The 72,089-nt window shown below is 43.6% G+C and overlaps 3 protein-coding genes across 3 annotated transcripts; all 3 read left to right on the top strand.

Moving 5' to 3' along the window:
• Positions 1-31,067: 31,067 nt before the first annotated feature.
• LOC129162790 (uncharacterized) lies at positions 31,068-35,184 on the top strand. The gene is made up of 6 exons (XM_070553643.1): positions 31,068-31,341; positions 31,800-32,680; positions 32,900-32,964; positions 33,007-33,256; positions 34,721-34,738; positions 34,848-35,184. Exons 1-6 carry the CDS (start codon positions 31,174-31,176, stop codon positions 35,182-35,184), a joined length of 1,719 nt encoding a protein of 572 aa, XP_070409744.1. The 5' UTR covers positions 31,068-31,173.
• Positions 35,185-44,171: 8,987 nt separating this feature from the next.
• LOC139072207 (piggyBac transposable element-derived protein 4-like) lies at positions 44,172-45,437 on the top strand. Its single transcript, XM_070555664.1, has one exon. It carries the CDS (start codon positions 44,394-44,396, stop codon positions 45,435-45,437), a length of 1,044 nt encoding a protein of 347 aa, XP_070411765.1. The 5' UTR covers positions 44,172-44,393.
• On the top strand, positions 45,433-46,262 carry LOC139072208 (piggyBac transposable element-derived protein 4-like). Its single transcript, XM_070555667.1, has 2 exons — positions 45,433-45,678; positions 45,765-46,262. The coding sequence occupies exons 1-2, from the start codon at positions 45,475-45,477 to the stop codon at positions 46,173-46,175; spliced, it is 615 nt and encodes a 204-aa protein (XP_070411768.1). The 5' UTR covers positions 45,433-45,474; the 3' UTR covers positions 46,176-46,262.
• Positions 46,263-72,089: the final 25,827 nt, after the last annotated feature.

Genomic DNA, 72,089 nt, shown 5'->3' with positions numbered 1-72,089 from the left:
CAACCGTCTGTTGTGACACCTGACAGTCTCTCCCATTTCAATCCCAGAGTGTACATGCATGCATTTACCTCTGTAAAAAGATCACTCCCTGTCGTTGTCCCTTTCATCGACCGCATTGCTGCCCGCTCCTCTGTGAGCTTGAAGTCCGTTATCCCCGGAAAAATACGAGCAGCTGGGCTGTGTCCCGGACATCACAGCTCCCGTCTAATGAGAAAAAGTCAAAACTTGCCATTTCACGTTGCAGCTGAAGCTCCAGGTTCCCCGCAATGTCCTCGATCCTCCTGGTCACGGTTCGCCTGATTTGCTCAAATGCGCCTTTTTTTTCAGGGCATATTAGTGCGGCAGAGTCCACCATGCACTCTTTGACAAACTCTCCCTCCGAAAACGGCTTGCTGTTTTTAGCTATTTTGTGAGATATCACAAAGCTGGTCCTGGTTGCTGCATCCCTGGATGTGTGAAGCTTAGTAAAAAAGCCTTGCTGCTTTTGCAACTTTGCTAGCAAAGCTTCGGATGTCCATGCCCTCAGCATCAGACAAGTTCTTGTATTTTTCCGAGTGTTTCTTGTCGTAATGCCGACTCAAATTGTAGTCCTTAAACACGGCAATCTCCTCCCCGCAAACCAAACACACGGCTTTACCTCCGACTTCAGTAAAAAAAATACTTAGCAGTCCAATTTTTGTTGAAAATCCTGCATTCGGCATCTTTCTTTTTTTTTTTTTTGCTTGAGCGGACATTTCTCAGGCTACAATCACCATGTCAACCGCGGGCACTTGTTGCTATACGTATTGCGTCATTGTGCACGTAAAAAACAATTTCAAAATAAAAGCAATGCAGCCTTAGCCCATGCATGAGGTAAAATGAGAAAATACATTTATTTTGTAATTTCCAATTAACCTTACGCGGGCCGGTCAAAGTCAACCAAAGGGCCGGATGTGGCCCGCGGGCCGTAAAATGCCCAGGTCTGCCCTAGTTGATGGTCCCTTCTCTGGTAGCCGGAGAAAAGCGGGCCACTGGCTACATGCTAACCTGAAGCTAACTGAGTTTTTCCGAGTGTTTTCAGCCAGAAAAATGCAGTTCAGCGTCTCAAATGTGAAGCAGCGTCAACAAAACGAGCTCCGGGTGTCACGACAACAGCCTCGCTTTGAAGCCGGCCCGGTTGCCCCGGGAGATGGGAACAACCTGCTCTAACTGTTCCCGGGCAGGAGACAGGAGAAGCTGAGCACCCGCTCAAGTTTCTCATGCAGCCCTGCTAACATGTTTGACCAAGCAGTTAAATGACACAGCATTCCCCCATTCAATCAGTGAAAGAAAGTGCAGAAATATAATTTTACTTACTGATAAAAAGAAGCAGAAGCTGCTTGGATGTTCTGTTAGTAACCACAACTTGCCTTTTGTCCAATCCCATGATTAACTTCCACGAACACACAGACAAAACTAAAGTTCAGAGAGTCAACATGGCCGAACATCTATTAACGTGATGCTGAGGCCTTTCTTCGGAGCTAGCTCTGAAGTCACGTGGATGCTCATTAATTCTTCAGATTTTTGAGCATTTAATACACTTAAACAGAAGAATTACAAAATAATTCACCCCCTCAGCGTTTCATGAGCGTAAACTAGATCTATTAAACCTAAAATATGTTTTGTGACCAGGCTGTAAACATGTTTATTTCTGCTGGGAAATTTTCATTTTTAACATGGGAGTCAATGAGGATTTGCTCACATCTGACTCCAGCCCCTATTGGATGATGGTGGAACTGCATTTCTTGTCACTTCCTTATTGCTTCATATCCAGAACCGAAGTATGGTGGCTTGAGGAAAATAGAGAAACCAGCAAAGACAGAAACCATTGTAATGGCCCAAAGTTTGGGATCAAGTTGAACTGGAATCTGCACGGCTGTCCGATGAGATACTACTCGGGTGACTGCTGGCGGTGAGATGAAGTTCATGATCTGATGGAGTTTTGCAGGCTTGTAAATAATGGTTGTTTGATCTTGGAAAAGGATGGTTCTAATGCTGCTAAAACTATATTCCGGTGAAAAGTCTGGTTTGATCTCCCAACAAGAGGTTAATTTAGCGTAAGCTCCTCATCATTGGCCCCCCAGGCATGTTGGGGCTGCCTTGTGACTGTTTTTGCGTGGACATGTAGGGTTTTTGTGTTTGTGGTTTCAACATCCCACCCGCCCATTGTGGGTTAGTTCAGGTTTGTGGCGCCCGCCCCTGGGGTGGTTCATTTGATGGGCGTTACTGTAACGATCTGTTCCCGTCTCCTGTATTTCCCGTCTGATTCGTTCATTGTTTGCAACTGCCTCTCCTGCTGCTCACGTATTTAAGCCTTGTTTGCTTCTGTGTTCTCGGATCGTCTGCTGTTGAGCCCCGTTGATGTTCTTGGGTCTCCTGTTGTCTCCTGTTGTCTCCCATTGTCTCCTGTTGTCTCCTGGGCACTGAACTAAAAACGTTATGTTTTTGCTCCTACGGCTGCCTACAGTGTGCTCTTCTCACCTGCTTTGGATCCACAATAACCCAGAAATCATGACACAAATGTGTGTTTGGGGTGGAATGAATGAATGAAAGAATTTTCCTTTCTAACACTCTGAAACTTGTCATAGGTGGTACCTTTCTCTCCTAAACGACTGCAATAAGAGGCTAATAAGCATTTGTTAAAGTGGTCCATCTGGTCTGTCAGAGTATCATCACCAAAGGATGTTAAACAGGATTGCGTCCCACGGCACTCCGTATGCTCTTGATGCCACAGCAAGAAACTCAACAGCAGAAAACAGCAAAGTCATGAAGACATTCATTTACAAAACACACATTATTCAGTACTAGAGTATTCACAGTTGGGCCAAACGGCTATGGAGTGGGAAACAAAAGGAACAATACAGAGGCCTATTGCCAGAAATTATAAAACACCAGGAAAAGTGAGTCATTAATCAAATAGATTTTCTAATTCCCTCAAGGGAATCATGGCTGGGTGGTCTGAGAAAAATAATCTATTTAAATGAGGAAAACAGTTGGGTCATTGGGTTTTTCAGCAAGCATTTTACAGATGACTTCACTTTAGATCGGCATTTATCTCATTTAAATAACTTGCTGAATACTAGACTTTAACGTGTTTTTTTCTGCAGACATCATACATGCAGCCATAATGCAGGACACATGGTTTAGCTTATTAAAGAATAAGCAGAAAGTACTACTTAACCACTTTAATAAAATAATATGCATGCAGGACATGAGAAGCAGGCATGAAGTATAAAGTATGACCAAACAGGATTCTCTCTTCTCTGCAGGCTAGAGCAACACGTAAAGAAGGAAAACTGCATCACCACTACTTGAGTTGTTCAGCTATCAAACACTTTCCTGCCTTGTGAGTTTGCAGCATTGATTGTAGAGAAATTCTAATAGGCTTCCCAGCAGGGAAAACTCCAATTATGAGAACTAACATGGTTACCAGGAGGGTCTGAATGTTCTTTATCTGAATAAAGCTCTCTTCATATTTTCTTTCTCTTAGTGGCCAAAAAATCAGTTTTCGTAGGGTTGTTCTTTTTTATCAGAAAAAACTTTCAACTAAATGACTGAAATACAATCAGCACCATGGCAGTAAATCAGGGCAAAGCCGGGCGGACACTGTGCGACTTTTTCACTCGTAGCACTCAGCTTCAGCTCAAACTGTACGACTTCCTTGCAGGGCAGATCTCACGAGTCATGTGCTCACACTGTAAGACCCAGTTCTCGGATGCGACCTGACTGCTTACATTGTACGTCTGGTAGCAACACGTCGGCCCTAAAAATACGCTAAAAATAGCAGTTTTTACACAACACGTCAGACTTTTTTGTCTTGTCTTGCCTGTTGTCCTTCGGGAGTGCTGCAGGAGGACACACAGGGATTTATGGGGGTTGGATGAGGAAAACGAAATAAAGAAAGTAAATCTGTGTTTTGTGATCAGTTTAATTTGACACGAACATGACAAACACGCTTTCTTGACAATCCTTGTCATTGAGTGTAAAAAAACGTGTAGAAATAAAAACAAACGTGTGTTATTAGGGAAATAGCGGGTGAGTGGTGTTGATGCAGGATTGCGCATGCGCCGTGAGCGTTCTGATACTTTTTGGGTCGCAGCTGCTCACAGCGCCGCTTCAGCAGTGCGATACCCTCACGAGGGACGAGCAAAATTTCAAACACGCGAGAAGTTTGTGCGGGCTCACGATTGCTGATCGGTAGCTGGTCACGTGGTGTTAATCGCCTCTCGTAACCCCTGTATACTACACGACCGCTCGGCGCAAAACTCGCCCCGATCTTGTGGATTCTCGCACGAGTGGAAAATCAGCTCAAAAAAGTGAAAAAGTCGCACAGTGTACGCCCAGCTTAATACTGTCACCAAGGTGTGTCTTTGCAAGCAATGCGAATGTGGGACTATACTGCCAGGCTTGATAGTAATCTTGTAGTAAAAGTAATGTCACCACAACGGCGGACGTATTTTCCAAATTTGATGTTGCAGCTTCGAGTGCGGCTTCCATCTAGATAAAAAAACAAGTAGCTGCATTTGCATTTTCTACGGCAACTAAGGGAGCATGGTCTACCTCAGGAGCTGCTAACCATCTTCTGCTACAGTCAAATCCATCCTCTGCTCATCTATCTCTTCTGGTTTGGGTCAGCCACAAAAAGGAAAAATGCCGAATGCAGTGCACAATTAGGACAGTTGAGAAAATGATGGGTGTCCACCTGCCCTCTGTCCAGGAGATGTTCCCCAGCAGGACCAGGAAAAGGACAGAGAACATCGTCCAGGATCCCACATTCTGCTCCTTCTCTTCAACCTCCTCCCCTCTGGCAGGCGCTATAGATGTCTGCACACTAAAACTAGCAGACAGCTCTTGTTCCTCTGCCATTACTTTCCTGAATCTGTAGATAAGTTGGCCACGACTAGCTGACCACAATCTGCTACCATTAGCTTGTTTTATTATTTTCCCTACTTGCATAAATGTTTGTTGCCCATGTTTTGATTTTTAAACGATGATTAAAATGTTTGTGCTTCTTTCCTGACAACAGAAGGCATTGTTGTTGTTGTTTGTTTTACAGCGCTAACAGCTGTTGTAAATGTAAAATTCGTTGGCCAGTGAATCTGAAATCTGTTAGGATGTCCGTGACAGAGCAGAGGCCGCCCCCACACCCACGCTACACTGCCGTCGTTCTATCTTTTATGAAAAACACCTGGTTGCATCACTTTACCGCCACAGACTAAAAGCTCCCTGCCTTTATGTTTTATTGTTTTGTTTGTGTTTTTATTTAATTGTGTAAAGGAAACAGAATTAAAGAATTTCAAAGGGCGATCTTGGCTTCCCTCAGACTAGTCATTAGCTTCTTTAGTTAATTCAACCTTTAAGATGGCTCTAAATGTGTTTGGATGCTCCCATTGAGGTTGGTGTATTTGGAATTTGTCGTGTTCATCACCCTCATTATGAAAGGTGATGCAATGCAAATGTTAAACGTTTATAACTCTTTAAATGCTAATCTGCTGCCCCAACCGTCTTTGCATTGAATGAGCCGTCTGTGTTTCTAGGCACTGCTCAGATGGTCGGACTGACCCTGGCACACCTTTCCTGTTTCCGTACACCTGTATCTTCTCTTTGTCAGCTACCTCAGGTGCACTCTCCATCTTTAACAGGATGAATCCAGACCCGCTGTTTTCTCTCAGGGTTACGTGCAACGCTGCAACCTTCAAACCTCCTGCTCCCACAAGGTTTGGGTTTGATCCCGTGAGACCCACAGGACCTTAATGCCGATGCAGCGCTAAGGAACAGATGAAAGTCTCTGCTATGCTCCTTTTTGCATCATCACTATACAACAGATTAAGTTTAATCTATACTGTATAATATTTTTAAATAAATACATATATATTTAAATATAAACATCTGACGAGTAGCTGCTATAGCCTGTGAAAGTCTACAGAGTGACGCTAACAGAACTGATTTAATTCACTTTCCAACATGTGACAAGGTTAGAGATCTAGCCCCAAATCTGGACCAAACCAATGTGTGCAGAACTGAAACCCACAGCATGGTGATATCTCTGGCATAGTTTGAGCTTTGGGTAATGACCGAAAGAACAAGATCGCAGATACAAGCAGCTGAAATGAGTTTTCTCCTCAGAGTGGCTGGGCTCTCCCTTAGAGATAGAGTGAGAAGTCATCTGGGAGGGGCTTGGAGTAGACCCGCTGCTCCTCCACATCGAGAGAAGCCAGTTGAAATGCTAGTTAGGATGCCTCCTGGACGCCTCCCTGGTGAGGTTTTCCGGGCACGTCCAACTGGGAGGAGACCTAAAGGAAGACCCAGGACACGCTGGAGAGACTATGTCTCTCACCTGGCCAGGGAACGCCTTGGGATTCCCCATGAGGAGCTGGCCCAAGTGGCTGGGGAGAGGGAAGTCTGGGCCTCTCGACTTAGGCTGCTGCCCTGGGATAAATGTAGGAAATTTATGGATGGACATTTCTTTGGCTGATTTTTAACTTCATGCCAGTTATTAATCTGGTAAATTCATAATCATGTAGGAAAGGATCCCAGGGTAACGAGAAACCCTCGGCCCCTAACAGAAGCATGAAGGACAGAGGATTGGGTTATAATAAATCTGATGCAGGCATGTAACGTCTACCTTCAGTCAGCTCAGATGAGATGATGCTACTGACTCCCATGTGGGATACAGCGGTTTCATCAAGTTTTCATATATAATTCAGCACAAGTCCACAAGGAGCCATTTTCCAAATCCCAAGAAAACACCCAACTCAGACTGAACAACAAATAAATGGCACCATGACATTCATGGAGGAGACCCCTGATTTGCTGAAGACCTTTGAGTGATAAAGAATTGTTTCAAGGAGATGTGATCTGCTCAAGTGTGTACCGACAACGCTCTGGGGATACAGTCACCCATGGCCATCTTTTCTCTGACATATTACCAACGACAGATGGGAATGTGACGTGGACGACTTTTCACCGTGAAACAAACACGTTAAAGATTCCTCAAAAGCATTTGGATGGAAACAAACTGGACAGAGTCTTATCTGAGGCATAGAACATGTTTTAGGATTGAAAAGAATGAAGAGGGAAAGACTGGTGGAAACACGTTTCTAAATGTCACCGAGTTTTTTTTTTTTCAGTCATTGTGAAGATGCAGGCTTGTGCTGTGCCATCATCAACCCTGCTAGTGTTGCTGTGTTTATATAACAAGAACTCAAACTGTTGGATAAAAATGAGAATGAAAATGGGAAACGGTAACTCAGTGCTTTTGTGCCTGCAGCTGTTCCTGGAACACGTGACGATCCATGATTGGGACAAACCTTTGGTATTTACATTTCAGTTATAATCAGAGCAGCTCAGTCAGGTCCGTCTGTTACCTTATTCACATGGTTCTGCATCACTTTCAGATGCTAATAAAGTCCCAGCCTAAGCTCCCATTATACCAAACATTAGCTCAGTGTCTGGGAGGCTAACTAGGATGGCCATCTTTGTGTTTGTTTAGTTCAGTGGCCCTCTTAAATCTGGCTGACTAAAAAAGCTTACCAATTCCATTATTTCAGGAAGTTTCATTAAAGTCGTTTAAAGCTGCCCTGCATAATTTGCGGAGGATGCTGCATAGAGCGTGCGATGGCTAACTCCTACTGGAATGAGCCGGTTTAAGGAAACTCCAATAGCGCTGCAGGTGCATCGTTGCCCCGGTTCGCTGTGATGCAGAGTTGTAGCGTCCAGGAAACAGTAGAGAATGTCTCAACTAGCCAAAGCTAACCATTAGCATTAGCAACACCACCACACAGCAGAACTCCTCTAGGCTTGTGTTATTTGTGGAGATAAAAAATCAACATTCCAGAGTAGAGTCAGTGGTAGAGTTATGTTGCTGTTAGCCAATCAGACGAGAGATGTCCATGTATCAGGAAGTAAGACTCCAGATCCTGTTGTCTGAAGCTACTTCCTCCTCTATCCAGTTTGTCTTTACAAATCAAGTTTTTCTCATACACAGTTTTCCTAAATGTGACACCAGGTATTCAGACCAAATAGTGCCATCTTTGTCTCATCAGACGTGAGGATTTTCTTTCTGATGGTCTTAGAGTCCTTAAGAGTGACTTTTGGCACACCCCCGTGGGCTGCTATGTGCGTTTGCTTCCTTCTGGTCACGCTACCTTACAGGCCTGATGAGTGCATTGCTGCAGAGATAGTTGACCTTCTGGAAGGGTCTCCTCTCTCCACAGAGGGATGCTAGAGCTGAGACAGAGTGACCATCGGGTTACTGGTCACCTTCCTAACTAATGCCCTTCTACCCAAATTGCTCAGTGTGGATGGCGAGCCATCTCTAAGAGTCCAGGGCCCTCGTTTATCAATTGTTTGTTTATAATATTTGTACAATGGCAGAAATCCTGATTTATGAAACATGCGGTGGCCTCTCGTACGCGTTCCTCCACAATCGAGTCTTGATGCATATCCAGGTGCTCGTATTCTTCATTTAGATAAAGAAACGCCCTCGAATAACCATATCTGGTCACATCACATCCTGAAGTCATGCTCCAGTAACAGTGAGATCGAGGCATCGGTTCCCAAAGCTGACGTTCTCTCAGCTCAGGGAGAACCAGCAAAAGAAAGAATGTCACTTGGCAGGAAGTGGCAGAGGTTGTAAATGGGGTCAGGAATAACGGACTGGATGTTCTACTCGGTCGTTTACAGTTTCCATTTCAGGAGTCGGATGCATGTTCTGGTTGGAGTTAGTTTTTTTCTTGTTTGGAAATCTCTGAGCGCAGAGCTGTCAGTCAGTTTGGTTACCGCGGCAACGTATCTACGCTCAGGTAGCAGGGTGGGAGGAGGTTTGCGGGGCTCCTCCTATCCCCGTTTGAGCTGTTGTTGTTTTTTTATTTGAAGCTGAGAATAAATGAAGAAAGCAAATGAACCGCCTGATCCTTCACCCTCAGTGATGGCTCTGTCTGGGAGGAATGCGCAAGGATGACCGGTACCTGTGTGGTTGTGGTTCCTTCATTCTACCACCAGATGAAGCGCTGCATGCTCAGAGCTGTTCTTATGTTAAGGAACATTTCTATGCACATTCATTCTTGTGAAGCGCCTCGTGATTTGTATCTCTTTATGAAAAATCCTTTCTTAGTGGTGAACTTAACGTTGGCCACAAACTAGAAGTTAATGTTTAGTTGAAATCAGTTTGGTGGAGGGCGATAAACACGTTAGTGTGTGTTATGGAAACACCAAACACTGTAAATGTAGCTTTTTTGAATGATCTCATGTTTTCTTTAAGGCAGAACTGGGAACGTCAGAAATATGTGCTCATGACTCGAGGTTGTGCAGCTGCTCAGTAACAGATGGAGTTTTTACTGAGGCTATAATCTATGAAAGTCTTCTGTTATTTGTTGTAAAAGGATATAGACATGATGTGTGGCTGTAGGCGTCACACTGCATCCTGCATGCTAGTAAGCACTGCACAGACTGTTTACTTAACAGAATGGGTCGAGCCAATGGCAGCAAGCCAGGCTGGACTTGATGTATGAGACAGAGATACTGCAGCAGGAGCAACGCTGAAGAGTGTCCTATAACACACACACACACACACACACACACACACACACACACACACACACACACACACACACACACACACACACACACACACACACACACACACACGCAGACACAGTGGAGTCTTCTGCCTTCATGTTTGATAGGTTTGTCATGGAGCTAAAAATGTTTGACACCTTTCGGTCCTACAGGAGTCCAGGTCTGATAGCTGCTCTGTGGATCTGAGCCGCCGTAATGACCTCCTCTCTATCTTGGCTCACTCAAAAGCATCAGGTTCAAGTTGCTGAGAGTAAGTCATCGATCTGAAATGCAGACGTTTACTGATCTCTCTCAACCTGAGATACACCAAAACCAAATCTCATTAATTAGTCAAAGTAACTACAGCTGTTTGGAGCTGCTACAGTTGGATTTAAGTTTGATGTGGTCACAGATTGCCCTTATAAGACCACTGCAGAGAGAAGGGTGACGCGCATGCTGCCAGTGAAATATGGGACTGGAGAGAGAGAGAGAGAGAGAGAGAAGGAGAAAGAGAGGGGGGTGAGAGAGAAAAAAGAGAGAGAAAGAGGGGTGAGAGAGAGGCTGAGAGAAGGATAGATAGAGGGAGAGAGTGTGAGAGAGAAATGGAGAGAGAAAGTGATATATAGAGAGAGAGGGAGGGTGAGAGAGACAGAGAGGGAGGGTGAGAGAGACAGAGAGGGAGGGAGAGAGACAGAGAGAGGGAGAGAGGGGGTGAGAGGGAAAGAGGGAGAGGGGGGGAGAGAGAGAGACAGAGAGATAGAGATGCAGAAGGAATGAGAAAGTAAAGACAAAGCGAGGGAGGAGGAGGAACAGGAAAGGGCGATCCAGGTTAAACTGCAATGCTGTAAAAGAGAGAGAGAGGTATAGGCTGAGCTCAGGAAACACCACGCTCCTCTGCTGCCACTCTGTGGTCACATGAGAAAACACTATTTGATATGATCTGTTTTGTAATTCCAATGGAAACAAAGGTGTTGACTTTCCTTTCACAGTTTAAACATTCCCTTTTCCCGTGTTTCACACGAAACCACAGGTTCAGATTAGGAAACCGTGGAAGTTTAGGCAGGTTTCCTTCACATCTTCAGTCACTCCAGCGCTGAGCCTTCTGCGCCGAGTCAGCTGCTGAAGCAGTTGCAAAGTGTCACCTTATTTACAAACAAACAGTAAATGCTGCCTGCAGCCGTGGCGTTAACACTCAGAAGATCCTGGGCGTGAGTGTAACCTCCCCCACAAAAGACAAATAAATCATATTTACATCTGTGTGTGGGGTGTTGGTGGTTATGAAGAAAAAATAAACTTTTTACAGAACAATATAAACTATTTACACAAGTATGACGACTGATTATCGCTGTAGAGAGACTAAAAAGACCACGTACAGCATACAAAAAGGATGTAGACTTCATAAATCATGTTGTGTTGACGGTTATCTGTGCTAAGTAATCGTGGTCTGTAGGTGCCTGCTGGAGGGCAGACACCTGAGCTGCAAGGAGCCCCACAGGTGGTCTCAGCTGCCCATGTCCTCCTCCTCACCTGGAGGCTCTTCCTGCAGTTCCTTCCCAACACCAAGACATATAGGCCTCCACCTGTATCCAGACTAACGGCCAGGTATAATTATGTTGCTTATTATTACATCCTTGCACCAAGAGAAATAAATAGAAATCCTTACCTTGGGAACTAACTGCACGTGTACTTCCGGTGCTTCCAGGGCCGTTTCTAGCATTGTGGGGGTCCTATGCAAGATAATGTTCTGGGTCTCTCTATTTTGACAAACTGCGATTGATGATCTCTAAACTCACCAAGAATTGTCACAAATTGCAAGCAAAACATGGTACAGTATTATAATTAAACACTCACTCAAGAAATTTAACTAACTAATACAAACTAGAAAGCAGTCAGAGTGCAGACCTTCACCCTGGGAGGGGTGTTCACATCACACATACCATAATAAAGTTGCTAAGTGCATGTGAATAAGTACGGCAATTGATTAAAGATTCCTGTATCAAGACAGTGGTCAAGACCACAATCTTTCTGATGGTCTGAGATTTAATTATTTAAGTACAACTCTGGTTTTATTAGGATATTAACATTTAAAGCTGGTGTGTAGTTTATAATTGGGATTTTAAACCAAAACAGTATGTTATAACTGTAATAACAAAGCATTTGATTTTTCTTCAGAAATTTCTGAATTCCTTCTCCACTGGTCCAGGGGACAGGGATGTGACTTTGAGCGGAGGTCACTGGAGGGTTTTCATCCTGTGCACCCTGCAGCTTCTGACGTTGTTGATGTTTCATGGCCTCTTTCTGCTACTTGTTGCTGATTTGTTTGTGGAGCTGGAGGTGAGAGGTAGCCGATAGCCAGGGGCTCTTCTGGGCATAAATCTGGGTGTCGTGGGTCGACTTTGTTGTCCAGGAGTCCAGAAGATGTGGAGCATCTCCAGCAGCATCCTGTCTCTGACATTTCATATTGCTGGTGATGGCGGATGACTCTTCATCAGAAGAATCTCTAAAATTATAAATACATCAGATTTTATAAAACATACTCAAGTGGTAAATACTAGAAAATGAAAACTGTGAAAAAATTAAAAATACAGAACTAAAGCTAAAAATATATTTGAACTGTAGATAAACTTACTGCAGCTGTGATGGCAAATCATCGTCATCCACACCTGAATCCTCAACCACAGATGTACATGGACCTTTTGTTTTCCTGAAAGTAGCAGTAATAGTATAAAATAGTATAGTAATAGTATTAGCAGAAATACTAGACAATAGAAACTGGAACGGGTTTAGTGCAGACATACTTACTGCATTTGGGACGGAAAAACAATGTGGGCACTTCTTACTCCTCATCAAAAACTTTTGAGGGAAGTTTCTTCTTTCTAGGAGGTTTCCTGGTTTCTGGTTTATTTACAAAAACAAATCTAACGTATAAAAGAATAAAAAGCCTCAGTGAAAAATGCAGCTGAAAAAAGACAAAACTACAGGTGATCGAACGAGAACAAAAAACAGCAAAACAATGTCAAATATGACTAAATGTAATCTAAAATTACTAAATAAAAACTTAAAGTAGGAAATTTACTGAAAATAATTATTATTTACACCAGTAGAAGAGATAAAAGTTGAAAATACGCGTCCAAAACAATTCCTCCGCTCCTCTACGAGCACGGCACATTGCAGACTGTTTATTTCCTGGTTCTCGGGCAGGGACTTGCGTAACATTACCGTAATGTATTGTATACCACTGGAAAGTACATCGTCTCAGCTTTCAGAATCTGTTGATTGTGCAAATTGTCGAAGAGTTACGGTAAAGTATGAAAGCCATTTTGTGTTGCCATCGACACAACCGCAACAGCTTTGGGGGGCCCCTAGTGGCTTGGGGGCCCTATGCAACAGCATAGGTTGCACATAGGAAGAAACGGCCATGGGTGCTTCTACAAAGATGCACCGGAAGCAGATTTTCATCAAACCAAAAGCACGCCCAATAATAGAGCATGCTGTGGAGGGATGGTATTAAACCTTTGCCCAACCATGCCTGCCTAAATGGAGTGATAAGCACCAGGGGTTTCTCGGGACATGGGTAGCCACCATCACCCAAGAGAAAACACCCTGGAGTTGGGTAAGACCCCTGAGGTAGATGGGGCTATTCCTCAAGATTCATGAATCATGTTTTCTACCTGGGAACCCCACAAAGATGTCCAGGAACCGGCCCTGATGGTCACACACGGCCTGCAGGACCACCGTTGGGAACAGCTTTCTGCAAGTGGTTAGACTCACTGACAGTATTATAAGTGGTAAAGTGCTTAAAAACATGATGTTTGTACCAGTTTATAAAATCTTGACCATCAGGGCCACCTGGACATAGCACACGGATGTGTGTGCCACCGACGGCTGCAGCCAATCGGGCAAAAGCTGGGTGCCGGGCCAGCCTGGTAAAGCCATCACCAACAGCCTCCTCCCTGGTGCTTGGTAAAAACATGAAGCGAGGGAGGACACCCACCACTGCCTTGATCACGGTTGGGAGAGGCAAAGACCCTGGAGACAATTCTGTAGGCCAGTAGGCTGGCCAGTGGGTCAGCCACTGGCCAGCTGAAACAGAAACACCTCCAGGGTTGGGCCCCATCCGTGCTGCCTCTCCATCCCCAGTGCACAGAGCAGTGTCGTTATGGCTTCTCTGGACAGACAGAGGTCAGGTCTGGTGCAAAAAACCTCCGCAGGATCGGTACTGCGGGGTTTAGCCCATAGTACTGTCTGTTGATCAGTTGAAACATACTTTTTTTTTAACCTGCAGATGCTCTGATGTCACTCCCAGCTTTATAGAAAGTAAATTAAACTAAAGCTTAGGAAGAGATGGGAGGATGAAACATCATAAAGTTTGATTATGCTTTCTATTTTCTATGCATACAGGATTACGCAAAAAAACAAAGGATGATACGGCAAATAATTTTGAATTCAATGAATGTTTGATGTACTTGATAGTAAATTAGTTGTTGTCATTGACCAGCTACTGGCGCTGCCTGTCGCTTACTCATTGGGCTAACCAGACGACTTCATTGTGATCAGTATTAACTGACCTACCCTCGGCACTGACAAAGAGAAACACAGTAGAGTCTTCGGCGACGCCTTGACACCGCACGCTGGTGGTGCTCCTCTCAAATTCTTTGCAAATCCACAAAGATGTGGAAAAAGAACAGTAACATTTCTACTTCCATGGCTGAATGAATGCTACTACACTACTGTGGTGGACGGGACATAAACAGAGTACGGAAGCAAGTGGCGGGCTCTGGGCATCCGAGGTCACATGATGCAAGTCTGATCCATTTAACCGTTTTCTTTGACCAAGGCAGGACGGTGTCCTCATAAGCAAGGCGCCTGGCCTCGCAAAACATCGCCTCACTAGGCCCGGCTCCTTGTCATTGAGAAACACCTATTTTCTCCCCAACTTCCTCTCTGCACAGATTCAAATCTGCTTTCACAAGGCTAATCTTCAATCTACTTTTGCTTTCTCTCAAATCTAGAGAACAATCTCCTAGCAACTGCTCAGCCAATAGAAAGACAACGTAGAACTGGGCGAGAACAAATGCCTTGGTGCTGCCGTGTTTGCACTAAGTGTGGGGCTGCAATAGCAGAAGAAGGAGAAGAAGAAAATATAATTTCTATAGCACCTCTCAAGATAAAAATCATGAGGCGCTTCAAAGTACCACACTTGAAGGGAGTTTTGATCACCTGAACCCACAAAATGGATCAGCACCAACAAGCCCCTCCCTTCTAGCACAACACGTTTAAATAAATCTGAAAATAAACATTCTAGTGAATACTTTCTACTAGAGCTGTCTCATTAACTAACATTAACAGTAATTACTAATATAGAGGAAAATCACTAGGTGTGTGTATTTTAAATATGCCTCTACAGGTTTAACATAATTGTCCTTTATTAAACTGATGGTTGTGTGCAAGCTACACCCCAAAAGCCTCTTCCTGATTCATCCTCTGGATGAAAATCAAAGCTTTTTTCCAAAGTCACACAAACTATAACGATGTGAACTCCTCCGTGGATAAGCACTAAGACCAGGTATAATCGGGCCATGCTTACCATAAACTCAACTCAACTCAACTCAGCTTTATTTATAAAGCACCTTACAGTCACGAGCATGCCACCAAGGTGCTGTACAACAAAAGAGTAAAACAATAAAACATATAATGCTACAGACATGGTTAAACAACAAATGAGAATTACAAAATATAAAACATTAACAATTGCTAACCCACATAATTAAAAGCCAGATCATATAAGTAGGTTTTCAGCCTCATTTTAGAGACTGCAACTGATGGAGAGTCCCTAATAGTTAGGGGCAGTGCGTTCCACAGTTTTGGACCCGCAACAGAGAACACCCTGTCCCCTCTTAACTTTAACCTAGCCTTAGGAGCCACAAGCAGCAGCTGGTTCTCAGAGTGGAGTGACCGGGCCGGAGTATATGGCTGCAGCAACTCCGCCAAATAGGCTGGAGTCACACCATTCAGCGCCTTATACACTGTTAAAAGAAGCTTAAAACAAATTCTTAAATCAACAGGTAACCAGTGGAGAGCAGCCAAAATTGGTGTCATGTGTTCATGCTTTCTTTTGTAGTCCAAGACAATTCTGGACAAGCTGCAATCGGGTTACAGTACCCTTACTTACACCAAATAAAACGGAATTACAATAGTCGAGTAATGAGGTAATAAAAGCATGAACAACAGTCTCAAGGTCACGTCTAGATAAAAATGGCTTTACTCTAGCCAAACGTCTTAAATGATAAAATGAAGAGGATACTACAGTACCCACATGAGCATCCATGCAGAATGCACTGTCCATCTTCATGCCAAGGTTGACTGCTGAAACACCCAGATAGGAGTTCAGTTCACTGCAGTCTATGTTGGAAAAATCTAAATGTCCACTCGGTCCCAACAACAGTGCCTCTGTTTTGTTGCCATTGAGACACAGGAAGTTTTCTGCCAACCATGTCTTAATTTATGCCAAACAATCCAAAAAATATTTTATGTGTGGTCACCGGCGCCATCTAAAGGTAAGTACAATTGGCAGTCGTCGGCAAAGAGGTGGAATCCAATTCCAAACTTTCGTAGAATGTCACCCAATGGGAGAATAAAAATAGAAAACAGCAAGGGTCCCAGTATTGAACCCTGCGATATCCCCCAAGGCAGATGTGAGAAGCCCGATGAGAAACCACCCATCCTAACACAAACCATCTTGTCACGTAAATAAGATCTAAACCAATTAAGGGCTTGCCCAGAAATTCCCACATAATGTTCAAGGCGATGGAACAACACTTTGTGGTCTACTGTATTGAAAGCTGCTGTAAGATCCAATAGGACCAGCAGCACTGGACTGCCACTGTCTGTTGCTAGAAGAATATCATTAAAGACCTTGATTAGAGCAGTTTCGGTACGATGCATTATTTTAAAACCTGATTGGAGGGTCTCTAAAATATCAAAGTCCTTAAAGAAGTCCCATTAATTGTCACACACACTGATGTGTGTGCGAAATTTGTTCTCCGCATTTGACCCATCCCCTGGGGGAACGTGAGCTGCAGACACAGCCGCGCTTGGGAACCATTTGGTGGTTTAACCCCCCAATCCAACTCCTTAATGCTGATTGTCAAGCAGGGAGGCATTGGGTCCCATTTTTTCAAAGTCTTTGGTATGACCCGACCAGGAATCGAACCCTGATCTCCCAGTCTCAGGGCGGTCACTCTATCACTAGGCCACTGAGCTGGTTGTTCAAGAAGTCCATTAGTTGAGGATAGACACATTTTTCAAACATCTTACCCAAAAAAGAGTGTTTGGAGATTGGCCTATAATTCACTGGTAATGAAGCATCCATCCCAGGTTTTTTAAAAGTGGGTGAATAACAGTTAATTTTTAAATCTGTCGGTACAAAACAAGAAGCAAAATTGTTGTTGAATATGTGCAAAATCAGTGATGCAACTGTTTGAAAAACTTCCATAAACAAACGCGGGGGTAAAATATCTTCTGGTGACCCACTAGGTTTAGCCTCTTTTAACAAACTGGTGAACTCCGCAAGTGATACTGGATGAAAAGAGACCAGCCATTCCTCAAAAGACGTAGAGGAGCTTAACACACTAGATTTTGGCAGGGCATCTCGCAGCATCACCGCCTTGTCGATAAAAAATTGAAGAAAACTGTTACACACAGTCAGTGGCCTGTACAGGAGAATAATCTTCCACATTCAGCACAGAGTTTTTAGCTGCATACAAAACCCGTAGTTTGTTGGCATTAGCATGCACAAGGTTGGAATAATAGGCAGTCTTTGCAGATTTAACTAGTTCCTGGTAAGATTTCCAACTTTCTCTAAGGGCCATTAAAGATACATGCAGCTTATCCTTTTTCCACTTTCTTTCGCACCTCCTGCATTCCCTTCTTGCAGCTCTGGTGCATTCAGTAGACCACACATTAGCAGCATGACTTGCCTTCTTTGGGTGAAGAGGCGCAATGGTGTCCATAATGGCCTTACAGGTCTGATTAAAATAACAGAGCAGATCATCCAAAAGTGACCAGTCAACCACAAAAGGCTCAGCCCTACTAAATAACAAGGAAAACTAGAAAACTGTACTGATGTAGCACTGTTCACAGGACGAGAAAGTCTAATAGGAACTGTAGAGTTAACAACACTACCATGCACACTAATGTTAAATAGTACAGGCTTGTGGTCAGAAAAGACAGCATACTGAATACATGACAACACAAGGTCCAAAGTGTGACCGCATACCTGAGTGGCCCCATTTACCCACTGGGTAAAACTAAGAGTTCACGAGATTAATAAAATCTGCAACCAGTGGTTTTCCAAGGCAGCAAACATGAATGTTAAAGTCTCCAAGCAACATAATCTGGTCATAAGAAGATGCACAGTCAGCTAGAAACTGAGAAAACTCAGCGAAGAAATCCTTGTTGTACTTTGGAGGTCAATAAACCACTGTACAGAGGAGTAGTTGTGAGTGTCCAAGTTCAAACAAACACAGTTTAAAGCTGGTATTAGGCAACCAAGCCGGGAGGTGTTTGATCTTGAGGTTAGCTTTGCAGATAACTATTAATCCACCACCACGCCTAGCAGCTCTCGGCACATTGATAAAAACACAGTCAATTGGTACCAGTTCATTAAAAACGGAGGACTCACCCGGTAAAATCCATGATTCAGTTACGCGCAGGACCTCCAGGCCATGAGTGATAAAAATAAATCATTCAAAATAAACAACTTATTAGCCACTGACCTAGCATTGACCAGGCCCCACCTTAGAGATGACGACCCAGAGACTCCAGTAGAAGATTGAGCTCTGGATACTGGTCGAAGATACCATAAGTCGATTCCTCTCTGGGAAAAACGATGAAAAGAAGGGGGATGTTCACCGAATTTCCCAGAGCAGCCAGCAATAGGAAAGAGCCATGAGCTCACTGGATCCAGTATCCTCCATGGCACCATACACTTAGCGGGTGACCACCTGACCGTACCGAAGCCACCAAGCAAGGTAACATTCCAGGCCTTCCACTTGGCAAGTCATCCTCCATGACAGCCCCTCTTCCTGCGTTTCCTCCTTGAAGGGAGCGGTGACACTGCGACTCGCCAACACTCCGCCGAGCCATCCCGGTAAGGAGGAATAGTGTTGTTCCTATGCTCCTCAGTCGTAGACGGTAAAGGTCCAGCAGAAAAACCTATCCTAAGTAAGGTCTGGCGATTGTATATAAGTCTAGAGTGAGCATGATGCAAAACACAGGCTAAAGTAAGTAACAACACAAAAAGTAAAGGAACTGGCAGACGACAGGCCGAGAACACTGGCGCCATCTTTTCCCCTAACTCATCAGCTGTGTCTGTGCTTTTGTTCCATAATCGGAAGGTTGCAGGTTCAAGCACCGCTTAGTCTGTCGCTGCCGTTGTGTCCTTGGGCAAGACACTTAATCCAACTTGCCTGCTGGTGGTGGTCGGAGGGACCTGTGGCGCCAGTGCTCGGCAGCCTCGCCTCTGCCAGTGTACCCCAGGGCAGCTGTGGCTACATTGTAGCTCATCCCGACCAGTGTGTGAATGTGTGTGTGAATGAGTGGATGACTGATTGTGTTGTAAAGCGTCTTGGGGAGTTCCCAGACTCTAGAAGGCGCTATATCAAATACGGGCTATGTTACCATTTGCTCCACCTCCACAATGTCTCTCAGCCAAGAAGAAGCAGTGGCTTCCCTCTCACCTTTCCAGCCTAAAATAACAATATAGACAAAAAACAACACATATAAACATGATAAATAACACTAAACAGCACTAATCCTAAACAAGGTTCAGGTGTATCCTAAACATTTACCTCAGGTGTCCTCTCTGTAGTGACAACAGTTAGATAAATGCCCACTAGGGGGCAGTGTGACTTCCGGAGCCTAATTTTAAAACCATATTTTTACACAGATCTACAGTTATATCTAAAACACTCATATTCTGGTCAGTGGATGGAGAAAACTAATCTTTTCATAATGAGCCTTATTATGTGTCTTTTAATTGGCCATTTCTAAAGGCTCCTGGGACCTTTTTAAATTCCAACTACATTTCAAATAGATGCTCGAAGATCAGTTTGCAATTCTAAATAAATCCCATTCTATCGCCCCTTTAATAAAGAGAGGAGGATGGATAAATAATCAGCAACTCCTGTGAGTGTCTATTAAAACCTTTGGTAGAACGAAAATAATTCATGAAACCCTAAAAGAACGAATACATACAATTTTATACATTACCTGGATACCACAAAGCAAAACAGCCCAGCTGGCAAAACACAAATGTCTCCATTAGCTGTGAAAGTGTGAAAAAATGCTGAAATGTTAATGATGGTAATACAAATGTATAACTAACCTAATAACATAGAACCAAAACTAATTGAGTTAGCACTGATGTGCTTCAACAGCTACAATAATCCAGCCAATGAGGCATCTCTAAATCACAGGGCATTTATACATATAATCATAATGTCTGCAGCCACAAGGAGGAATCTTGTTAAACCTCCAAAAGACACATGATGGCACTGTTGTACCACAATGAAAACAGCAAATGATGTAGAGCTTCTCCTGTGTCCTCCAGCAGCTGCTCTCTCTCTCTCTCTCTCTCTCTCTCTCTCTCTCTCTCTCTCTCTCTCTCTCTCTCTCTCTCTCTCTCTCTCTCTATCTATCTATCTATCTATCTATCTATCTATCTATCTATCTATCTATCTATCTATCTATCTATCTATCTATCCATCCATCCATCCATCCATCCATCCATCCGTCTCACTTCCGACAAAGTCATATGAGGACACTGGCTTCCCAGCATTAAGTTATTTTAAAATGTTCCTAGAGGAGGGGTTTGGACACCACTGCAGGCTATAAAGCTGTAAGTTGGGCTCTTGTTACCATCTCCAGAGTCAAAGTTCAACCTGCCATGTTTAGGGTCAAACGTCTTTGCCTTTGTCACTTTGTGGGCCAAAAGCTACAAAGCCAGAGAATCACTTTATTTGATTGACTCAGTTATACCCCCTTTTGAGAGGCTTCAAAGGTGCGTTCACTGAAAAAAACTTTTTTAATGATTATTTCTGATTCTAATGGGTCACTCTGAGTGCTTCATGAAGGCTGAACATGAAAATAGTCTCCTACACCTATCTCCTGCATTAGCTTTTGATAGAAAATAGAAACTCTAGGATTAGAAAAGCCGGACAGATCTACGTCACACTGTCACTTCACATCCATGGACTCACCCATCTTGACTCACGACAGGGAAGGCTGTTGTTGGTTTAGCATCCAGGAACCAGCAGAAAACGTCCCAGCTAGTAGAGGCTAGCTGTTAGCATTAGCAACTCCAAATGTCCACATATCAGGAAATAAGACTCCAGCTCCGGTCATCTGAAGCTCAGCTCTGAACTGGCTCACTTCTAGTTCTTCCCTTACAGAAGACAAATATATTGGGATATATTGTAAATATGTAGTAATATATTGTACTATATAATACAATATATATAAATTTGATAACTCATTCTAAAATGTATCTCATTTTTAAGTCTAATAAGGAGACAATCTATTTCCACAAAATGTATCAGAAAAAACACTGTGCCATTTTAGAATTGATAATAAGTGAAATAATAAATATTTGAAAGCCTCAGCCTTTAAACTCCTCTTGCTTCATCACTCGATTAGCTGCTCTGGTGGCGTTACTTTAAGACCCTCCCTGCCACTGTCCATGGTGCTGAAAGTAAGTGGAAGTTGGTTGTGTTTTTGCTTATGAAATAAGGGTATTATGATGGGAAAAAACAGCATGCAATGCATAAATGTTTACATGATATTGATTTTTACTTAATAACCATGGAGAAAATATTTGTTATTAACACCATGTTTGTGTTTTATTGAACACACACCCCGCGTGCATATTGAACAGTTTTTACACACAAAGATTCTGAAGCCTGACAATCACTGTTCACAGGTTAAATAATGTTAACAAAAAGTAAAACAACACAAAATTACAGATAAAAAGCATGAAATCATATAAGCTAAATATTGATCTTTGTTAACTTCGGTCAAGTGAAAGCCAAATGTGTAATAACTCAAAAAGGATATTAGTAATTGACTAGTTATATTTTGTCATAACAAAACAGTATCAAAAAAGCAGTCTTGTTTTTTAGTGGGTCACCTTACATTACCACAAACAAAAATAAAGACAAACAAAAATAAAGACAACCAAGTCAAAAAAGGCAAATCTGAAAGAATCTCCACAAAATAGTAAATATAAATTGTACCATGATGCATGTTAAATATAAATTTCTAAAAAAACAAATACAGTATAAAGCATAGAGGAATCGATGCCTTGTTATGAATACATTGAGATTTTAAAAGGCAGTTGCAGATGGACATAGCATATCCATATTAAAAAAATCTCACAAAAATATACTTTTGACACAAAGGAAGCTGTTAGGTTGTTCAAATACAAATGTCCTTTTACGTAAAAAGCGAGCTGTCCTCAGTCCTTTTTAAAATGATGAGACACTATTTAAATCATAAAAGTTCTGCAAAACTTATGACACTCAAATGAAAGTATACAAGTGATTACATAAAATGACTAATCCAAATCAACACAAACAGCTACCAGTGATGTTAACGATTATTTATTTAAATAATAAATTTAAGTGTATTAGCAAGAAATAACTGTCATGTCCTGTGTCACATTTCAAACCCCTTGTAGCCATGTGTCTGAATATCTGTTTCTACTTGATTGTGCCCGCTTCTGTCCTTGTTAACACTGATGGACCCAGTGCCCCTGATCCCGTCATCAATAATTACTACTTTGCGATACAACTTTACCTTCTTTTCCCCTCTAGCTTAATTTGGTTTTTAAAAGTTAGAGGTTTTTTTTATTAGTTGTCCTTTACTCTACTCACAACTTTCCAGATTTTTAATATGGCTTTCTGACATTACAGATGATCTGTGTCACAGCTGTGGGCATGAAAATGTGAAGGGGCCAAAAGAGGAAGACAGCATTGAATGGGTATGAAAATATATTCTATATCAGTCTGATAGAAGACAATTGCATTATAAGAAAGTTGTTTACTTAAATGTATTTTAAATGGAAATTTATTAAGTCCATTTCTTAAAATACTTCCTGATTAGAAACAACTGTATAAAATTAAAGCAGTTAACCATAGAAAATTTTACCACAAATTAAATAATGACCAGTAATACTTTGATTTGCATACAGCAACTTGTAAGATGACACTAAACAAAAAAAGTAATTTTGTTCACTGTCACAAGAGCAATGCAAGTGCTTCAGCAACTTTCCCTGAACCTGAAAAAACTAACAAAAGTGTTGCAATGTGCCAGCATGGAACATCACAATATTTATTGATATTCAGTTTTCTATACAAACTTTTTAACCCTAACCCTGTAAAAAAATATTATGATCTGTCAATTTTTTCCAGTTAACATGACATGCCTATAGAATATTTAGTGTGAAGGTGCAATGAAAGCTATTCTTTACAAATTCTTCAGATGGCTTGAAAATCATTATGATTTTTTTTGTTGATATCCAATATTGTTAGGTTTGTGGTAAGCTGGACCTTTCAGTGGGCAGTATCTGTGTCTGTAATTACAACAGGTACTTTGATATTTGTGACACACATTAATTTACATAATCATGTAACACCTGTCCCACTTCTATTGAGAGGGGCCCTGGGTTCCTGTTGTTACTTTCCTATTGATACTCCCTTTTTGAGGCTTATGGTATAAAATATGCAATAAAACCACACTATATAGGAAAAAGAAATCACACACAAGCAGGTAAATTAAAAGTTAACTCCACTTCAATGAACAATTGATTAACACGACAAAAAAAAGAAAAAAAAAAAGAAAAATCAATAAAGTTTGTTGAACAATGGTACGGTATCTACTTCAACATAAACAAAGTATTCGAATAATATTATGGGCCCACACGCACTCTCACCAACACACACACACCTCAAGTACTACAGTCTTACTGATAGCCCACCCCTCGTTGCAGGCCTGAGTCGCGGCTCGGGTGCGTTGGGACCTAAAACAATATGGTCGCTTCACTTGTTGCCAAGCAGTAAAATAAAAAAACACGTGCAAACAGTACTCACACCTCCTGGCAGTTTAAGGGGACAGCCGGGGAAAACTGAGTCAAGGCTACCAGCAGGCCGCGGCAGCAGCACTCAGTCGTCGTCTCCGCATGCTCCCACGTGAACACATAACTTCAGCACACCAACAAAAGGGACCTCTCCGACACGCCAGCAAGACCTCCGTCTCCTCCTCACAGTATCACACAACTCCGCTCACAGTAGGGTACAACAGGTTTCCACTCCAGTTAACATCCATCAACCCGAAAATACTTCTGTCGCCCTTCTATGAACTCTGCGTTCACTCGACACTGTTCAGCTCTCGTCTCTCTCTCACTTCTTGCCGAGTGCACAAGGCTCCCCCTTACTCCCACCCCTCTATCTGAGACTACTTCAGGGTTCACTGGAGTTGTAGTACATATCAATACCATATCACAAATTATGACAAAAACCTCAAAATACAAAAACTGTGCATTAACTGACACACATCACATACCTTACAGACATTTGTAAACATTCTTGAACACATTAAACATTTGCAATTAACCATGAATACAAATCAACTATTTAAATAACTGACCTTTTTATATAGCCAGGGCTACACCCTCCCCCTTCTGAATGTCTGAATGTCCCCTTCAGACCTATTTTCATTAGGCCAGTTAAAACCTCACTAAAGAGTACGGGCAGTAACATTTAACCTTGGTTTATGCTTGACGCATTCACTTTCCGCGCGGTGATGCGGCTCGCGGATGGAACGCGCTTCACAACTCGCAGCGTTTATGGTTCATGCGGCTCGTCTCTGCGGTGAGCCAATATTCTCCCAAACTGAACGGGGCAGCATGGAGCTCTATGGCATGCATCCAACACTACACCATAGTAGAAGTAGAAATTACTGTTTACAACATGGCATTTAAGCATTTTTAACAGCGTCCTCGTCTTTTCTGACAGTGCGAGCTATTTCTCTCCAAGAATTATTAACAACATGTTGATCACGGTGATCTCTGAGAGCTGAATCATACAAATGTCTGTATTTACGAACCTCTGCCATACTAGTTCTTGCCAGTTCGTCATGTTTTTCCGCTTCCGTCCGTCCGCGTGGTTAGAAATTTTCCTAGGTGTGCGTTGCGGAAATTTTGGGCCGTGCAGAGACGCGGTGGAGGGGCGTGGTTGTTAAAATGACGCAATTTCGCCGCGCAGAGCTGTGCGGACCTCGCAGACGTGTCAAGCATAAACCAACCTTAAGGAGTCAGGGTTGCAGCAAATCTGAATTACCATACCCCGGTAACTAATAGTCACAGTTCTGTCAGTGGGCCTTCCAGGTTCATAACTGAGGCGCAAAACAGGTCTCACCCTCCTTTTCGTTTGGAGGTCATAGGGTCAGTCAGCATCCCCCACAGAAACACTAGGTGCGGGAACATCCCTCTCCTCCAGCTCTTCAGCCACCACAGAGTCGTGGTGTTGCTGTAAACTTTCCTCTGTCTGATCTACTGCTACTGAGAGTTGTTCCCCCAGTTCCTCCACCTCAGACAATTCATGAACACTGGGAGGATCACTTTCCATCATTTCAGGAAGGCTCACAACCTCCTTTTGCTTAGCCCCCTCACTTTGAGGTTCAACACTGTCACGAAAGGCTATAGGAGGTTCATAGTAGACACACTGTTCTTCAGACTCTGAGGACGAATCATCTTCACTCAGATGCAACAAATCTTGTGTCTGACTTTCATTTTCACAACTCACTTGCTGTGCCCTGGTCCTTGGTCTCTCTGGTTGCGCTGTCTTTTCTGATGGAGCAGACATCCTGACCATGTAACCAGTGGGCAGCTGGTGATCCCTATGCACGGTCCTTACTATACCAGTTCCTCTCTCTGGTTTTACACGATACACCGGGAGATTGGGCAACTTGGCCATCGCTATGTAAGGTAGTGAGTTCCACCTGTCTTTTAGCTTGTGCTTTTCTGTGAGGCCCAGATTCCGAACCAGCACGCGATCACCTTCTTCCAGTGTCTGATTCCGAACCTTCGCATCATACAGTCTCTTGTTTCGTTCATGGTTCCTGGTAGCTGCATCAGCGGCTAGCTGGTAAGCTTGTTGAAGTTCTTTTCTCATGTTAACCACATACTGGTGGTGCTTTAAGTCATTTTCTTCATCTGACCCCACACCAAAACACAGGTCAATGGGTAGTCGCGCCTCCCTTCCAAACATGAGGAAGTAGGGCGAGTATCCAGTGGCATCATTTCTAGTGCTGTTGTAAGCATGTACTAGCTGGCTTATATGCTGGCTCCACTTTGGCTTTTTAGCTGGATCCAGGGCGCCCAACATTGCCAGCAAAGTACGATTGAAACGCTCAGGCTGCGGGTCACCCTGAGGATGGTAGGGTGACGTTCTGGACTTACGAATGCCCAGCAGGGTCAATAGCTCCTTAATGAGCTTGCTCTCAAAATCTCTTCCCTGGTCCGAATGAATGCGAGCAGGCAACCCATAATGCACAAAGAACTTTTCAAAAAGGACTTTGGCAACAGTCAGTGCCTTCTGATCTTTTGTGGGAAAAGCTTGAGCATACCTGGTGTAATGATCAGTGACCACCAGCACATTAGCTATACCTTTAGAGTCAGGCTCAATAGAAAGAAAGTCTATGCAGACCAGGTCTAGAGGGCCATTACTGGTGATGTGCTTTCTGTGGGATGGACTTCCTAGCTACACACATTCCACAGTTCTGTATGTATGTTGCAACTTCAGATGCCACTCTGGGCCAGTAAAACCGGTCTTTAATGAGCTCTGTAGTTCGTTCTGTGCCCAGGTGACCAGCATCATCATGTACTGACTTTAATATCATTGGCCGATACTTAGCGGGCATGACGATCTGACTTACTTCTCGACCAGAGGGTCTTGTGGTGACTCTGTAGAGAAGGCCACGCTTAACCTTTAACTTGGATCTTTCTCGCATGAGCAACACAACATCTGGGTTCGCATGTGTAGGAGCTGAAATGCTTTGGTTTCTCTCAACTTGAAGTTTCATCACACCTATAATGGGATCAGAGTCTTGGGCTTCTGACAGTTCTTTCAGGCTTAGCTGTTCCAGCGGGCTCACTTCTATCTGAGTGAAGTTTGCATATAAAGCTGGAATGGCGTATGGCGAAACACCCAGCTGGTCAACAAATCTGGTGGTTTGTTCTTGAAACCCATCGGTAGTGATCCGATGACACACAGCTTTTACTCCAGGAGGTGGGATATCCACCCATCCACCTGTTGTGTCTTGCGGACTTCTGGACAGTGAATCGGCGTCCACGTTTTCACGGCCGGGCTTATATTGAATGTTGAAATCATAGGTGGAAAGTGCTGCTAGCCACCGATGACCTGTCGCGTTCAACCTGGCAGTGGTCAGGACGTAGGTGAGTGGGTTATTATCAGTTCTCACCGTGAACTTAGCCCCATAAAGGTAGTCATGGAACTTCTCCACTACTGCCAATTTCAGAGCCAAAAACTCCAGTTGGTGAACTGGGTAGTTCCGTTCTGCATGACTCAACTTGCGGCTGGCAAACGCTACCGGGCGGAGTCCTTCTGGGTACTCTTGGTTCAGGACTGCTCCTAACCCGTCCAAACTGGCATCAACATGTAGAATGTATGGTCTGGTTGGATCAGCAAATGCCAAGACTGGAGCATGTGTGAGCTTGTAAACAATGCTCTGAAAAGCGTCATCACAAGCTGGAGTCCACCGATCACCAAACGGCTCGGCAACTCAAAAGTAGCTATTTTGCTTTCCTTTAGTGACACCCTTTTTGCTACCCTGGGCAGGAGGATATCCTTAGGTCAGTTCTGTCAAAGGGCAGACTATGGCGGAGTAGTTTTTGATGAACCGTCGATAGTATCCACAAAATCCGAGAAAAGATCTTAGGGATTTCAGATTAGTGGGTTTCTTCCAGTGGGTCACCGCACTCACTTTTTCAGGATCAGTGGCAACTCCAGAGGCAGAGACAATATGTCCCAAGAACTTCACCTGGGGTTGGCAAAACTGGCACTTGTCAATGGAGACTTTGAGACCAAATTCCTCCAGTTGGTCCAGGACTTTAAGTAGCCGTTCGTCATGTTCCTCCAGTGTCCTGCCAAACACAATATGGTCATCCAGATACACAAGGACTTGAATCAGATTAATGTCTCCAACTGCTCTCTCCATTAACCTTTGGAAGGTTGCGGGCACGCCAGTAATGCCTTGAGGCATCCTCTCAAACTGGAAAAACCCAAGAGGGCAGATAAAAGTGGTTTTCTCTTTATCAGCCTCAGACATCTCCACTTGGTAATAGCCACTTCTCAGGTCCACTACAGAAAACCACTTGCTTCCTGTCAGGCAATCCCATTGCTTCATCTATGCGGGGCATAGTGTACTGGTCTGGGATGGTTCTGGAATTCAGTAGACGGTAATCAATACACATCCGCACCTTGCCATTCTTCTTCCGGACTATGACAATCGGGGAAGCATACGGACTGCGTGACTCTTTGATTATGCCGGCTGCCAGCAGCTCTTGTAGATGGCGTCGGACATCTTCAGTGTCAGCAGGTGCAATTCTGCGAGATCTCTCCCTGAATGGTCGCAGGTCTCTCAGCCTTATGTGATGAGTGACACCTTTGGCTAAGCCAACATCCCACTCCTCCAGGGAAAAGACATCTGCTCTTTTTGCTAACTTTGCTGCTAACCTGGCTTTCGACTCTTCAGGGATAGGAGAATCTCCAAAGTCAAACAGTTCAGGATCAATGGACCTTTCCTGGGCGGAGGTCTTTGTTAACTCAGTGACAGTGTCCACCAAGTACACCTGAGCTAGCACTGTACCGGTGGGGACAATAGTTTCTCTTTGGGTCTCATTTCTTAGCAGAATTGTGAAACTGTTAGTATCCATCTCAGAAGAAGGTAGTACCACAGATGGAACCAGCACGCCAGCAGGGAGGTTTGTGGATTCACCCACCACTACCATTAGAATACTTTTGTCTAATGGCTGCTGTTGTTCCTCTTTGCACACTGCATACTGCACAGCACTGCACGAGGAGGGATAGTGATAGGCCCGGGACCCTGCCACTTCACATGACCCATCGTTTGGTGATAAGTGATGAGGGCTGTTCTGAGGAGAGGGTATTTATCCTCAGTGAGCGAACCTCATCTTTTCCTCCTACCTCTTCACAATCTCTCAGCAGAGAATGCAGTTTCTGGGAGTTAGTGCCAATGATGACAGGAACAGGGTCTGGGCTCTTTGGGTCTGGACACACCAAAGCCAAGACTGTGACTGTTTCTACAGCTTCCTTTGAGTTGGGGGAAAACCCACTTCAACTGCCACATACCCCTTGTATGGGTAGTTGGAATCACTCAGTCCCCATATGGTGAGATCTTTTAAAGGAAGAATGGGCACATTGGGGATGAAACGGGACTACCAGCCCTCAAATATAATGGTGACTCAAGAGCCGCTGTCAAGGAGAGCTCTACATGGTTGTCCCTCTATGGTCACCTCGGTCATCATGGATGGACCAACCAATCCATCTGGGAGTCCACACGGTGAGGATGTGTGCACGGAACTTTTCCTGATGGAACCGACCTGTGTGGGCTCGGAAGCGCCACCTGTAGCCCCTTTTTCCTCTCTGCCCCTACGGAGGGCTCCAAGTAGCCTCTGGTTTACTTTGGCAGTGTTTTCAGGAGCCATGCAGCGGGTGGCAATATGGCCGTCCTCCCCACACCGTTAACAGAAGTAGCTTTCTGAATCTTTGGCAGCATATGGTCTGTTTACTTTGCTTCGTTTGGCTCTCCCCTCTGTCTTTGTCGAGTCCTTTTGGGTTGAACCCTGTGCCACTGCCATAACAGTCAGCTGGTGTTGTAACTGTTCAATTTGTTGCTTTAACTGCTGGACTTCATTCTCCGCCCCAGCCTCAGCAACTTTCTTGGTTTGTTTCGACATTAGCTCGTCATCTGAGCGCTTGATTGTTAACTCTTTCAGCTCACAGCGTAACTCTTTGATCTTGGCCTTGACCTCTTGAACCTCGGTTAATTTGTATTTGGTCTCTTTGCCAACTTTCACTTGTCTAACTGTGGTGTTTGACTCATAACTCAACCTTGCATGGTCTTCTTCTTCTCAAATCTCACTGAGCAGCCTCAGGAAAGTAGGTGGTTCCTCCTTCCTCTCTCTGAGTCTTAGCTGCAGTAACATGATCTCTGACTCAGTTGCACCCTGTATAAGCTGGTCAATATGGGCACGGTCGACTCGATGGCTAGACAGACCCCCTCGCTGTACTACTTTAGTCAAAGAGTGTTCCAATCTTCTCAGAAAGTCTGACAGCTTTCCACCTCGCAGTTGACCCAGGCTCCTGAAGGCGACGTACAAGTCTTCACCAGACTCCAGGGATCCAAATGCACTTTCTAGAGCGTCTACATAGCTCTCCGGGCTGGCATCAGGATTATCTCGCCGTACAGCTTGGATGATTTCCAACACCGGTCCCTTTAGGCTCTCAACTACTCTCCTTCGCTTCTCTCGCTCAGAGCAGTCGCAATCTTCAATCATCAGGCGAGTCTGCTCAACCCAGCTATCAAGGCTCTCTTCACCTGCCAGCGTGGGAGAGTGGCCAGAAAATGTCCGCAGACGTTGAGATGCAGTATTCTCACTGGTAGATCGCATAGTTTTCGCTAACAAGTCTCCGACTGCCCGAATGATGGATTCGGGGGAGTTTTCCTGTGGGGTTCCAGTAGACAGCAAGGCAGTAACATAATCAATGGTTTTACCTTCTTCTACCATTAGTTTTTTAAGCTTGGCTGAGAAGTCATCAGCTGACCTCACAGATTCAGCGAGGAGAAAAATTTTCCAGACAGGACCTCCGTTCAATGGCTGCACATGTGGTGGTATGCGGTCTGGCTGTATATCCTGGCGGCATTCACACAGCACAAGGTTATCGCCTGTCTGGGTGTCTGTTAGTCTATCTCTCACCAGTGTTAATTTTGTTGACAAAATATTTTCGTCTTTTTTTTCGTCACGAAAATATATTTACAGACGAAAATGAAACAAAAATTCAAAATAAATGCTTGGAAAAAGACAAAGACGATAATTAAATTGATTGAAACTTTTCGTCAACGAATGAAAGACGAGACGAAAATCTACGATGACGCTCTTCTACATGGCGCACTATGGTGCGGTGCGACTATTGTGTTGTTGTGAGATGCGAACGTAGTAGAAGACAAGGGGCGTGGCGTGCCGTGAACGTGCGGGACGACGTGAGAGAAGACAGACCCTGAATAGTATAAAGGGGCAGGTCGCTCTTCTACATGGCACGGTGCGACTATTGTGTTGTTGTGAGATGCGAACGTAGTAGAAGACAAGGGGCATGGCGTGCCGTGAACGTGACGTGAGAGAAGACAGACCCTGAATAGTATAAAGGGGCAGGTATGCGCGGTGTGCTAAACATAGCTCACTGAATATATCGACGGCATAAGAAGAAGGAGTAGAGGAAAATGTTAACTGCTGGGCGAAAAAGAAGAGAAGATGTGTGGAGTCATTTTTCTTATGATAACATTGCTACCAAAACTACATGCCGAGAGTGTGGACTGTCGTTCCGAGGAAAGAACACAACGAATCTGAAGAGGCATCTACAGAATGGCCACTTCGCCATTTTCTCCGAGGTAAATCCACTTAAATGTTGTACACGTGACGACCCGAAAAGTAATATACAGGCAAATAAAAGTGTATCAACACTGTCATGTTGGGACAAAAATTCGGAAGTACCGTATTTTCATGACTATAACGTGTGTTATTAGGGAAATAGCGGGCGAGCAGTGTTGATGCATGATTGCGCATGCGCCGTGAGCGGTTCTGGTACTTTTTGGGTCACAGCCGCTCGCTGCACGTGCGCTCTAAACCAGGACTAGACCAGTAAAGTGAAGCATGCTGTTGGCTGTTTATAATTTTCACAATGTCTGGTTTGCACTAATATGATCTGAGTCCCGAGCCCGCACAGATGTTTATGTGTGTGTGTGTGTATGTATATATATATAATATAATGTATGAAATCTCAAAAAGCAACAGGTAAATCATTGTTAGAAAGTCAATGTTTTAATTGTGTATTTTTATTTTTTTGCAGTTGCAGAAAACCATTGCTGATGGTGGCCAACCAGCTACCAAAAAGGCAAAAATGTCCAACCAGAACATTGAGGACGCATTTACAAGTACTACAAAGTACAAGAGTGATGCCAAAGATCAACAAATTAAAGAAGAGGCTATCGCTACATGGATTGGATGTACAGGATTGCCGGTCACAACAGTAGAAGATGAGGATTTTATTCTGATGATGGAAAGTTTGGATAAGAAGTTTACTGTGCCAAAGAAAACCAAGATAAGTAATCTAATTGAAAAACACTATGAAAACAAAAAAGCTACATTTAAGAAAAGACTGTCTAGTGCCAGAAAAGTATGTATTGGGACTGATCTGTGGACTAAAAAGGGACTGACAGCATCATTCCTTGGCATAAGTTGCTGCTTTTTCTGTGTTGAACAACAAAAACCAGAACACTTACTGCTAGCTCTTGAACAACTTGACCATCCGCACACCGCCCAGTCCATTAAGGCTTGTGTGGAAAAGTGCATGCAAGAATGGGGGATCCCAAATGAGAAAGTTCTCTCCGTAATAACAGACAATGGTAGCAATATGGTGGCAGCATTCAAACATAGTGCTCCAGAAGATGAAGATTCCAGCTCCGATGATCCAGATGCATCCATCCTAAGTGAAAGTGATTCCAAGGAGACAGAAAACCTGCAGTGTCAGGACATGGGCATGGACAGGATGCCATGTGTCGTCCATACGCTGCAGCTTGTTGTCCACATGATAAACAAGGAGGAAAGCATCAACAGAGTCTTGAACAAAGTCCGATCAATCGTGAAACTTTTTCGCAAGTCATCAGTCGCAACACAGAAGATTTTGGATGAGTGCAGCCTAACTGTTGTGAATGACTGCCCCACACGCTGGTCAAGTACTTATGAAATGGTTGCACGTCTCCTCAAAGTTAAAGAATCTGTTTGTGAAGTAGCAAACGAGATGGGATGGGACTGCTTGCTCTCAAGTGAGTGGCAGAAGCTGAAGTCAATGCAAGAACTTTTGCAGCCTTTTGCTGAACACACACAAACTCTTCAGAGTGACACAATGTCGATGTCATTAATACTCCCTGCTCTCTTTGATTTACTCAGCCATCTGGCAGATGTGGAACAAAACACAAGTCGAGATGTTGCTGCTCTAGCCCGTAAAATGGAAGGTAATGTGAACCAGCGTTTTGCCTGGGTACTTGATCCCTCAGATGACAAGTTTTCCCCACTTGTAGCAGCTGCTTGCTTTCTCAATCCTACTGTGTGTCAGACCCTCCTCAATGTGGCTGATGATAACATTCAGGAGCTGCTCAAGCAGGCAGAAGGGTATGTTGTTCGGTGTTCTCAGACACAGGAGAACCACTCTGATCTGGAGGAACTGAATGGACCTGAACCGGCACCACCCGCCGCCGCCTCCTCTTCATCATCTGCCTCCTCCTCCTCCAGACAACCAGTCTTTAGGTTTCTCTCCAAATTCGGAACAAAGCCTAAACCAAAATCTTCCAAGTGTAGTGTAAGACAGCAGATAAGCCAGTATAAGGAAGAGCTCTCACAGTCCATCACTTGTGAAACGGGAATGGAGTTTTGGCTTGGAAAATGTGACACATTTTATCACAGCCTGAAACCATTAGCATTAGATATATTGGCAATGCCAGCTTCTCAATCTTTTGCAGAAAGAGTGTTCAGTATCACAGGTGACCTCACTAGAGGGAAACGCAACCGAGCAAAGGTCACACTAGCACGAAGTGCTTTTCTCAAAATGAATCGCAGCAAATAAATATTCACACTGTTTGGTTGAGCCTGTGTTGTAACAAGTGAATATCTACAGACAGGGTTAACATGTTTAAATTTGCTGTTCTTGTAAATTCTTCTTGTGCAATTGCTAAAAAGAGCACCTTTGTAATTTCCAGTGTGCTTTTTGTTTTTTTATTAAACACGTAAGTGTTAAACATGTGAAGTGTTTTTTTATTCAAATATTCTATGTTCTTAGCTGTGTGTGCTATATCTGATCAGTGGTGGTTAAGAGTTTGGACCCTGTGTATTAAATTACACTAGTTTTTCCGTGCTCTATACAAAAGTATGAAATTACTTCATTAGAAAAAATATATGCATTTTGTTGACTAAAATTGCTTATTTTTATCGACTAAAATTACTTGTTATTTTCGTCGACTAAAATGGGACTAAAACTAAAATAAATCCAATGACTAAAATTGGACTAAGTCTAAAATTAATTTTTAGCCAAAAGACTAAGACTAAAATAAAATTAAAATTTCCTGTCAAAATTAACACTGTCTCTCACTTTTACTCTCCCAAAAGCTTTTACTGACTGAGCGGTCTCTTCAATGTCTGATAAGTCAAAGTCAGTAGGAACATCATGCAGCACAAAAGCCCTGTTTGGGTCTATACCTGCTTTACTGCACCAGCTACTAAGCTCAGGTGCAAATTGAGACTCTTTTTGAGCAGTCATCCTACAAACCTTACTGCTGGTGTGCTAAGCTGTAAACAAAATATTCCTCTAATAAACAAACTAGAAAAGTTAAGCATGGAAGTATCCCAGCGGTGCCTCCAATTTGTGTTACACCAGTCCCACTTCTATTGAGAGGGGCCCTGGGTTCCTGTTGTTACTTTCCTATTAATACTCCCTTTTTGAGGCTTATGGTATAGAATGTGCAATAAAACCACACTATATAGGAAAAAGAAATCACACACAAGCAGGTCAATTAAAAGTTAACTCCACTTTAGTGAACAATTAATTAACACTACAAAAAAATAAGAAAAATCAATAAAGTTTGTTGAACAATGGTACGGTATCTACTTCAACATAAACAAAGTAATCGAATAATATTATGGGCCCACACGCACTCTCACCAACACACACACACCGCAAGTACTACAGTCTTACTGATAGCCCACCCCTCGTTGCAGGCCTGAGTCGTGGCTCGGGTACGTTGGGACCTAAAACAATATGGTCGCTTCACTTGTTGCCAAGCAGTAAAATAAAAAAAAACACGTGCAAACAGTACTCACACCTCCTGGCAGTTTAAGGGGACAGCCGGGGAAAACTGAGTCAAGGCTACCAGCAGGCCGCGGTAGCAGTACTCAATCGTCGTCTCCGCATGCTCCCACGTGAACACATAACTTCAGCACACCAGCAAAAGGGACCTCTCCGACACGCCAGCAAGACCTCCGTCTCCTCCTCACAGTATCACACAACTCCGCTCACAGTAGGGTACAACAGGTTTCCACTCCAGTTAACATCCGTCAACCCGAAAATACTTCTGTCGCCCTTCTATGAACTCTGCGTTCACTCGACACTGTTCAGCTCTCGTCTCTCTCTCACTTCTTGCCGAGTGCACACGGCTCCCCCTTACTCCCACCCCTCTATCTGAGACTACTTCAGGGTTCACTGGAGTTGTAGTACATATCAATACCATATCACAAATTATGACAAAAACCTCAAAATACAAAAACTGTGCATTAACTGACACACATCACATACCTTACAGACATTTGTAAACATTCTTGAACACATTAAACATTTGCAATTAACCATGAATACAAATCAACTATTTAAATAACTGACCTTTTTATATAGCCAGGGCTACACCCTCCCCCTTCTGAATGTCTGAATGTCCCCATCAGACCTATTTTCATTAGGCCAGTTAAAACCTCACTAAAGAGTACGGGCAGTAACATTTAAGCTTGGCTTATGCTTGGCGCATTCACTTTCCGTGCGGTGATGCAGCTCGCGGATGGAACTCACTTCACAACTCGCAGCATTTATGGTTCATGCGGCTCGTGTGACATCTGTGGATGATGATTCCACCACTTTTGCGTGGGATGTCCCAACTCTAAGAAAACCTTTCACTGCGCTGCATGCCATTGTACTTAGTGCAGTTTGTATTTAAAACATGTAAATAATACTGAAAATGGAAGATACATGTAAACTGTTATGTCATTCATATTAAGGTTCTGCTATAAATGGTAACACTGACACCAGTACACAAAGTCCATGGTGACTGGTAGTCCTGGTCATTACCTCCAGACACACACCAAAAAATGACTGAGTTGTCTGAAAAATTGTGGAGGTGACAGCTGCTGTAGTTGTAAGTGAAGTCTGAGGTGTAGCTGGTGAAGAGTAAGGGTGAGAGCACCATCAGATGTCAAGCCTTAACTGTGCAGCCTCAATTACTGTAGCCTGTTGGTGAGGTAGTTGATGGTCCATACAGTCAGATGTTCATCCACTCCTACATACTACATCTTCTGCTGCAGAGATGGCTGGACAGTGTTAAAGCACTTAAGAAGTCGAAGAACATGTTTGTCAGTGCTTTTATTGCATGTCGAGGTAAGTCAACAAAAAGTGCTGCCGGTAGAAGATGGCATCCTCCACCCCAATGTTTGGTTTGTGTGTAAATTGCAGTGTGTATATTTCTGGGCTCATCATGGCACATAGATGGGTGAGGACTAGTCTCTAAATGGTCTTCATCAGGTGGGAGGTCAGGGTGACAGGTCTGTAGTGGTCACATGTGCATGAACACTTCAGAAAGCAGGTCAGCACAAGCTGGTCCTTACGTACAAACACACGACATGTTTGAGCATTCTGGGGTTGATCCCGTCAGGTCTGGCAGCTTTTCTGAACTATAGCGCCTCTGATATTTACTACTGTTATAAAAAATAATTTTATCAAAATAATACATTGCTTAGGCTACCCATACAAATAAAAGTTTGACACTCACTTCTAGTAAAATTTTTACTTTACCCAATGCAAGTTTTATACATTTATACTATAAATAAAACTAAAGCATACATTCAAAAGTGTCCCACAGTATGCCAAGAAGACAACTGGTCATACAATCCACAGCTGGGGTCTGTCATCAGAAGTGTCCTACAAACTAAATGTATTCTTCCACACTGGTTCAGATTCTCTTATGCAATGCACACACAATAAGTGGAGAAGGAGGCAGGACACAGACTGCAAAGCTGTTTAAGGTTTGGTGCTGAAAGACAACTGCAACGGGACCAGATGATACTCCTCCCTTTGCGCCAGCACTGAAAAACACATAAAAATGGGGTATCCAACTGCGAAATGAAGGGGAAACGCTATTTGACGGCTTCAGTGAGGCCATCAGATGTTGTTCCCTCGCTATTTGATGGCTTCACTGAGGCCATCAGATGTCGTTCCCCCTGCCAGATGGGGGGGAAAGCTATTTGACGGCTTCAGTGAGGCCATCAGATACTGTTCCCTCTGCGAAATGAAGGGGAAATGCTATTTGACAGCTTCAGTGAGGCCATCAGATGTCGTTCCCCCTGCGAAATAAAGGGGAAACGCTATTTGACGACTTCAGCTAGGTCATCAGATGTCGTTCCTCCTGCTAAATGAAGGGGAAACGCTATTTGATGGCTTCAGTGAGGCCATCAGATACTGTTCCCCCTGCGAAATGAAGGGGAAATGCTATTTGACGGCTTCAGTGAGGCCATCACATGTCGTTCCCCCTGCGAAATAAAGGGGAAACGCTATTTGACAGCTTCAATGAGGCCATCAGATGTCGTTTCCCCTGCGAAATGAGGGGGGAACACTATTTGACGCTTCAGTGAGGCCATCAGATATTGTTCCCCCTGCGAAATGAAGGGGGAAATGCTATTTGACGGCTTCAGTGAGGCCATCAGATGTTGTTCCCCCACGAAATGAGGGGGAAATGCTATTTTACGGCTTCAGTGAGGCCATCACATGTCGTTCCCCCTGCGAAATGAGGGGGGACTGCTATTTGACGGCTTCAGTGAGGCCATCAGATGTCGTTCCTTCGCTATTTGATGGCTTCAGTGAGGCCATCAGATGTTGTTCCCCCTGCCAAATGAGGGGGGAACACTATTTGACGGCTTCAGTGAGGCCATCAGATATTGTTGCCCATGCGAAATGAAGGGGGAAATGCTATTTGACGGCTTCAGTGAGGCCATCAGATGTCGTTCCCCCTGCGAAATAAAGGGGAAACGCTATTTGACGACTTCAGCTAGGTCATCAGATGTCATTCCTCCTGCTAAATGAAGGGGAAACGCTATTTGATGGCTTCAGTGAGGCCATCAGATACTGTTCCCCCTGCGAAATGAAGGGGAAATGCTATTTGACAGCTTCAATGAGGCCATCAGATGTCGTTCCCCCTGCGAAATAAAGGGGAAACGCTATTTGACAGCTTCAATGAGGCCATCAGATGTCGTTTCCCCTGCGAAATGAGGGGGGAACACTATTTGACGCTTCAGTGAGGCCATCAGATATTGTTCCCCCTGCGAAATGAAGGGGGAAATGCTATTTTACGGCTTCAGTGAGGCCATTAGATGTCGTTCCTCCTGCGAAATGAAGGGGAAACGCTATTTGACGGCTTCAGTGAGGCCATCAGATGTCGTTCCTTCGCTATTTGATGGCTTCACTGAGGCCATCAGATGTTGTTCCCCCTGCCAAATGAGGGGGGAACACTATTTGACGGCTTCAGTGAGGCCATCAGATATTGTTGCCCCTGCGAAATGAAGGGGGAAATGCTATTTGACGGCTTCAGTGAGGCCATCAGATGTCGTTCCTTCGCTATTTGATGGCTTCACTGAGGCCATCAGATGTCGTTGCCCCACGAAATGAGGGGGAAATACTATTTTACGGCTTCAGTGAGGCCATCACATGTCGTTCCCCCTGCGAAATGAGGGGGGACTGCTATTTGACGGCTTCAGTGAGGTCATCACATGTCGTTCCCCCTGCGAAATGAGGGGGGACTGCTATTTGACGGCTTCAGTGAGGCCATTAGATGTCGTTCCTCCTGCGAAATGAAGGGGAAACGCTATTTGACGGCTTCAGTGAGGCCATCAGATGTCGTTCCTTCGCTATTTGATGGCTTCACTGAGGCCATCAGATGTCGTTCCCCCTGCCAAATGAGGGGGGAACACTATTTGACGGCTTCAGTGAGGCCATCAGATATTGTTGCCCCTGCGAAATGAAGGGGGAAATGCTATTTGACGGCTTCAGTGAGGCCATCAGATGTTGTTCCCCCACAAAATGAGGGGGGAAACGCTATTTGACGGCTTCAGTGAGGCCATCACATGTCGTTCCCCCTGCGAAATGAAGGGAAACGCTATTTGACGGCTTCAGTGAGGCCATCACATGTCGTTCCCTCGCTATTTGATGGCTTCACTGAGGCCATCAGATGTTGTTCCGCCTGCCAAATGAGGGGGGAAAACTATTTGACGGCTTCAGTGAGGCCATCAGATATTGTTGCCCCTGCGAAATGAAGGGGGAAATGCTATTTGACGGCTTCAGTGAGGCCATCAGATGTCGTTCCTTCGCTATTTGATGGCTTCACTGAGGCCATCAGATGTCGTTCCCCCACAAAATGAGGGGGAAATACTATTTTACGGCTTCAGTGAGGCCATCACATGTCGTTCCCCCTTCGAAATGAGGGGGGACTGCTATTTGACGGCTTCAGTGAGGCCATCACATGTCGTTCCCCCTGCGAAATGAGGGGGAAACGCTATTTGACGGCTTCAATGAGGCCATCAGATGTCGTTCCCTCTGCGAAATGAAGGGGAAACGCTATTTGACGGCTTCAGTGAGGCCATCAGATGTCGTTCTCCCTGCGAAATGAAGGGAAACGCTATTTGACGGCTTCAGTGAGGCCATTAGATGTCGTTCCTCCTGTGAAATGAAGGGGAAACGCTATTTGACGGCTTCAGTGAGGCCATCAGATGTCGTTCCTTCGCTATTTGATGGCTTCACTGAGGCCATCAGATGTCGTTCCCCCTGCCAAATGAGGGGGGAACACTATTGGACGGCTTCAGTGAGGCCATCAGATATTGTTGCCCCTGCGAAATGAAGGGGGAAATGCTATTTGACGGCTTCAGTGAGGCCATCAGATGTCGTTCCTTCGCTATTTGATGGCTTCACTGAGGCCATCAGATGTCGTTCCCCCTGCGAAATGAGGGGGGAACACTATTTGACGGCTTCAGTGAGGCCATCAGATATTGTTGCCCCTGCGAAATGAAGGGGGAAACGCTATTTGACGGCTTCAGTGAGGCTATCACATGTTGTTCCCCCTGCGAAATGAAGGGGAAACGCTATTTGACGGCTTCACTGAGGCCATCACATGTCGTTCCCCCTGCCAAATGAAGGGGAAAGCTATTTGACGGCTTCAGTGAGGCCATCAGATGTCGTTCCCCCTGCGAAATGAGGGGGGAACACTATTTGACGGCTTCAGTGAGGCCATCAGATATTGTTGCCCCTGCGAAATGAAGGGGGAAATGCTATTTGACGGCTTCAGTGAGGCCATCAGATGTTGTTCCCCCACAAAATGAGGGGGGAAACGCTATTTGACGGCTTCAGTGAGGCCATCACATGTCGTTCCCCCTGCGAAATGAAGGGGAAACGCTATTTGACGGCTTCAGTGAGGCCATCACATGTCGTTCCCCCTGCGAAATGAAGGGGAAACGCTATTTGACGGCTTCAGTGAGGCCATCAGATGTCGTTCCCCCTGCAGAATGAAGGAGAAACGCTATTTGACGGCTTCAGTGAGGCCATCAGATGTCGTTCCCCCTGCGAAATGAGGGGGGAACACTATTTGACGGCTTCAGTGAGGCCATCAGATGTCGTTCCCCCTGCGAAATGAGGGGGGAACACTATTTGACGGCTTCAGTGAGGCCATCAGATGTTGTTACCCCACGAAATGAGGGGGAAACGCTATTTGATGGCTTCAGTGAGGCCATCAGATGTCGTTCCCCCTGCGAAATGAAGGGGAAATGCTATTTGACGGCTTCAGTGAGGCCATCAGATGTCGTTCCCCCTGCGAAATGAAGGGGAAACGCTATTTGACGGCTTCAGTGAGGCCATCAGATGTCGTTCCCCCTGCGAAATGAGGGGGGAACACTATTTGACGGCTTCAGTGAGGCCATCAGATGTTGTTACCCCACGAAATGAGGGGGAAACGCTATTTGATGGCTTCAGTGAGGCCATTAGATGTCGTTCCTCCTGCGAAATGAAGGGGAAATGCTATTTGACGGCTTCAGTGAAGCCATCAGATGTCGTTCCCCCTGCGAAATGAAGGGGAAACGCTATTTGACGGCTTCAGTGAAGCCAGATGTCGTTCCCTCGCTATTTGATGGCTTCACTGAGGCCACACTCACAGAAATATTTAACCCTAAAACTTAAGATTTATGTAATTTTTTTACATGACAAATTCCCATTTACTTTTTTTTAGGTAATTTTTAGACAAACCTACCAAATAAACTTTACATAATGCATATTCATTAGTGTAATAAAGCCTATTTATTTGAAATGCATAATGCTCGTTTATGTATTTACTATTAATAAAGTATAATTACTCTAAATTAATAATAAGGAGGGTATTTATTTCAAATACATAAATAATATTGTTTGAATTGCATAAAAATTTGGTTACCTATGCCAGATAAATAGCATATATTTATTTGAATTACATGCCATTTATGCTTATGTAATCAACCACACCATTCAAAATGCATCATATTTATTTAATTATTTTTCATTTAGTACAATGATGTACAATGATTAGCATTAAAGCCTCTCAACATCCATGACATGAAACTCAAAAGGACAGAACGTATCCTTGTGGTCCACTTTGTACATGTATTAATCAAAAAAAAAAAATTCAAACACTTCCATCTTTCTAATACATCTCACTCCTCTCCATTGCCCCTCATCCATATTTTTCTCCATCCAGAGTACTACACGAGCGACTAAACTGTAGAAATAACCTAATGAATTAAACATGAGGAAAAAAATACTAACAAGTTAAAAAAAATCTAGAAAATGTCAGGTAATTCAGCTCATCAGAGCAAAGTGCTAAACTGCCCATCCACACCACACATACTCTCTACTTGTGGCCTTTCAGTCTGTTCAGTTTTGTTTAGCTGCTTTGTTTTGTATGTTGCAATAATACAACATATGGCCTTATTATGAATGTACACGTCAAGCTTTTATTTAAATACATAACGAAAACGTCAGTTGAAGCTACACCCTATATCTTAAAGTGATTTTTCCATCATAACTACGTTTGACAGGTTTACATTCAAAATAAGTCCCTATGTTTAACTATGGCCATAGTTTCCATTATATTAGAAAAACAGGCGTTGGTATGAACTGAAGCACTTTTTTAGAACAAATATCTTTTTGAACACTTAACTAGCGTCTACTGAATTTATAAACAATAAAAAAAAATCTGGTTTGAGTTTTGGGAACAACATTGCCTGCCAACTCACTTTAGAAACTACCCATCTATGAACCCACCTACAAAGCCAAACTGATACATTTCCCTGATAAAGGCTTGGAGACAAAAAGAAAAACCAAACTTTACAGACACACAATAATCAAACAGGAATTTTCCTGACACACCCTTTAAGAACTAAGGGATTCAATTCAGCACAAGATCCAGTCTGACTGGGAAATAACATGAGACACATTATGTAGGGGCTGTGTAAGTGCATTACCGTCAGCCATATCACTGGAGCAATTTGAGTTTCAGTGCCTGCACTTTTGGTGACAGTTTGGTTGAGTCCAGGTCCATCAGGATTTTCTGGTACACCTCGAATGTACGCTTCAGGTTTTTTGGATAGCTCAAGTTGAGTGCATAGATCAGTCCATAAAGCATCACGCATGAATGGCTGACACTGCAGGCTATGGAGAACTTCCACGCCTTCCAGCACAACACCAACATCAGCAAAGCGTCCATCACCTGGACCATCAGGACCATGACCCTCTGCTCGGACTGTGTAGATGCCCATTGTCTTCTCTGTAATGTCTGCCTCAGCCTCTCTGGAATCAATGTCCTGAAACAAAAAGAACAGAACAATTAGTTGTGTGACCTTAACCTGGACTCCCAAAATGTAAGCAGATCATCCTTAGGCCAACTGAGTGTTAATTTGAAAATAAAGCACTGCATATATGCGTTCATGAGAATGAGATGGATGCAAGATCGTGGTAACAATGACCTTAAGACCTCTGATCACCACCTAAAAGCCTGGGGGAAAAAATAGTCATAAGGATGCATTTAGTGTTGACTATTCACACCCCAACTCTCAAACTGTGCCATTTTTTCCATCAGGGTGACAACAATTAAAATCTGAGACAAATCCTTTGAAGTAGTACTCTTGTTCTCACATGTTTATGGGTTGATTCTCTGCTGAGGGTAAGGTTCTGCACTTCGTTAAGACAGAGGGATTTCCGGGGACACTGCTCTTTTCCCAATGAACCCTTTGACCTGCCATAAAAAAATCAGTCAATAAAACACAAACTAAAAATGCATAGAGATATGAAAATACAGAACCAAGAACCCTCACTGATTTTGTTCAGAGATCAGTGATATAAATACGGAGCCAGTGGCTGTAAGACCAAAACAGGAACTGGTTGTTGATGCTGGGAAAATGGACTGAAGGAGGCAAACCTTTCCAACATCCTCACCCTTTTGCTGTAGCCCCTGCTATTTCTATTTACCTCCTTTCTCTTCTAGCCCTTACCTCACATTAGAGCATTTTTTTGTGCTGACACGTGTATTTTTGTGAATAACTTTGGCTATGTTAATGCAATTTATCTAATTTTTATGGAGGATGTGTATTTTGGAAGGAATTACAAAAAAAAGTTTGAAAAAATATTCAACCTACTTTATTAAAACGTGGAAATCATTTTGTACAGTTAAGCACATTGAAGCATTTTTTTGTGCCATTGACTTTCATGTAAATCATATATTTTTAATTAGCATAAATATTGGCATAATTTTAAAAAATTATGATTGTGCCCGTGTTTACAGTCTCATCACAAATGTAAGAAGCAGTTTTTACTGTTTTTCACTACATGGCATACTTTCTCCATATATAGCAGGGCAATGGCTGACCCAGCATTTAAACTGAATGATTTAGCTGTATTTCTTTACCTCTGACTGCCCATTATAATACATATTTTGCAAAAAAAAATGGTTTGTGTGTTATTTAGAGATGCCATACAATAGTTTGCATGTGTGTGTTCTGAATTTTTGGTAATTGTGCTTTTTCAGTGTTCTTTCAAAAAATAAGCCTGACTGAATGTACAAAATTAGCTTATTCTGCAAAATAGCATTTTGACATGTGTTCCTTTGTGTGTGATTGTTCAGGCATGCGTGTATGTAGGTATCAAAGCACTTTACAGATCTTCAAAGGACAGATCTGTGATCATTATCTGGAGTGGTTGAGCAGGTGTGGGCCATGGGAGTGTAGGGGGGGGGGGGGGGGGGCACAGGTTCTCACACTCTGTTGACTTCATGAATATTCATCAAAGGCATGCTATATATCAAAAATCAAAGGATTTTCTGCTAAATTTCAGATACTCATTCACAATTTTACTTTTGCAAAATGTTATTTCAATAAGTACAAAGCATTTGCATGGATGAAAGCTAAGATGAAGGCTGAAAAACTTCAAAGGCATACATTTGTTTTTCAAAACAAATTCCTGCAGAATCGAATTTTGTTTACATTCAGTAGGGGCAGCTTACACAGGTGCACCAATTGACTAAAAGTACATATATGAGACTCAGATCAGGATTCATTTCTTTGAACCGCAACCATGAGAAGAAGATTCAATGTGAATGAAGCCCTGGAGGTGTTTCAGCAGCTTGAGGAAGAGGGAGAGTCAGCCTCATCCTCATCCACGGATGACAGCTCTTGTTCGGATGAAGAGGCTGAAGATCAGGCCTTTACCCCAGGGCCTGATTCAGGGGAAGAAATGGAAGAAGGTTCAGATGAGGAGGTGGTTGCTGCAGAGGAGAGATGGGACCATCCTTTGTGGCAATCAAAGAGCGGGATCGCCTGGTCCCCGACACCCGACACCAGGATCCCCTTTCGGGCTCCAGACGTCCGCCATTGTGGGATCACCCGCCTCGCTGTCAGCTACATCCAAACTATTGAGGACAGCTTCGATTTTTTTTTAACTACAACAATCCTAGATGTAATAATAAAATACACCAATATAGAGGGAAGAAGAAAATATGACGATTGGACAGACGTTGACCGCGTGGAACTCCGGGCATTGTTTGGGTTGCTCATCCTCGCTGGTGTGCACCGTTCCCGTGGGGAATCATCTGCCAGCCTCTGGGGGGAGGAAACGGGGAGGCCGATATTCAGAGCCACGATGAGTTTGGGAAGGTTCCACATGCTGACTGCAACATTGCGCTTTGATGACCGCTTGACCAGGGCAGCCCGCCGGTTGGTGCAGCAGGACAAGCTCGCTCCCCTGCGGGAAGTGTGGGACCTCTGGGCGGCCCGGCTCCCTCTCGCCTACAACCCCGGTGAAGATGTCTGCGTTGATGAACAGCTCGTCGGATTCAGAGGTCGCTGCAACTTCAAGCAGTACATGCCCTCAAAACCGGCAAAATATGGCATCAAGCTGTGGGTGGTGTGCGATGTGGCCACTTCTTATGCCTGGGGGATTATTCCCTATCTGGGCAGGACGACTCGAGACGCCCCGGCAGAAAGGGGGCAAGGGAAGCGGGTGGTGCTGGAACTCACGGAGGGTCTGAGCGGCCGCACTGTCACCACGGACAATTTTTTCACCTCGCTGGTTCTTGGAGAGGAGCTGCTAAAAAAAAATCTGTCTTGTGGGAACAGTTAGGCGCAACAAGCCAGAGTTGCCCCCACAGCTGCTCCAGATGAAAAGCAGAGCGGTTCTGTCCTCCCTGTTCGGCTTCACCTCCACCGCCACCGCGGTGAGCTACATTCCAAAGCGCCGGCGGAACGTTCTGCTCCTCAGCACCAAACACCATCAGGTTCAGATCCAGGAGGGACCGCAGCAGAAGCCGACCGTAATCATCGATTACAACCGCTGCAAAGGGGCAGTTGACAACTTGGACAAGGTAATTTATTTATTTTATTTTGTTTTATTATAATTCACCAACCTAATTGCATATGTAATTTATTTATTCATTTATTTTTATTCCAGCTCGTTGCAACATACAGCTGCCGCCGCAAGACCAGACGTTGGCCCATGTCGCTCTTCTGCAACATGTTAGATGTGAGCGCCTACAATGCCCTGGTCCTGTGGCTGTCTGTGGAACCGGCCTGGAACCAACAGAAGAGGAGCATCCGTCGAAGGCTGTTCTTGCAGGAGCTTGGGACCTCCATGGTGAGACCAGCCCAGGCGAGGCGCACTCGCTTGCCGCGGTCCAGCAGCGCTGCAGCTCTGTTGGAGGTGCAGCAGCAAGTGGAGCCAGGTCCAGCCCAGGAGCAGACAAAGAAAAGATGCCACCTTTGCAGAGGGAAGAGGAGCGTGCATGCACGCTTTTGCCATGCATGTGGACAGGCTGTGTGCAAGGAGCACTCAACAGTTGTGTGCTCAGCCTGCAGCTGTTAGCTCACTCCCCTCTGTGTTTCTCTCTCTTTCTCTCTCTCTCTCTCTCTCTCTCACACACACACACACACACACACACACACACACACACACACACACACACACACACACACACACACACACACACTTTTTCTTTGTTCGTGTGCTTTAATAAAGTGTTCAACTGGTCATCTTTGTAAGTGCATTTTTTGTGCTCTAATGACTTTAACGTGAGTATTTTAGAAAATATGACATTACACAAAAACTACAAAGTGAGCAAAAAATATTTTTATGCCTATTTGTGACACTCCAAGGCTGTGACAACTTACCCACAAAAAAGGTCATCTGGACATAACACACAAAAAATGATTTGATTTTTTCATTTTTTGTACAGTTTTCAAACTTTGGGTTTTGCTAATAAACCTGGCAATGAAGGGGTTAAATCTGAGAAACACACACATATTTTATTATATTTTGTTAGGGCTGAAGCCAAGGATGAAATTCATGTAAAAAAATTGGGACTTATGAAATATTATATAATATTTCTATGGGAAGCTTTCTAAGTGCATTTTTTGTGCTCTAATGACTTTAACGTGAGTATTTTAGAAAATGTGACATTACACAAAAACTACAAAGTGAGCAAAAAATATTTTTATGCCTATTTGTGACACTCCAAGGCTGTGACAACTTACCCACAAAAAAGGTAATCTGGACATAACACACAAAAAATGATTTGATTTTTTCATTTTTTGTACAGTTTTCAAACTTTGGGTTTTGCTAATAAACCTAGCAATGAAGGGGTTAAATCTGAGAAACACACACATATTTTATTATATTTTGTTAGGGCTGAAGCCAAGGATGAAATTCATGTAAAAAAATTGGGACTTATGAAATATTATATAATATTTCTATGGGAAGCTTTCTAAGTGCATTTTTTTGTGCTCTAATGACTTTAACGTGAGTATTTTAGAAAATGTGACATTACACAAAAACTACAAAGTGAGCAAAAAATATTTTTATGCCTATTTGTGACACTCCAAGGCTGTGACAACTTACCCACAAAAAAGTTAATCTGGACATAACACACAAAAAATGATTTGATTTTTTCATTTTTTGTACAGTTTTCAAACTTCGGGTTTTGCTAATAAACCTGGCAATGAAGGGGTTAAATCTGAGAAACACACACATATTTTATTATATTTTGTTAGGGCTGGAGCCAAGGATGAAATTCATGTAAAAAAATTGGGACTTATGAAATATTATATAATATTTCTAAAGGAAGCTTTCTAAGTGCATTTTTTTGTGCTCTAATGACTTTAACGTTAGAAAATTTAAACGTTGGGTAAGGGCTAGCTGTTTTAGGGATACGGTTTCTCTATCTTTCTCTCTCTCTCCCTCCTTCTCCTCCTCAATTGGAATAATGCACGTGAAACAAATCATGCTTCCTACTACACTACATTATGACTTACCTCTTGACTTCTGACTTTGGCTTTACTGACTGCCTTAGATCCTCAGATGCCTTTTGAAAGAGAAAAACTATTATTCCATTGTTTCTCTCCACAGACAGCAAGGTATGCTAATGGTGGAAGACAGAAATTACATTATCTTTCTAAACTACATTGAAGAAAAAAATTTAAATAACCCATTAAGACTTAATTTGACACCTTTATAAAATCCCATTCTCAATGTATTTGTGAAGTTACTATTGAGATAAGTGAGTATGACAGAAGTAAAGATACAGAAGGAGAGAGGGAGAGGACAGTAGGGGACAACAGTGAAAGAACTGGGGGGAGAGAAGAAGAGACACCAAGAGGAGTCGGGTGGAGACAAAACGTGTGAGGGGAAGACTGAGTTAAATGGAGAACGTCTGATCAGTCTTATATTTGTTAGAATTCCAATGAACATGTCCACATACTTCACATATCTTCAAAGAAGACAAGAAGGCTTCCTTCTGTATGATGTTCTCTAGACGCTGGAGTTCATAAGCAGACAGTCCACAGCATGTATCCTATGATACTCCCCAAACAAACACAGTAGTAACCAACTGATCACAACAAAGAATCAAAATGACCTGACATTATCTGAAAGGAATTTCTTGCTAAACACTTCCAAAAATCAATGTCAATACAATTAAAACTGCTGGGTCATAAGAACAGTCAAGCATCTGTGTCCTCACCTTGTTGTTTAGGTGAGAGATGTCATCCCTGGGGCGTATAGGTGCCAGGACCCATCCAACTTTATCCTCTCGACCAAGTGGATTTACTTCCTACAAAGGGAAAGTTCTACCACCACTTGCATTGGGGGAATTTTTTATTTTAAACAACCCAACTGACTCAATGATACTGTCGGTGGTCAAGGTCAATGTATCCCCATTTCCATCCCATTCTCATGAACGCCACATGTTTTCAGGTATGTCTAGATAGAAAAGAATTAAATCTGGCCAAAAGCACAGCATGCATACCATGTGTTCTTTAACCAGTGTGTCCAGGTCTTCATTGAGGTAGATGCTGAGACAGCTCAGCACACAATCTCGCCTCACGTTGATGTCTTCATTCTGGGAAGGAAAAAAAAAGTTATAATTCCTTGCTTGTCAGTGTTGGAGATATAACACACAGGTGCTGAGGCTAACAAAGTCACTGACAGTTCCCCACTTGATCATCCCACATTGTTTTACTCAACTCTGCTGATGCTCACAAAGGTGTAAGCCCATTAAATAAACAGCTATTTTGAAAGGGGCCAGAAAAATATTTAACATAGGAACTGTCCTTTACAGCCGAGTCAAACAAACCATATCATATTAGAAAAATAAAAATAAAAACTTACATTATCCATCTGGGCCATTATGGCTGCCATCTTTCTTCCTGCTGCTCCACCTTTAGAATTAAAAACCTTCATCAGGTTGTCGGTCTGACGGTCCAGTTCTCCAAGGAATTTGGAGGTCAGAGGTATAGTTGTCAGTCGCATAAACTCCAAGTTAATCTGTAGAAGACAACACAGACAGGATAGAGATTTTAACAGTTTGTAAAATAGACCAAGTTATTACACTTCAGATTCACACTTACCTCACTGACATCAAACAGTGCTGGCCATCTGCTTTGGAACTCTGGAATTGGTGGCTCCTGGAGAACCTCCTGTTTCCTGATTGTCAAAGATCTGACTTTGTAGGCCTAATGACTTTTAATAAATGTAAATCATATCATTAATAATTTTAACATGCTTACTCTAAACATTTCAGCTTGATATTGTAAACCATTTTAACATCACATGAACTGTAAATTAATATAAACTTTAAAATGCTACATTTTGTTGTGTACAACTTTTAATTTATACTTACAAAATATATGCCACATGAAGGTGAGAACACGAGATTGGAGGAGAATGCAGAAAAAGAGTTAGCTATCTGAAAACAAAAACATAAGTGAAAAGAAAAAATAAGTTTAATTGCATAGTATGAATCACAGAAATGCCATATTTTGCATTAAAACTGCAAAATTCTGCCAAAAGGTAACAAGTCTGCTCCTTCCAAAACAACCCCACAAAGTTCTCAAATTTAACTTTAAGCAAACTGTAAGTTAATGCTACAGAGCAGAGGCTAACTTGTTACAAATTTAATAGGTTAAATGTTGTGGACAAAAATTATGTTTGCTTAACTAACGATTTTAATATTTGTCCTTTTAACCGCCATGATAACATGCCGGTTACAACTGTCAAGGGTTGTTGAATCCATTATTTATTCATTTATTTATTTTTTTTAACGTGTCCTGTCTGGCTGTGAAGCAAGCAGAATTGATGTCTGAATGCTGGTGACAAGCCTTACAGATTTATTCTCAGGTGGAGCATCAAAGCGTTTGCTTTAAATGTCACGCCTGATACTTATAACTTTATTGTTATTGTTGTTGAATGCTTTGTAATTCCGACCAGACACGGAGACAGAGGTGAAAGAGAAAGGAAAAGAAAAGGTGGGGAGAGAGAGGGGGGGGGGGGGGGGTGTCCACAAAAATAAACTAAAATGAACAAGAGTCTGCTTCTAGACCTGCAGAAAAAAAAAGACAAAACAAAAACAAAGGGACACAAAAAAAGGGACACAACAACAATAAAACAAGATCTACCTATCACTGCGTCAACTTGATGAAAAGAAAAAATATATATATAATCAACATTGCTTAACTGAAGAATCACGATAATAAATCACAACGCATTAAGTGCCCACCATAGTCTTAAGACCTGTGTTTAATGTGCCCAAGCCCATACTTTTGAGAGCACCATGTGAGCACCTGTGTGTGTACATGCGCTTGTTTATTTAAGGTTTTTCTATAGGAGCGCCCAACAGAGAGTGTGAGGGACCACAGATCCGCCCCCAAAGATGCGCAGGAGACGGAGGGAGCTCCAAGTCCCAGAGATCCAGGCGCTGCCCCGGAATGCAGGAACCCCAAGGAGACTGCAACCGGGAAGGCCCCCGCCCCCCTCGAGAGGCACAGAGGATCGCCCCAGGGGGCCACAACCAGCAGCCGGCAGAGTCCCTGGAGACATCAGCGGCAAGCCCACAGGCCCGCCCGCAGCCTCCCACCCCCTAGCCAGCCGAGCCCGGGACCCAGCGACCCGGGACCCAGCGACCCGGGACCCAGGGGCGACCACCCCCGCCGGGGACCCAGCAGAGCCCAGGGACCCAGACCCCACCAGGCAGCCACAGGGATCTAACAGGCAGATGCCAAAATCTTAAAACCCCCAGACCCGGTTGCCACGAACACTCAGGCAGACCAAGGCACAAGCCCCCACACCAGGTGTGGCAGGGGGAGGGGGGACAGAGATCTATATCATCAAGAGAAGTTCCAGGAGAGGGGAGGACCCAAAGGCCCCACCTGACATATACAGTCATACACAAACACAGTCACACGCTCCCTCCCTCATTCTCACACATGCACATACAACCCAAGACTTACAAAAATGCACGCCGGACACCTACTCATGCTCCCCATACACACCCTATTCACTCTGGTCCCGGTACTGCTGCACATTGGGTACAACCATCACTGGTAACCAGAGTTTGACCCTTTCTGCTGGGGTGCTGATGAGCAGGCTCCCCCGCCCAACGCTGAGCACAGCAACCCACCACCCCAGACCCCAACCAGACGGCCAGACCTCCCTCCTAGCCTCCAGCCCCAGGAAGCCTAGCAACAACAGAGGTGGCTAAGACCCCTAGTCTCCCTCCGCCTGCTCCAATATAGTGTTGTGTGATCATGAGGTGTATTCCATGGCTGTGGTGAGTGGGCAGTGCGGGCATCATCCAGCATATGCCAGCTGATGCCACTGCACCATCCCACTTGGGGTGGTGCAGTGGCATAGTGGCATAGTGTTGAATCCATTATTAAGCTGGATAGCCAAGCTAGCGAAGATGCCGTGAAATAGCTAGCTTATTAGCTATAATGCTAGCGGGAAACAGCATTGTCCTGTAAAGCTACGTAGCCAGGATATAACTGCATACAATAAACACAAACTACAAAATGTTATCACAAACGCAAGCACTCGACACCCTATGGCAAAAAAAATCTTTATGTACATACAAGACACCCCTTAGAGAGAATGTTACACTTAAGGTGGAAATATACTTGCTTTTAACAACGCGTACGCGTACGTATCCTGGCTACCATGCGTAGTTTGCGTTCGTTTGATGCGTCGTTTGTGCACGTCCTCTGAAATCACAGAACGCTACGATGCTACTCCTGAGCGCGGGCGGGTGTGCAGAGGAAGTGCAAGACATTGTTTCCGGTTTCCCAAATTCACTTTTCATAACTTGTATTTAAACAAATCACATAAATTTTAAATAACATAATCTTGTTTGTTTTACAGCCTTTTTTATTTAAACCATTTTACTAAGAAAAAACTAATTACATTTAATAATATTAAAATTTATTACTTTCTGTAAACTATAATTAATTCTAATGCATACATTTAAATAATATGAGTTTTTCAATATAATCAAATAAATAAAAATACATAAAAATCAACTCTGGCATGAATCATTTCTGTGAGTGCATCAGCTGTCGTTCCCCCTGCCAAATGAGGGGGAAAGCTATTTGACGGCTTCAGTGAGGCCATCAGATACTGTTCCCTCTGCGAAATGAAGGGGAAATGCTATTTGACGGCTTCAGTGAGGCCATCAGATATTGTTCCCCCTGCGAAATGAAGGGGGAACACTATTTGACGGCTTCAGTGAGGCCATCAGATGTTGTTCCCCCACGAAATGAGGGGGAAACGCTATTTGACGGCTTCAGTGAGGCCATCACATGTCGTTCCCCCTGCGAAATGAGGGGGGACTGCTATTTGACGGCTTCAGTGAGGCCATTAGATGTCGTTCTCTCTGCGAAATGAGGGGGAAATGCTATTTGACGGCTTCAGTGAGGCCATCAGATGTCGTTCTCCCTGCGAAATGAAGGGGAAATGCTATTTGACGGCTTCAGTGAGGCCATCAGATGTTGTTCCCCTGCAAAATGAGGGGGGAATGCTATTTGACAGCTTCTGTGAGGCCATCAGACGTCGTTCCCCCTGCCAAATGGGGGGAAAGCTATTTGACGGCTTCAGTGAGGCCATCAGATGTCATTCCCCCTGCGAAATGAAGGGGAATCGCTATTTGACCGCTTCAGTGAGGCCATCAGATGTCGTTCTCCCTGCGAAATGAGGGGGAAAGGCTATTTGACGGCTTCAGTGAGGCCATCAGATGTCGTTCTCCCTGCGAAATGAAGGGGCAATGCTATTTGACACTTTCAGTGAGGCCATCAGACGTTGTTCCCCCTGCGAAATGAAGGGGAATCGCTATTTGACCGCTTCAGTGAGGCCATCAGATACTGTTCCCCCTGCGAAATGAAGGGGAAATGGTATTTGACAGCTTCAATGAGGCCATCAGATGTCGTTCCCCCTGCGAAATAAAGGGGAAATGCTGTTTGACAGCTTCAGTGAGGCCATCAGATACTGTTCCCCCTGCAGAATGAAGGAGAAACGCTATTTGATGGCTTCAGTGAGGCCATCAGATAGTGTTCCCCCTGCGAAATGAGGGGGGAAAGCTATTTGACGGCTTCAGTGAGGCCATCACATGTTGTTCCCCCTGCAAAATGAGGGGGGAATGCTATTTGACGGCTTCAGTGAGGCCATTAGATGTCGTTCTCCCTGTGAAATGAGGGGGAAACGCTATTTGACGGCTTCAATGAGGCCATCAGATGTCGTTCCCTCTGCGAAATGAAGGGGAAACGCTATTTGACGGCTTCAGTGAGGCCATCAGATGTCATTCTCCCTGCGAAATGAAGGGGAAATGCTATTTGACAGCTTCAATGAAGCCATCAGATGTTATTCCCCCGCGAAATGAAGGGAAAACGCTATTTGACGGCTTCAGTGAGGCCATCAGATAGTGGTCCCCCTGCGAAATTAGGGGGGAAAGCTATTTGACGGCTTCAGTGAGGCCATCACATGTTGTTCCCCCTGCGAAATGAGGGGGGAATGCTATTTGACGGCTTCAGTGAGGCCATTAGATGTCGTTCTCCCTGTGAAATGAGGGGGAAACGCTATTTGACGGCTTCAATGAGGCCATCAGATGTCGTTCCCTCTGCGAAATGAAGGGGAAACGCTATTTGACGGCTTCAGTGAGGCCATCAGATGTCGTTCTCCCTGCGAAATGAAGGGGAAATGCTATTTGACAGCTTCAATGAAGCCATCAGATGTTATTCCCCCGCGAAATGAAGGGAAATTGCTATTTGACGGCTTCAGTGAGGCCATCAGATGTCGTTCCCCCTGCGAAATGAGGGGGAAACGCTATTTGACGGCTTCAGTGAGGCCATCAAATATCATTCCCCCTGCGAAATGAAGGGGAAATGCTATTTGACGGCTTCAATGAAGCCATCAGATGTCATTCCCTCTGTGAAATGTAGGGGAAGCTTATCTATCTATATATTAACCCTATAGGGTCCATGGACGTGTATACGCGTCTTTTGAACAGGTCTGATTTGGGACGCTGTAGCAGCAAGACTCCGCCTCCCTGAGTTTTGGTTTCAATTCAGCTTTAAAAAGGAGATTATAAACTACACCCCAGTTTTTAAATTTTGTTAATAGGCAACGTAAAAGCGGAGTTATAATAAACTAAAAAGCAACCTATTTTTAGACAATCTGATAACTTGTCAAAACAGCAGTTTAGTAATGCGTGAGAGGGAATGTGATTGTGAACATAAAAAACCCCCCACAAAAACATAAGATCCTTTTGCTGTTGGTGGAAGTCTCACATATTCAATTGATAAAAAGTATCATGATTTAGCTGAGAGAGAGAGGAAGGCCGAACAAGTAACGAGATGTGCGCAAAAGGGAGTCGCTTCGCGGGGAAAGGAGTGGCGCGAACGGAGTAACAACAAACAATTAGACAGATGTTGACGGTAAACTTCATATTTTGGAGCGATTCGGACAGATATATTGTTTCTCCAGTTTAGTAGGCTTTTATTAGGCTTTAATAAAGGATGATGAGAAGGATAAATGTCCACCAGGCAGTTCGGATAGTACGGCTGTTTTTTGAACTGGAAGCAGAGGAAGTGGACGGAGACTAACAGCCGGAGTCTAAGGCAAATAGCGAGGATGTTGATGACGATGTGGCAGATCCATCCTTCCTCATAGAAGAGTTGGGTCATGATGAGGTAGAGGATGAAGGCAGAGATCCAGCTCCTCGGAGATACAACAAGAGGAGTGGGCGGCGCTGCGCAGCTGTCAGATCTCGATCTCCGTGGCGTGAGACAGAGCCACTCCCCACTCCAAAATGCATGTACATTATTGCCAAATTTATAAAATAGGTATAAATTAAGATAGTCCAGGTTGTCCTGAAAAAATGATACCCCATAAGGCAATATTTATTGTTTGTATTAGAAAATACAAACCAAAATGAGACAAAAATGGTGATTTACACCCTGGACCCCAGAGGGTTACATAAATATTAATCTTTCTATCAAATAAATGTATCACAGAAGGAATACACAAGACATTCGCTGAATAAGGCTTTTTGAACCTTCATGGTTCCCGTAGTCTCCCTGTGCACGAGCAGAGCGTGCTAGTAATGTGTGTGAACGAGCTAATGTTAAGAAGCGCGGTTTTTCTTCTTGCCGCCTGGGTGGAGCCGAGCAGCGCTTTTGACGCTAGGGTGGAGCGGAGCTGTAGGGGAAACATTATTAGATGCGGGAGTGTGATTTGATGGTACACTGGCTCTGGACCAGGAATGAGCTCCCCTGCCCCGCTGGGATTAAAAAACACACAGCCATCACCTGCTGGAGCCTATTCAGCGCCGTTGTGCACTGGATCCGGCCCAGGTTTCAGCTCCTCTGCCCCGCCATCACCTGCTGCAGCCTGTGGCGCGCTGCTGCGGGCCGGCTCGGATCCAGGAATGAGCTCCCCTGTCCCGCTGGAAGGGTTTCAAACACCGACATCCTCTGCTGGAGACCGTGGTGCGCCGCTGCGCCCGCTTTGTTTATTCTGTTTTGTTACCTGTACTTGTCTTGCAATGTGAAACACTTGGTCTCAGATTTTGTAAGAAAAAGAATAAAATTTCCCCCCAAAATGCAACCTATAGTCCAGTGCGACTTATATATGTTTTTTTTCTTCTTCATAATACATTTTATGGCTGGTGCGACTTATACTCCGGAGCGACTTACAGTCTGGAAAATACGGTACGTTAAAAATATTGAAAACTTGCTCAAAGCAAAATATATTTTCATTAAGAAAATAACTTATAAACTTACCGATTTAATACTTTTATATTCACAGAAAGATAGTTTTCATTAAAAAGCACCACAAACCTCCACACAAGCTCCGTGTGAGCTTCAGATCGTTGGTGTTCCACAGACTTAGCTCCGGTTGTAGCTAGGTAGCTAAAACAAACAAACAAAAAGGGTTAGGGTTAGCTCCCACCTCTGCGTTGGGTTAGCTTCAGGTTAGCTTGTACTTCAGTTCGGGTGTCGTCATTTGATCCCAGCCTTACAGCCCCACCCTCAGCTCCACCTCTCTTCCCTTATGTGGAATTGTCTGGGCTTGACATTACCTGTGACACAGTCAAAATGGTGGTGGTGGCCCCCTCCTATTTAACCTCAAAAACGTATTATTGGAGCCTATGGAAACCCATTGTCCATATATATATGTTGATGGTAGTGCCACAACCTTCCACCGAGTGACTCGTTTGACCTGGGATGGAGGGGGCAAGTCATATGAGTGGACCAGCTTTGGAAGAACCGAGTGATTTGTTCATGCTACAATTCACCGGGCATACAAACTACCAGAGTCCCAAAAAGAAAAGCAACATTTGACATCACGGACAACAAGAGGTGTTTAGATCTAGAAAACCATGGCTGATGTCTAGCACCATCTCGTTTCCTCCACCGTTGCTAGTTTTTGGTTCCGTCTCTGGGAATATACTTGAGGGGAGGGGCGAGCGATTGTTCCGTGTTTGCGTTCAAAACCTAGCTTGTTCTGTAAATTTGCTAAAGCAGCTTTAAAAGAAGAAACTAAAGATAGTTTGTACAGAAACTGTAGATGAACCTTTGGGGATTAAGTAGGCATCTGAAACACCAGGTTTAATGTTTGGTTTTAATTTAACAGTAGGCAACCCGAGAGATTACAGAGAACAGTGACGGCGGTTTGCTAGATTGGGGTTGCAGATCGCTGTCCGGATCTTTCTAATAAGCCTTGTGCTTATACTAAACCCTTTATCCCCTGTAGATTTCCTGATGTTGATGTAACAGATATCTGCTGGAGGCATGTGGGAGCCAAAAGAATTACTGACAGAGAAATAATGCAAATAAGTTGAAGGGAGTCCTGAAGCCAATTCCGTCTACTAATGAAAACTCACCTCCCTGGAGACACCCCCAATCATTTTTATTTTGCTGTTTATTCTCTGTACTTCTTCAATCACGAGAGTCAATCAATCAATCAATCAATCAATCAATCAATCAATCAATCAATCAATCAATCAATCAATCCTTTATTAATCCCAGAGGGATGTGATGACACAGGTAAGATAAAGTTCACATATGAGACAGAAACAGGCAGCAGTACAGCATTTATGGACATGAAAATAAGCAGCAAGATCGACGGGACCCTAAACATAAACACATATAGGAAACCAACACACACAGACCATTATTTATTATGGACATCAGAACACCCTACCGTATAGAAAATGTATATATCACCGAGCAAACAAGGTAACAGAAGAAAGAGACCGTAAACAAGAGGGCAAACACATACAACACTCTTTAAAGACCTGCGGATACCCGACATGGGCAATAAACAAAGGAAAACAACAAACAACAACAGAAAGAAAAGAACAACCAAAGCAAAGAACCAGAAACCCAGAAAGACAAGAACCAAAACCAGTGATAACCCTACCATACATCAAAGGCATAACAGAAAAAATAAGAGCAACAATGAAAAAACACAACATAAACACACCAACAAAACCATACACAACAGTTAGAAACAGACTAGTACACCCAAAAGACAAAATATCAGCTGGACTTAAATGTGGAGTACTTTACGAAATCCCATGCAAACTCTGCAATAAAACATACATAGGAGAAACCGGACGCCAACTCAACACACGAACAATAGAACATAGAAAGGAGTGTGAGAAAGAAACAAGTCGAAAACACACAAGAGCAGCAAAACAAGAAGCAGAAAGCACAATAAAGAAGTCAGACATAACAGATCACTGCACAAGAGAAAACCATGTAATAGACTGGGACAACACAAGGATCATAAACGCCAAACAATAGAAATACAAAAGATGGATAAAAGAAGCTATAGGGATAAGGAGACATGGATGTGGGAACATGAACAGAGACGATGGAGTTTACTCATTGGATCGCACATGGGATTGCATCGTCGGAGAGGGGAGAGCGGACAGCAGAGGGCCACAACGTCCTCTGCTGCCCGCAGATAAATGGAGAAGGAAGTGACGCCACCATCAGAGTCAGCTCTGAGCATGTTTTGCAGTCGGCAAACGAAACGTATGTCAGCAAGGTAAAGAAAAACGTTTCCTGTGTTTTAAAAAGAACCGAAAATGGAATTAGAAACTAAACACTGTAAGAACACACCAAATATGTTTAAAGGCAGGGTATGCAAGATTTAAATGTGAAATAACTTTAAAAATGTTTATTTTGACCAACTGACCTAGTTTTATTTAAAAAAGTAAATAATCTTTAATATTTCAATTTTCTCCTAAGTCCCTCCCCTGCCCTGTAGAGCTCAGCCAATATTTCTGCAAGCCTAACGCGTTGACCAATAGTGCTGCATTACCACCAGGGGCAGCTGTCAATCATCGAGAACGAGCATTAGATCTCAGCGTGCACAAGCACAAAAGTGTCACGCGCCTCACTCGGCTCACTGTTTCGTGATCTACGCGGCCTGAAAACGGATGAAGTTGGCAAAGTATCTTTTGGACAGGTAAGTTATTTATTGTTTTTCTGATAAATTTACTTAAAATCTTTCTTTCACTGAAAGAAGTAATAGAGCAAACGCTTTGTATGCTTAGTGTCCTATTGACTAATGTAGCATTAGCTTGAATGCTAAGTCGACATGAATCGATGTTAGTCTTGAACTATTTATGCTATATTTGGAAGAAGTTTGAGTAATGAAAGGGGATTTTAGTTATATTTATATGGGAGCTAATGATTAGTGTGGCGTTTAACTATAGGCCATATCAGTACGAGGCTGAAGTTAGCTTCCGATTCGGGAAACGGCTAAAGGGTCAATACACCCAATTTTTCTCTACTCTGACCATCTTTAATCTGCTCTAGCTCACAAACTACAACAGCCACACTGTTCACACCTGTTCTAGATTATTCTTCAATAATAGCAGATTTCATACAACCTTCATTGGGATTTGTAAAACCTTTCCCTGATTTGTGAAACTTCAGCAAAGCATGATTTATGCGTTTTTTCAGCATCTGGCCAAAGATGGAACAGCTGTAGCTCAAGAAGTACAGCCCCTACACTATTCAAACCTGTTCTAGATTATTCTACTATAATAGCAGATAAAATAAAACACAGTGTGGGATTTGTGAAACCTTTCCCTGATTTGTGAAACTTCAATAAAGCCAGATTTATGCGTTTTTTTCAGCATCTGGCCAACGATGGAACAGCTGTTTTGCCTTTGTTTGTTTTAAGTTAGTGGTGGGTTATTTTGAAGAAATTCTGGAAATGAGATAACGAATGACTATAAAAAATGTAGAGAACTAAATAAGTAAAACTATATTTTATATAGTGCCTCTCAAGATAAAACTCTTGAGGTGCTTCACAACTAAATTAAAAATATTAAAATAAAAATTAATATTTTTATTTTAAACAAAGTTTATGAGAAAAAAATAACACAATTGTGTTTTAAAATGTAAAGAAAGAGACAGGAAATTATTTGTAAAGAAGGAATTCAGTGGATACAGAGAAATGTGTGACAAGTAGAGGGAGAAAAATAAGGAGAGGGTGATGATGGCGGCCAATAGACGAGGTCTATTACCTTCAAAATGACAAAATATGTATTGATTCTAATCATTCTTGTGCTTGTATTTTATTTTCATAGGCATGAAAATTTGGAGGAGGTGATGGAACAAGGTGAAACTGAAAATGAAGGATCTTCACAAATGTAAGTACAAGGTTTTATCTGTTTACGGCTGTCACATTTGTCAGGAAAAGTAACCAATAATTACTTTTGTAGGTTATCTTGTGTGGGAATTGAAGAAAACATTGACGAGGAAGAGTACAATAATGTTCAAAACTCTGTGTAAGTATTCAGATGTTAACAAAATGTGTCTAATTTTCCATACTAAAAACTTTAATTTGTGTATATTCAGGACAGAGTCATCAGATGACACATGGTCACCGGAGAACCAGAATTTGATTCGTCTTCAGAGGAGGACAAAACAATCTAGATGGACAGCGGTACTGATGACGGCGGTGATGAGGACTACACACCTTAAATACACATAAGGTAATTCCTTTCATTTCATTTAAAACACTTTTTCAGCTAATTTGTTGGATACTACAAGTTATGGTATGTGTCATTCCAGATACCATAAAATATTCAACAAAAATCTAGATGCTGGAGGCTGTATTCTGAGAAGGTGGCAAAAGACTTTTCCTACATCCCAGAGATCCAAACCACGATCGTCAACCAACGTTTGACAAGCAAGAAAGGTCTTCCTCGATGCTCCAAGCTAAGGCCTGAGGATCCAAGGCGTTGTGGTTTGCTGTCTGGAGTCCCTGCACCATCAACAGAGGAACTTCTACAACACCTAAGGACTCGCGGTGATGGTAAAATAAAACATTATCTGCCTTACATCTTCCACACAATAGTCCACTGCTGAGTTTATTTTGTATTTATAGGTAAAACTTTGCCAAAGACATAGGTGTTGGGGGAGGCAAGAGAAAACCCAAAACATTATTTTTGTGTTTCCTGTTTTTTTTTTCTTTTTGAAAATAAAGATATATTTTTGGGAAATAAGGACTAATAATTTAAAAATGTATGTAAAATGCTGGAGGTAGACATAAGTTTTTGTTGTTGTGCAAGAGTTTAACATTTATGGTATTTTTACAAATGCAACAGAGAGTTATGCTTTAGAACACTTTATTAGAGTATCAAACACAAATATATAAAAAACAAACTGATGTAAAATATTAAATATATACAATTATTTACAATCATCTTGGAAGAAAACCAGTGTAATTACCATTGGGGTCAGGGAGTTTTTCCCTTATCCTCCAGAAGCTACAAATTGTCTGTAAGCTGCATATCGGAACTGTCTGTTGTCCTCACCAGGGTCCGAGTCATCATAAACCGCTCGAAACTCATTCCACAATGTTCTGGCCAGGCGAAGAACACCATTTTGCAGAATAAACTCCTCGTCAGTTGAAATACATGTCTGGGGAGGCTGTTGGCAGCATTTCCTTTCCAAATCAGTTGGCATCTCTCTGCAGTGGGAGCATACACACCATGAAGGTTGGTTGGAGGTGTTGTGGCAGGTGGACCAGAGAGGGCAAGTACATCAAAGAGAACACCAGTGTCTGTCCAGCACCATGGTAAGGACGTCAATAGCCTGCTGAGGGTTCAGGTTCTGTATGTGTTGCTACAAAAGTGGAAAGAGATGCTACAGCAACAGTATTTAGGATCATTTAGTGTAATATTGTTATGCTTACACGTTCAAAGTCTATTCGCTCGGAACGAAGATTCCGAATTCGAGGGATATCTTCATCTCCAAGGTCCACAGCTGAGTGTCTCGCACTTCTTCGGCCTCTAGACACACCACGGCATCTGGATGCACCACGGCTTTGAGATGATGGTGGGCATCTCCTTTTTGCACCACGTCTTGAGGATGCAATGGGAGGTTAAAACTTCCTCAGAGGATTCCTCAATCACTGAAGTCTAAATTGTATTAGAATTTTTAAATAATTATACTAATATAAAAATTACTCTTGCATATTAATCAATTTTGACACAGATCAGGTTTACATCTAGTCCAAATTAGGGCTAAACCAACAATAAACTATGAAAACAACCATGATTATAGGAGGACTACACAGAATGCAGTGTTTATTCATGATTTCCACATAAATTATTTATATGCTTTGATATATTAATCCCATCATGAATGGCAAAGCAATTGAAAATAAGCTAATTACTCGTAATAAATGCTAACAATTTGATAGGATTAATTTTATTTACAATATAGATTGTAAACTGTTACTGGTATTTTAAAATACATGTATTTATAGAAATTCTTTATAAAATACCTTTTGTCAACAATAAGTGTTTAATGTGCTGGTTAAAAACAACTGTCTTACCTCAGATAACTCCACTGCTAACACTAGCTCAGCTCTATTACAAAGAAGCAATGCTCTGGTGTTGACTCGGCTTTTCCTGCGCGTGCACATTAGGAGGTGTGGCTTTCGGCTCTTTCAGGAAGGGCGGGGGAGTGAGCAACAGCCGTTCGAATTTAAAAATCTCCTCCTTCTCACCCTGCCGGTGTCATCTTACGGACTGTGCCTTTAAAGAGTCTGGTGATCATACAAGATGGTAGCCAGGACATTACCAAAGAAGACTGCAGACAGAAGCAAGGTGGAAAAGAGGAGGTTAGTAGAGAAAAGTTTGAAAAAGTGCCCGGTAATTGCAGCAACTCCGAGCACAAGCATCTTGTTACCAACCAGAAGCCAAAAATTCTTCCAGGAACCACAATGAATGTCATAACTATAGTGAAGTGTTAGCTGCCGTGTGTGTTACAAATTTCTGTCACAAAAAGAAAAACACAAAAAAATCATTTGATCGGGATTTCCACCACGCCTGTTAACCTCTGGCCACCATCTTGGAAACTCCAAATTCCTGTACGTCTCGGAAAGAAAATGCTTCTGCACATTATAGGCATAACCCAAAGTGCAGACTAGATAAAAATAACTCAGTCACATCTGTGAAGAATAAACTCCCTGATATAGTCCCTTTAAATACTTCCACAGTAAGGTAGCAAGATTTTCCCAAACAGCCAAATCTGTCGACTCAGGCCAGCTTTCATTTCACCTTTCAAGACAAAATAAAGCCGTTTACATGGCGGTGTTAATACTACACCCTCAGACTGTTCATCCATTTGAACTTCTGATGTGCACAAACACACACAGCACACTTCCTAATAACATGGTACTGTGCATACAAATTAAGTCCCATTCAAACAAATACGAGCTTGGACTTAACTCATTACACGGAGCGAAATTGGTTGTCCCACAGGGTTTTGCTTTTCTCAGCTGAATGACGAAATTATTAAAGGAGCAAGATTGGATTTCTCTATGTAATGTGATCCCTAAACAAGAAAATCTTGATTTGAATTACTTATTCTATTAGTATTCCCTCCTGGTTTACCCCTGAGGAAAAATGGAAATTTGCTATTTATGCAGTGGTTTGTACTGGACTATTGGGATTGATATGACTGTAAATCAGGTGAGGTGTCCCTCTGGGATTAATAAAGTATCTTTGATTGGTGTCCATGTGCAGTTTCATCAAGAACAGGCCGGTCCCAAATCAACTTTTTTTGCTGATAAACTCTATGAGTGTCGGATCATGCTGTAGACGTGTGGTCAATCATTTGGCACTATAGTGCATCTTAGTTAAAGTCTAAATATTCTACCTAAAACTGTCACTGTTGAGCCGTCTTCAGGTAAAAACTCTACACTACATTTGAATTTAAATCTGCCATCGCTATTGGCTAAGAGGTTCCCTATGAAATCACAATGTCGCTGTGAGCCCGTGTATGTATTTGTTAGCGGCTTTGCCCTCTCTGTCTGCCAGGCAACGCTCTTTAAGCTGGTTTTCCGGCTACTCGGAGTAACTCGGACCAATGCAGCTCAGCCTGACCTCTGTTTGCAAGGGCAAGGTTCGGTATTTTCCCTCTACTGTTTCCCCTATTTTAGTCCCTGCTCCAGTGAGGTACCTGGCAAGGCTGAGTCGGTCCGGCATCATGATTCTGGCCACTGATTGGCTGGGGGAGGGGAGGAGTCAGTGGTTGCTCTGGAGTTTTTTTCTTTCTGTTTCACTGCCTGCAGCCATTTTCGGTCATGTTCTGTATACCCAGCTTCAGTTTGTGTCTTGATAGTGTTTTTGGTCCCACCTGCCTCTTATTCCCTAATTGCCTGTGCCCTCTCGTATTTAATCCCAGTCAGTGGTGTGTGTGTTTTCAGATAATTTGCATTGTTCTACTGTGTTGCCCCTGGGCTTTTGATTCCTCATCACAATTAAAAAGACGTTTTGAAGCTGTAACATCTGCCTCCTGGTGTGCACTCACCTGCTTTTGCATCTTCACTTCCACAAATCATGACAGAACAATCCAACCACAGAAGATTCATTGGCGAGTTATTGGCACTCTGGGAGCGTGTGTGGCAGATGGTGGGGAACTACCACTGTTCCGGTGCTAGTGCACTCAGTCATTCTTCGAGTGGTCAGTCAAACTTCTCATCTCTTCCACCACCTTACCGCAGACACCCTTGCACCGTAAGTCTGCTCCCGTGCTCCAGCACAATGGTCCTGGTCCGGTTTGCTGGATCAGCTGGCCTGAGCTTCAGGACAAGTCCCACTTTGTCGGCTCCCTGCTGGCTGTGTGTCCCCCGGGGGTTGGTCCACACCGTGGGGAGCGGGCCACAGCTCCTCCACAGTTCCAGCTCAGCGCAGCCCCTCCTGATGCCTCCTCCTTTCTTCTAGTGCGTAAGTGGGGTTCCACGCCATGGCACCAAAAGGTCTCGGCTCCACCATCATCACCTCCTGGTCAGTGTTGCTAGCAAGGTGCAGTTCCTCCTGAGGCCACCTTCAATCCTCTGGTTGGTTGGGGTCCTGCTTCCTCGTTTCATGGTCTGTGATCATGGCCTGGAGTTGCCTCTCTTGACATCTCCTCCTCATCTCTGGAGGGTCTGTGGGTGTCCACGTCGCAGCCCGCCACCGAGGACCAGCCATCTCCTGTGGCTCTGCCCAAGGCCCAGCCTGTCCAAGAGGCTCCTCCCAAGGCCCAGCCGCCTCTCTTGGTTCTGCCCCAGGCCCAGCCGCCTCTTATGGCTTCGCCCAAGATTCAGCCATTTCCTGTGGCTGCGCTCGACGTCCAGCCTTCTCCTGTGGTCCCGCCTCCTGAGGGGTTCCAGTCTCCCGAGTCCCTTCCTCCAGGGTTCCTGCTCGAGGTTTTCCCTCCTCCTCTGGAATTCCAGTCCCCCTAAATCCCCGCCTCTTGGGTACTAGATCGAGATGATCTCGCCTCCTCTGGAGTTCCAGTCCCCTGAGACCCTGCCTTTTGAGTACCACATCAAAGTGGTCCCGCTCCTCTGGAGTTCCACCCTCCTGAGTCTCTGCATCCTGGGTTCTAGTCTGAGGTGGGCCAGTACCAGATCAAGGTGATCCTGCCTCTTCTGGAGTACCAGATCGAGTCTGAGGTGGTCCCACCTCCACAGGGGTTCCACCTCTGCCGGGGTTCAGAGTTCCTGTGTCTCCAGAGTCTTGAGCTTCCTGAGTTGGTCCAGTCTCTTGTGTTTCAGGGTCCATTATTGGTTAGTGTTAATTGGTCCCAACTGCCTCTTGTTCCCCAATCACCTGTGCCCTCTTGTATTTGATCCCTGTCAGTGCTGTGTGTTGTTGGATCATCTGCATTGTTCTCCTGAGTTGCTCCTGCCCTTTTGATTCCAGATCACAATTAAAAAGACTTTTTGAACCTGCTACATGTGCCTCCTGGTGTGCACTCGCCTGCTTTTGGATCCTAACTCCACAAATCATGACATTTCGTGGTTCAAAGTCTGACCAAAAGCCACTTCACTGAGCAAAATGTTCAGCAACACCACAATGTTTCAGCTGACTTGTGTTTCTGTGGAGTATACAAGTTACTTTATACTGTTTACTGATTACCTTAAGTTATTTTGTCACGAATAAAAATTGCGCACCCTAGGGAGGATCTTTTGTGATGTCAATTATGTTTTCTCACATTGCATCATGGGACTGTGTGGCAAGAAACAGCGTATTTTTGCTATAATTCGATTGTTTTGCACGTAGGGAGGAGGGTTTGTTGATGGATCATTTAATTCAGTCACTTCAAAAATACTTTATTAATCCCAGAGGGAAATTAAGAGTTTCAGTACACACAGTTCTGAGGTCAGGTGACTGTGGTCATTCGCAACCCGAGTTGCACTACCGTAATAGATCAAGAGGGTTTATGTGAGGACAGAGTCGGGGGAGGGGGGAAAAAAGGCACTTCAGAGTTACTCTCCACAGAGGGCAGCTTTGCTATGCAAAAAAACACCTCAGACAGATGTGCACACAGACTTCAAACATTACACAACATAAGTGTCCACTAGGTGGGGAGGTAGGGTTGGGACTCTCATCACTTCAGTGCGTGCAGCCGCATGGGGCAAGCGCTCAACACCTCCATTTGGACAGGGGAGGGAGATAATGGGTTAGAGAGCACAGTGACTCCTAGATACGGTTCCACGGCCTTCACCGGCCACAGACCCGCCCAGGCTGGGATAGGGAGAAAGAGTTTCCATAGCGACGACAGCATTCCACATTTCTTCTGAGGGGGGAGTTTTCACTTCAGCCTCAAAGGCTCCAAGGGCACCAGATTCAGATCAAAATTGTTTTGGGAACAGACAAGAGATAATTTCCTCTCTGCCATAGTGTTCTGTTGGTCTACAACCCCTCTAGATCCAATAACGGCGTAATTAATCAACCCCAATCTGTGCTGATCTGTCCACTCGCTCCTTGACGGTATCCACCTTTTGTGCCAGAGCCTGAATCTCAGTCAAATTTCCAGCTTACGACTCATCTTGACAATTATATGAGTTTGTGCATTCATAGCACGATACATTCCATCCCTGAGCTCCGGGATTAAGCCAATATTCCTCAAAAGCTCATTAATTTTCCGGTAAGCCAGGTAACCGCTCAGGCCAAACAGCAGGAATCCCGACACCAAAACGACGAATATCCAAACATCTTCAGAATCCTCTACAGACAGTTGAGAGAGGCATATCAGGTTCCACTTTTTCCAGGAGTCCATGATATACCCAGCTGGCTCTGTCCCAGAGGGGCATCAAGGAGCCCCTTCTCCCGTTCTCATCGTTGAAAAAATTTTGTCAATCGCGTTGAGAGACCAACTGACCAGATCTATTTTTAATAATTTCCAGTTTCCAAAAAAAATGCAGAAAGCGCTGTGCACAGACAGGACAAAGAGCCTTGGGATAAGGAGGGAGGGAGAGGAGAAAAAAGCGTCTGTACTCTCCCAGAGCCGGAAGAAGAATTCTTGCTGTGTGGTTGATTGTTCGGCCCATGGTAGGCTTGATAAAAAGTTTTGTTGGGATTATTATTATTATTATTATTATTGGGATTTTCTCAGTAATGGACTGTGAAATACAAAAGAGATGATTGCTGGTGACCTAGACTCTCTGAGGAAAGCCTGGATTCCTGCAGTATGGACAGTTTGTGAGGCTCATTTTGTTTATGGTAAGCATTTGTTAATTAGAGATGGTTTGAAAAACATTCTTCTTTATGTGTTTTTAAATCCACTGGGTCTTGTCGTTTTCACATTGTGATTCAGGTTTCTCAACCTGTGATCATTATAATAATAAATGTAGCGACATGAATGGCCTCATTTGTGACCCAAAGGTCACACTTCCTCAGCTGGGTCAACCTGTCCTGGCTGTACTTCTATCTACAGATTATCCATCACAGGAGACGTTAGGTCTGCTGTAAACCATCTTTAATCTGACTGCCTTTATCTCACTGCTGTTCCATTCGCAAGATGAAGGACACTTCAAGATTTAAAAGAATCATTTTTAATAAACTCTTTTCACTGTCTATTACAATGGTCATAAATAATCATCAAGGTTCATTATAAATGTATTTAATTACTGAAATGAATTATTATTCAGGTTAAAGGTAACTGCACTCACATGTCTTTTTTCAATAACACCAGAGCTTTCTATCTTGGGAGGGTGTGTTCTGAGGTATGTTAAGTCCCACCCTCTTAACATGTCAAAATCTAATTCGTTAGAATAAGATTACCGGCTGTCTCTTAAAACCTAACTCCTCAGTTCAAGTTCAGTTCTTGAGCTCACCAAAAATTCTCTCCCTGGCAATGAGAGTCCAGAGGATCGAGTTGGTCGTTCAAAACCTCTACTAAAGCTTTTCTGTCACGCCGATAGAATTGCTTCAACAGAAACGCCATCTGCAACAAGCTGACGCTACGAGATTCCTTAAGAATCTGCTCAGACGCAAACCACTTCCACACATGGACGTAATTTTTTGGGGGGGACAGGGGGGACATGTCCCCCCACTTTTTCCAAAGTCAAGGTCTGACCCCTGCACTTTTTACCATCCAAAAACAATATTACGCTATATTAAATTGACACTGGTTAAGCTCTAGGACCAAGCGGAAAACAACCGTTTGTGTTGAAGCCTGTTTCACATTAGAGCATACTGTAAACCCCCCCACCCCCCGTGTCCCCCCCACTTCTAAAGTGAGAATTACGACCACACCTGTGTGCCTGCGGCAACTCTAGGACCAGAGAGTCGGTACCACTGGTCTACCCTACCGGACCGAGTACCCAGAGGTTGATCAACATCCTCCCTTGACCTTCGGATCCGAACAGAGGGTCGTCTGAATGGTGAGGTAGAACACAGATTGCGTCTGAATGCCTCTTTTTAAGAAATAACTCTAGTTTATCTGCAAGCCAACTCTTTCACCCAGAACGTGTTTTCTCTCGCTAAGATAAAAACCTTCTGAGACCTACATTCACACATCCAAACACACAGACTTCCTTTTTAGTTTCATCCAGACACAGATTGCTTTAATACCAAGTTTTAATACCAAAGCTTTTATAAATTGTCATTTATGAATTGTCTTTTAAATTGTCATCTTTAAATTGTTAGTAATAAATTCTTAACTTTTAAACCTGACTCTTCTTTGAATAAAACACAGAGTGGTGCATTTGGGCATTGAACGAGCAAAGATCTCTTTAGATCTTCTGAATTAATAAATAAACTTTTGCTATTAATTTAAATCTTTTAACATAAATATTAATCTTTGGATTAAATATAGACCAAGCCAGTTTGTGTATGAACTTCTATCGATTAAATAAATATCCGTGGATATGCATACATATAATACAAGTTTCATTGCCAATTCGTTTGATCTTTCTCGGAATTTAGCAAAGCTGAATAGCGACAGCTTTAAATTCTAGTTATGTAGATTAACTACGCTACATAAAATGGCTAGCCTTTGCCAGTCTTGTTCAGATCAAAACACCCTGTTGTTGTGTTTTATTTTCAATAATTTGTGAAACGGGGAGCTGTGTCTCTTTAATTTTCTTCCTCCGGAACGCCCGGGAGGGAAGCTTTTTACTGTAACACTGGTTTCCAGCATAAACTTCCGTTAGTTTGAAACACAGTAAAATCAGCCGAGTCTGTAAGAAGCAACCGCTTCAAATTACATTATATTTCCAAAAAGTAAGTGAATGTGTGTTTACTTGTGTGTTCATGCGTTATTCATCACCTTGTCTGTATACGTTTCACTCCTGAGTCAGAGAATTCATTCTTTCTCTTCATGTTAGCACAAAGCTAATCGCTAGACAGTCTGATCAACTGTTAAATAGCACTTTTTCCGGTAAAATACCCGGACTCCTCCGAGCCTTCGGGACAACCAGACTGGGGTCTGAAGAGTGATTGTGATCAAACTCGACACATCACTGAATGCGCGCACTTTCACCCGCTTAGCTTAGTGACTAGAACAGCCTGCCACCGTCCGAAGCCACAATAGCGGCTAGCGTCTGCGTCTGAACACCACATAAAATATGCTAAAACCGGCCTAAGACAACGAAAACCGTCCGTTGCAGTCGAAAAGGTTGTCCCATTGGACGTAAACTAACCTATAAGTCCTGATTCTGTTCAAATCTAGGCCTTGCCGATGAGCTACACAGCTTCGTCTCCGGAAATAGGAGCTGATAAGTCAGTCAGATATAAATATCCGTGGATATATATATATATATATATATATATATATATATATATATATATATATATAATACAAGTTTCATTGCCGATTCGTTTGATCTTTCTCAGAATTTAGCAAAGCTGAATAGCAACAACGTTAAATTCTAGTTATGTAGATTAACAACGCTACATAAATAAATAAGGACACTGATTAATGACGACTTGCCTGGCTTTGCAGTCGCTGTGAGGATTAATCCGTTTTCTTTATCCGTCACCCACAGGTGATGTATACAAAGGTGAAACTCTGCTCGTCGGAGCTAACTGCTGCTATTAGCACGACCACGTCTTGCTGTTTTCAGAAGAGATGGGCTCAACTTTCCTTGAAATAAAATAATCGTAAACCTCCAGGCATTTGAAAGCCTTTTATTTCCATAAGTGAAGGGTCCAGATCATTTAGAAAGCTTGCTTATGCACAAAACGGGGTAGTAAAACTGCGTAAGCAACTTTCCACGCAAACTTTGGGATTTATAAAAGAAAACGTAGCAGAAAAATGTGCGCAACTTTAAGTTGACTAAGGACCTGGCTTACGCACATTTTGGACATGGAGAGCACCTGCAGTGCTGCTGCTGAGAAGGATACAATTATGAACTCCAGCAGCATTATCACTTGTGCTGCATCGTATTACACAGAACAAGGCCATTTCATACACACACTCATTTCCCCACTTAGAGATTCTTGACTGCAATCTTTCTTTCTAATAGCATTATTTACATTGTTAGATTTAAAGGAGCATGGGGCAGGATGAAGAAACGAAACTCATTAGCGACGCATTCGGCGCTGTGAGTAACTGCAGCCCGGCACGAGAGCGCGCACAAACTCTTCACGAGAAAAAAAAAAGTTACAGTGATGTACGGCCAGAGCGCGGCTCGAACAAGACACCGTGTCGAGCGATGAAGTAAGTAACATTGTTACTTTAGTCTAATATTTGTAAAGTTCCATGACAACATTAGCATTTTAATTTAGCCATGACACTCGTGATGTAAAGCAAGTGCTCCTTCCTATGAAATATTCATAAGCCAGTTTTGTGACTGGTTAGCAAGACAGTAACATGATGCTACTTTATCAGCATAAGGCTTTGTGGCTGCAGGTGATTTCTGATGTTTTTAGACCAATTACAGTTATTATTTTGCACTAAGCTTACTAACAAGCTAATGTTATTGTTTATACATCATGTAAGAACATCCAATTTCAAGTCACTGACATCATTTGTGAAACCAATTTCATTACAGGACAGGCATCACAACAATGTAAATAAGAACATAAATATCAATGTTTAGTTCAGCCGAATGTGAAGCGGCTGGGATGAGGATCAGCACCTCCAAATCTGAGACCATGGTTCTCGACCGGAAAAGGGTGGCTTGCCACCTCCGGGTCGGGGGAGAGGTCCTACCTCAAGTGGAGGAGTTTAAGTATCTCGGGGTCTTGTTCACGAGTGAGCGTAGGAGGGATCGGGAGATCGACAGGCGGATTGGTTCGGCGTCTGCAGTGATGCGGACGCTGAGCCGATCTGTCGTGGGGAAGAGGGAGCTGAGCCAGAAAGCCAGGCTCTCGATTTACCCGTCGATCTACGTCCCAATCCTCACCTATAGTCATGAGCTTTGGGTAATGACCGAAAGAACGAGATCGCGGATACAAGCGGCCGAAATGAGTTTCCTCCGTAGGGTGGCCGGGCTCAGCCTTAGAGATACGGTGAGGAGCTCGGACATTCGGGAGGGACTCGGAGTAGAACCGCTGCTCCTCCGGATCGAAAGGAGCCAGTTGAGGTGGTTTGGGCATCTGGTCAGGATGCCTCCTGGACGCCTCCCTGGGGAGGTGTTTCGGGCATGTCCTGCCGGCAGAAGGCCCCCGGGTCGACCCAGGACACGTTGGAGAGGTTACATCTCCAATCTGGTCCGGGAACGCCTTGGGGTCCTACCGGAGGAGCTGGTGGACAAGGCCGGGGAGAGGACGGCCTGGAGCTCCCTAATTGGGATGCTGCCCCCGCGACCCGGACCCGGATAAGCGGAGGAAGACGAAGACGAAGTAGTTCAAAAATGCATCAAAATAAAATCATAATATCAACAAGACCTACAGGGTAATAGTCATTTTTATCATTACTGTCATTGATTTTCAGGAATTCATATTGGAAGCAGTGATGGAAGACAGTTCAGATGGAGTGTGCCCGAGCCTGCCACAGACTTTGATGTGTCGTGGGAAAGTCTGAGACCAGGGGCTAAAGGAAAGGGGAGAGGAAAAGGTCGCTCCGAGGGTCGGGGAAGGACACGCTCAAGGGGTGAGGGCAGCAGGTTGAGGTCCAGAGCTCCTTCAAGAGGACCAGGGCGCCGGGGTAGGCAGCGAACAGCTTTCAAAGAAGAGGACCGAGACCGGCTTGCACAGCTGAG

This window comes from Nothobranchius furzeri, chromosome 1 (genome assembly GCF_043380555.1).
Source record: "Nothobranchius furzeri strain GRZ-AD chromosome 1, NfurGRZ-RIMD1, whole genome shotgun sequence".
Lineage (NCBI taxonomy): Eukaryota > Metazoa > Chordata > Actinopteri > Cyprinodontiformes > Nothobranchiidae > Nothobranchius > Nothobranchius furzeri.
Note: the sequence above shows the minus strand (reverse complement) of the source record. Positions and strands in the feature narration are given on the sequence as shown.

Excerpts from the sequence above, each read along its gene's own strand:
- LOC139072207 (XM_070555664.1), top strand. The coding sequence starts at position 44,394 with ATGAGAAGAAGATTCAATGTGAATGAAGCCCTGGAGGTGTTTCAGCAG.
- LOC129162790 (XM_070553643.1), top strand. The coding sequence starts at position 31,174 with ATGTTAACTGCTGGGCGAAAAAGAAGAGAAGATGTGTGGAGTCATTTT. Across the intron at positions 32,681-32,899 it reads AATGACTGCCCCACACGCTG|CCATCTGGCAGATGTGGAAC; the intron begins GTCAAGTACTTA and ends TGATTTACTCAG. Across the intron at positions 32,965-33,006 it reads TCTAGCCCGTAAAATGGAAG|ATGACAAGTTTTCCCCACTT; the intron begins GTAATGTGAACC and ends TTGATCCCTCAG.
- LOC139072208 (XM_070555667.1), top strand. The coding sequence starts at position 45,475 with ATGAAAAGCAGAGCGGTTCTGTCCTCCCTGTTCGGCTTCACCTCCACC. Across the intron at positions 45,679-45,764 it reads CAGTTGACAACTTGGACAAG|CTCGTTGCAACATACAGCTG; the intron begins GTAATTTATTTA and ends TTTTTATTCCAG.